The sequence below is a fragment of the Tinamus guttatus genome, unplaced genomic scaffold (genome assembly GCF_059628265.1).
Source record: "Tinamus guttatus ecotype Peru unplaced genomic scaffold, ASM5962826v1 Tinamus_guttatus_pri_ptg000213l, whole genome shotgun sequence".
Taxonomy (NCBI): domain Eukaryota; kingdom Metazoa; phylum Chordata; class Aves; order Tinamiformes; family Tinamidae; genus Tinamus; species Tinamus guttatus.
In genome coordinates, this window is record NW_028288747.1 from 9014133 (window position 1) to 9075080 (window position 60948).

Below are 60948 nucleotides of genomic sequence, written 5' to 3' on the forward strand. Positions count from 1 at the left end.
CTGCATATTTTATAATTTCATGTTTATTTTCAAAGAGGTCTATCAAAATAAACATGGATGTGATGAGACATAAGTGCTCCAAAGAGCAGTCAGGGTTCATCAAGTAAAAACTACAAATTACTATTCCATTTTGCTGCCACCCACAGTGTTGACATCTTTAAAATACTAGCAGGCAGGTACTCTGGCCAGCACTTGCTAATTGGGTCTGTAGTTAGTGACGTACTGGGTTTCTTTGATGTGAATTTTGAAGGGAGTAGGCCTAATCTTGAGAGATACAGCACTTAGCCCTGTGTTATGGACTTCATGTCAGCACTTGAAGTATTTGATGTTTTGCAAAGTAAAGTGTAGGTGTTTCTGCTGGTGTGGATGACGGTGGGGGAGCAGTCTTCCCCTCAACTTGAGAGGAAGAAGGTGGCCTGGCATCTCCCAAACTCTAAAATCTTATGAACCCGTGTGTTTTTCTCCCTCCTGCAGAGTGTCTATGTTGTCTCTGTGCCCGAGTGTGTTAGGTTAAGTTACTGGTTCCTCTTTCTGTGCTGGGGAGCTGGTTTGGGCAGTAACTACTGATTTCTGTGCAGTCTTGTATTGTTTGCCTACACGTGATGCTGCTGCTTTTCCAACAGAGTAATGTGACCACTATAAAAAGATCAGATGACTTGTAGTTTTATGCTAATTTAAAGTTTTTAACCTTTAAATACCTGTAGTACTATCCCTGCCTTGTTGTCTTTCCTCAGAATAGGTGGGTAAGTTGAGTTAGATGTAAAAATAAATGAATAAAGTCCTTGGAATTATTTTTTTTCATCCTTTTTGCCTCACTTTCCTATTCTTATGATGCAGTCCTTCACTGAAAAGTGCCAAGAGGTTTGTATGCATTATAAATGTGCTATGAGAAGGCAATCCGTAATGCTTTGGTTTTCTTCCCCACAGCTCTGATGGCGCACGGGCCTCGCTGCCGCTCTCAGAAATAGCAAGCGGGCTGGCCGTTTTGGTCTGCCCTCCTTTGAGTTGCATCAATTCCAACCACGAGCCAGAAGTCACCCAGCGAGATGGAGCAGAGCTCCCCGCCACGGTGCGTCACCTGCGGCCAAGCGCACTTACCTGAAGAAAACCACTTGTACAGCTACACGGAGGAGGTGGATGACGACCTGATCTGCCACATCTGCCTGCAGCCTTTGCTGCAGCCCTTAGACACGCTCTGTGGTCACACCTTCTGCACGGCCTGCCTGACCAACTTCCTCTTGGAAAAGGACTTCTGCCCCATGGACCGCAAGCTCGTGATTCTGCAGTCGTGCAGGAAATCCAGCATCCTGGTGAATAAGCTCCTGGACAAGCTCCTGGTTAGCTGCCCTTTCGCAGAGCACTGCTCGGAGGTGGTGCAGCGTGGAGACCTGGAACAGCATTTCCAAACCCAGTAAGTCTGCGCTCATAGGTGGAGAGGTTTTCACTCCTCTTTCTTTTCCCTAAGGGAAGGGAATAGCATCTTCAATAAACCGATTAAAATGAACAATTAACGTAAAGGGAGATTTGGTAAACTCAGTCCCAGTGAATGCCTGTGGTATAAGGAGTCTAGACTTGAGTTTGGTCCATTCGTTTAGTTGTATCCTACTCTCTTTTTCAAGAGCTAAATACATTCAAGGTACTTGATGCTATCGTTAGCAATTCTGTGAGGATACCTGGTGGTTAGCTGCATAATGGAAGTGTATATTTAGTCATCCGAAGAGTTCCGTGAGGTTTCGGGAAGCTGAACTATCATGAATATTTCAGTAGTACATTAAGGGTTTTATAATTGCCTTTTCTTCAGCCCTCTCTTGATTCACAAATGACCTATATGTGAAGTAGAGCAGAAAACATTCTGGTTTGTATTGGTCTTCGGAGCATGGCTTGGAGCTCATCCTTGCAGGTGGATGTGTTCCCACCGCGCCGTGGGGCTCTCCGAGCTGTCGGCTCTGGTGCAGTGTGGAAGGCCTTGCCTTGCCCTTTTCCCTAGCCCAGACTTAGTGATCCTGGTGGTCAGGACACCCTCCCTGCTGGCTCTGGGAGACACATTCCAGGGGTTGGTTTGGGTCTTCCGGAAGGAGATGGCGGTGAATAATCCTCATTTTACTGGGTAAACGCACACGCTGCTGCTTTTGTCTTCCTTTTTGAATGGGAGAATGAGGAGATACCTTCAGGGCTGTGATTTCTGACTGCAGACAAATGCTTCTGCCTAGACCAGAGCAGGGACCTCAGATCTGAGTAGAGCTGGTGTTTAAGACCTAGCCTTTGCCCACAGTCTTTTTTTTGCTGTTGGCCAGTGAAACAACTTCCCCTGCAGTTTGCTGGTATGAATTGTGGTCTTAGGTACATGCCTGTCCCTTAGGCTGTGCCTAAGCTAGGCTGTGCTTTAGCACAGCTTAGGCTTGTGCTTTATGTGGAAAAGCCCAGACAAGCAGCTTAGGGTGCCAGAGGGCAAATTTCTGAGCAGATGCAACACTACTTTGTTGAAGCATCCTTGCCCTATGTGGATCTGCCCTTCACGGCCTGAACCTGCTTGAAAGTCATTGGTGCTGCGTCATCTTGGAGGGTAGTGAGCAGAGCAGAAGTGTCGTGGTTTAACCAAGCAAATGTACTGACTGTTTGGCATTATCAGAAAGGGGAAAATAAAAACATTAGCACTGATCCCTTTGCGCATTAGCATCAGTCTCCTTGCAAAATGCAAGAGCACACTTTGCACGTACTCGGTGCTTGCATGTTTGCAGGGCTTGTGCGTGCTTTGCCCCTGCCGAGTCTGGAATTGGATTTTACTGTTCATGGAGATGCTTTTTAATGGCTCTTGGTGTCAGCGGCCTCAGTCCAGGTCAGCCATGTTCTTGCCAGGTTGGCTTTCTGTTTCTGAAGGGAAAAATCAGCCAGGTTGCTTACAACTTTCTGCCTTTGGTCAGTACCTTCCTGACATGCCCCAAATTCAAATTTCAGCAGTAATGCAGGTAAAGGGATTAGTAGCTTGCTGTGAGCTGCTGTTTCTCTACAGATTTCAATGTTGAGACCTTAGTGCAAATATCTCTTTCCTTTGCTTTCATACTGCTGTCTTTCATGTACTCTGGATCTTCCCTTTTGACTTTGTTTATCTTGAGATGATGGAGCCTTGGCCATAAAATTAACTTTACAGAACTCAGAAATGAGCAAATTAGATTTTTTTTCACATAAAAACCAAATGGTTTGCACAATTCCTGATTTCTAGTGTTGACTCTTCTGTATAGACATGTACAAGTCACTCCAATGTCTGCATTTCTTCCCCTCAGGATAGTATTAAATATGTCTTTCTCACACACGCCTTGCAGAACTGTGGCACTGTGAATGGAAATTTGATGCCATAAAAGTCTGGCGAATTTCGTTCCAGTGCTTATTACTCATGTCAGTGGCCCGGATGTTTTTCTTGGGATCCATAAGATCTTATCCCTCTGGCTCACCTGGGCTGAACCAATGCAGCAGTAGGAAAAATCGGCTCAGTACCAGATTCCTGCAGTCTCTCTTCTATCCTGCCCTTCCCAAATCTCCCACCACGACGTTCCACCTTGGAAAACCTGGAGAAAGAGGGACTGGAAATACAGAGCAGTGACCTCCCTCCCCATCAAATCTGAAAGCTTGTAAGGAAGTTCAATACAAGGCGAAGCTGCAAAGCTGTCAGCAACCTCCTGGCCGCTCATGAAAACCCATTTTCCTCAGGTGATTTGGAGGGCTGAGTTACTGCATGGCTGAAGGGCAGCAGCAGGAGAGTAGGAATTAATAGGGTACTTTTGCTGCTGGGGGCTTCACTAAAATGTTTAAGTCCATTGCTATTCCTGAAGATGTGGGGCAGACCCCTGCCTTTCCAACCTGCAGGAGAATAAAGAGGTAACTTCGTGAATTTTAGCAGAATGACTCATATTGGGTTGTTTTGAAACATTGTGTCTGTAGGCAGTGTGCAGTGGTTTTATTTATTTGCTTTTAATGCAGGATTTGTTAATACTACTGAAGGTATTTATCCCTCCAAGGCAATCCTCAGGAGTGCAGGGACCTCCTGGGCCCCCGGGGTGCCAGCTGGGAGCCGCGTGGGAGCGGAAGGGCAGCGTGCTCTTCAGGCAGTGCCTCCGAGCAGGAACAGGGTCTCCCTCCGCTCCACTAGGTCAATAGCGCCCAGAGAAAGTGTAGGGCTTTAACAGTAATAATAATAATAATAAAGGAACCTGGAGCCTGTGGAGGGAGCGGCTCAGAGCCGGTCTGAAACCTTGACTGGATGTGATCAGTGTTCTCGGCGAATAAATTAAAGCAGGCTCTGTGCAAGCCACGGGGCGCTTGGCAGTTCTCGCATAAATCAATCCCCGACCAATCCTTGCTGTCAGGGAGGAAGCGAAACCTTGTCCCGATCAGCGATGAGGTCACTGATGGGACGAGGTGAGTTTGTGTTTTATGCTCTGTGAGAACTTTAATATTTTGTAACTCCAATTACCACTGCATTAAAAGCATCCCTATTTAAAGGGATGTTCTAATGTTTGCTCTTGCATTATTCAAAAAAAAAAAAGAGCGAGAAGAGAGGTGTCCTTGCTTTGCTACCCGATTGATATTTGCACAAAAGCATCTGACTGACTTGAGGATTTCAGAGTGAGCTCCCGCTGCCAGCCCTGAGCTGTGATCTTTTGCAGTGTTTTACTTTAAAAAGGTGTGGTCTTCCGATACAGCCTGCTTCCGAACTCCACGGGGGATATTTTTCCCCCCTTTTCAGGCGGCTAGACCCTTCCGTGATGCAGCTCGGCTCGTAACCCATCTGCTTGTGGGCAGTGATGTAAACGTACCAGCTGCCTCTGAAGAACCACTCTGAATACTGCAGGAGGCAGGTCTCTTCCCCGTGCATCATTCTGCTCTGCAGCATAAGTCACTGTCTCGCCAACCATGCTGTGCTGTCCCTAAACCCTCACGTCTCCCCATCTGAGAGCCAGACCGAGTAATCCTCTTACAGGTCAATGATTTTCTCAGTGTAGCTTCGTTTCAGGGATTTAAGCGCGATCCATAATGTGCCACCATTGCGTTGAGACGGAAAGGCTCGTGTAGAAGGGGCTTGGCTGCCACCAAAGCTTGGAGGTGCGTGTCCCACCGGCACGCAGGGAAGGTGGGAAGGAGGAGACCCGGCCCTGCCCTGAGAATGAAGGCTCTACTCTTGCTGGTCCTGCCTTGGCTAAGTCCTGCAAACTACATAGACAATGTGGGCAACCTGCACTTCCTGTACTCCGAGCTGTGAGTACGCACGCTCGCGTGTCCTTGTGCTCTCTGTGTGTCTGTCTGTGTCGGCGCCGCCGTGTTGGTGTCTCTCTCTGCGTGTCCCTGTGCCTCCGTGCATGTGTGTGTGTGTGTGCAAAGGGAACCGCAAAGCCCATAGCCAAAAGCCCCGCCACCACGGAGCGGCATCTCCACCAAAGGGCTAATAGCAGCAGTGCCTCTCCATCGCCTTCGCTCCGAGCGCGGGAGCGGCTGGGGCAGCCTGAGGGAAACAGCCTTTTTCCCCATCAGCTTTGCCCCTCGGTGCAGCCCTTAGCAATGGTTGTTGGGTTTTGGGTGTTTTCCCCTTCCCAACCCGTGCCTTGCTGTAAACAGCCTTGCACGGGAGCTGGGCATTGCGGGGAGATGAGCTCCGCGGAGCCGCGCGCGTGCACAGCCACGGGCTCCGCGTGTAAATCTGTGTGCAAAGCGCCAGGGATCCCTCAGCGGGGGCGATTCACTTGGGAGAGGGGGAAAACATTCCCGCATCTGTGTTTGTGCCAGCAGCAAAACGTTATTTTCTCTCTAATGCAAATATCAGTATAGCGGTCCATGTGCATATATATATATCTGTATATCTATATATATGCATCCTCATGTCTTAAAAAAAATGAAAATCCCAGGCAATCCCGTAGCTGAGCTTTCCAACCCATAAAACAAATACTCCGTAGTATGAGCAGAAAATGATGCTAGTTTAATTGGTGTTTGGATAATTATTGGGCCTCTGAGAATAGAAATAGATATTTGCTCCAGTATGATTTTTAAAATAATTTTATCCTGTTTATGTTTTTAAGAAATAGCCTCTAAAATATTCCTTGATAAAATGAAAGAAATAGCTATTTCTGCTCGGGAAGGAGAAATGACTATTTTGTGCCTAGAGTGGGGATGTTTCAGTAACAGTTGTGGCTGGTACAACGGATTTTTATTAATTTACAAAAGGTTTAGTCTCTACCAGCTGCAGTATTTTGCAGAAACAGAAAGGTCTCCTTTGAAATTTGTATGTGATATGCATGGCAGCTATAAATAATTTAGCTGTTCTTTGTGCCACTGCTCAGGGTTTGTGTGCGTGTTTTTAAACATTTAACAAATCTGGATTCAATGGTTATAGCTATGTCCTCATTTTCATTTAAAAGTATTTCGTTCAAGGACAAAAAAAAAGAAAAAAAAGGAAAAGGTCAGCTTAGCAAACAGGGCTCCAGGAAACACGCAGCTGCTAGCAGAGCAGATGAGCGTTTGCAATGGAAACGGTGGCATCTGAGACGTCTCATTTCCAGGAGAAGAGCCCGATGAGATTAACAGGAGCGCGCGCGCAGCCCCGCTGCTCTTCCGGGGGATTCGGGCTCGCTGCCCCTCGGAGCACGGAGGGCCGCTCCGCGCGGGAGCTGCCCCTCCGGCGCGCGGAGCGGGAGCGGCGCTGGCGGCGGCGCTGGACGTGCGGCCGCGGCGCGCGGCAATGGGGGCGCGCAGCCCTGCGGGCGCTGCTGCCGCTCCGGCCCGGCCGGGACTCCTCCCGCTGCCGTGCGCCCGGTGCCTCCTGCTGCAGCCGGGTCGGCGCGGGCACCGGTGCCCTTGTCCATGGGCTGTATTTAAGGCCCTCTCTGGTGGCAGCACCGGGAAGCAAACGACTGCTTTCAGTGCCGGTCAATGAGTTTGTGTTCGTGTTATACCCACAGGTTGCTCCCTAGGTTGCTCAGGCACTAGGCCAGGCTGCACTTGGTGCCAATTGCAAACGCGACAGGGTGAGTGTCCTACCCCTGGGGGGCCCTCAGCCCACAGAGGTGGCTCCTTAAATCCCTGCCCAGAGACACCGTGGAGCCCCATGGGGTGCCACGTACCCCACGGCTCTCCCAGTGCCTCGGAAGCAGCTCGTGGCGGGCAGAAGGGGTTTCCTCGTCACTGCACTGCCTTTGGTCGCAGGCCAGCACAAACACGGCCTCGGTCAGGCCACGTTGCTTTGCTGGCTGGCAGCCACGGAAGGTGCCAGCCGAGGGGAGCGAGTTGGGAGATGCGTACCCGCTCGGTCCCTGCAAGGGATCGGCCGCAGCGTTTCGTCCTGCTCCCCCCGGCCCTCGCTCCTCTTGTGCCGTTACAGACCCGGTTATTTGCGTAGCTTTGGGGGGAGGATGCGACAGCTTGAGGGCGTTTTCCTTCTTAAGTGCAGAATGGGTCTGGGGAATAGGGATTGCAGTACAGCCCCAGGCCTGCCTCTCTGGTATCTATCCAAGTAACAAAGGGGAATTTGGAAGAGTCAAAGAGGAGAAATGAGGTTGGGGAAAGGCTGTTAGACCTTGGCACCTGTCGGGTGTCAGGCAGCTGGAAATAGGTGTGTGCAGGTTTAGTGGTAGCATTTCATGGGAGAGATGTGTAGTGCTGTCGGTTTTCGTTTTCAGTGTTAGCACTTGCATAATTATAGGGATTCTCAGTGAGCGAATGTCTGTCTCCTGATACTGCCATCGGCACTAAAGCCACTTGCTGGCCTTTGTTGTCATTCATTTGCCCCCCACTAAACATCTCGGCTCTGACGCTGCTCTTGCCACTTGCCAATACATTAACAGCAGCCCTTGCTGAGCTAGGCTGTTCCTTCCTGTAAGGGGCCCACGAAAGGCTGAGCCTCTGGGGTGTGTAGGATGTGTCCACAGACACCCAACACCTAGAAGTGAAATAGTGAAGGAAGGGATGCACAACCATGTGCTGGAAAGCCTGTCCTCGGAAAACCGGGCACCTTGGTCATGCAGACAGCATTGGGTTTCGGTGCAATCCCCGTGGGCACGTGGCTGTGCTCACCAGGGACCCTCCTGGGAGACTGCCCAGAGCTCTGCGCGCTCGGCAGAGGTCGAGAACCGCAATTGCAGGTGCTGCAGCCGGGTTTGCTTCACTCTGAAGATTAGACCACTCCTGGCCTTAGTCGGTGCTGTTAATCGCCCAGCTCTGTCTGCCCCACTAGTTTGAATGAACCCTTTTCCACAAACCAACGATTTACTAGAAGGAAATGCACAACTTCGTTGCTATGTCTGCTTACTAAAAGTTACTTCTTTTTTTTCCCCCTTACCACTCTTCAGTTTTACGTGAAACCATCAAAGGCATCTCACCAAATTAACAGGATCAAGTTTCCCCATATAACTTTTATAGGATAAGTACTCTCTTGCATTTCCAAACAGCACTTTGGCTGGAATAGCCAGTAAAATTTAGTTTCTCTATTCATTCAGTTTGAAGAGGAGAGACACAAGCACCAGCTGTTTTCCAGTGTCTTTGGGCAAGACTTTTTATGGTGAGCACAATTTAGTTCAAAATTTTAGGTGAAGGGAGCATTCCACAGTGAAAGAGTTGAAAATTATAGTATCAGCTTGTTTTCAAATCAGCTAATCTCCCCTTGTTTTCAGCACAGGACAAACACAGCATTAACAGAAGTTGCCAGAGCAACATTTAATTTTGATCTCCCCAAAATCCATCTGCACATGGATGTCTTTGCACATACGAGCACCCCTGCATCCTGCACACATGCACTTCCTTGGACACCATGAGGTTTTTTGCAGGATGAGCGCGCTGTGCCCGATGGATGCTGTAGGACGGGCTCCTTGCCGCTTGAGGCTGAGTCCTCATGGCCCCGTTCCAGTGTGCAGCTTGGCCACGCAGATCACATTTTTTTTAACTTTTGTTTAGTTTGGTGGTGGTCAGATTTGCATGTGACTTTATGCCTGTGCTTACAAATGTACCTGCACTGAAATCAGGGAGTGCAGGAGCCCTTCAGGCAGCTGGCAGTGCCCCTTGCATGCAGCATTTGTGAGCTCCTTTTCTGCTCGTGCGTTAGTCCATCGCGTGGCTCATGTGCTGCCCTCCTGACTCTGTGCAGAGCTCTGCCCATGAAAGTGTGAGTCAGAGCTAAGCCGTGAGGTTGATTTCAAACCGGAAAGTCTTAGAGACTAAAATTTAAAATGGCTGGAAAGATTTGTGAATGAAAACGTAAGGGAAATGCTTGGGATATTTGTGCTGAGCAGCCCAAAGCACACGGGGATAAAAGCCCTTTCCCCGCGTGCTGGCTGCGGGCGCCTCTCGGGAGAAGCAGGGCTCGTGGCGAGCGCAAGGCCGCACGGCATGGACGGCAGCACGCGCGGCAGACGGCTCTGCTGCCCTCCTGCCCGCCTCGGCGGCCGCGTTGGGGATTTACGGATTGGTAGCCTGGGAGTTCTGCATGTGGTGGAAGCTGGCGTTTCTGGTGTACTTGGGGCCGATCCTGCTGTACTGCTGCTGCGCACGCGTGAAGCTTCCCTTGCTCCCTCCCCAGCCTCCTGCGCGCGCTCGAGGTCAGACCCAGAGCTCTGTGCTGCTCTCGCGTCTTCCCGTGCCCAGAGCCTCCGGGCGCCTATGGAAAAGGCTGATGTGGCCAGTGTCAATCACAGCTACTGTATTTGTGCCAGAAGGAAAACTCACCAGGAGGGTGAAAGGAAGCCAAGCTGAAAACACAGTGGTTGGCAGAAAGGGATTCTTTTTCCATTCGTTGGTAGCGTTTCAGCTCAGTCTGAGCCTACGTGCGGGTGAGCTCCCGATGGGAGCCTCCTTGCAGCCTTGCTCGCGTACGGGGCTGCGAGCTGGGGAATCGCTCACCTTCCAGCCGTGGCCAGCAAGCTTGGGGATGGGGCTGGCGAGGGGAGGCCCCAGGGTGAGCAAGGGGCTTGCACGCGGGCGGCAGGCGCTCGCCCCTCGCACTGCGGAGCTGCATGGCGCTTGCTCGCGAGCCTGCCCGGCCTCCGCTGCTCCCCGGCCATTAACCTAGTTTAGCGCCGGCACTGGCAGCGTGACAGTGATGTTTTTCCTCGAGCTATTTCTCTGACAAATCTGGTGGAATTGGGCTGTCCTGAAACACTCGGATGAATGCTGTTCTTGCAGCGCTCCTCTGCCCGTCGCGGATTAAATCCTGCTCCGAATACCGCTTCAGAGAGCAGCTGCAGCACGGCCCCCTGCCTTGCAGTGAGGCAGATCAGCAGCTCTAAGGACTTGCTTTTCAAACACCCTTGACCTTTCCGGAGAACCCGCCTTGCAGGTCTCTGGACGTGAAGCAGCTGGCCGTGTTCCATGCCCTCTCCGTGGGCAGAGCCGCCGCTCAGGAGCTGCAGTTGCTTTGCTGTGTCTTGCCGTGGGAGCGGAGCCTCCCTGCCACGCGCCGCAGCAGCAACGCTGGCCTCCTAGTACCTGCTCCCCGTGTAAGGGACATGTCGGATGTCCCACCTGAAACCTGCCAGTCACAAAAGAATCCCCGCTTGGAGCTCCATTCTCTTTTGACATAAAAATATGGGGCTTTTTTACATCTTAGAAAGCTGAATTCCTCCCTCAGCCTTGGCAGAGTTATAACTGGTGGTGAAGACTGAGATTAGTCCGTGAATCCTTGAGCTAATTTATTAATTGGCAGCTGATTCTGAATAGAAATTGGCACAAAATCAGTAACAACTTAGTGAATGAAATGACTGGAGATGATAACAGACACTGCACAACAATTTTTACCTCCTGCCTCCCCTCACCCCCTCCTAAAAAAAGAGTTGTTCAAATTCTGTAACCTCTGCATATTTTATGATATTTTCTCTCAATATGAAGTAAAAGAGGTTTGCTAGCAGTAAGCAATTTAAGCTCTATTTCCAGGAAACCGCTCTTTGTGTCAAGTTTGTGTTGACATCACCATCAAGCTTTATCAATACGGTCTTGCTTTGCTCAGCACTGCAGGCAGGCAGAGTTTCGCAGTCATCAGACGTAGCATTGACCATATCTGCCCTGGTATTTATTCTCTGTTCTCTTCGTCAATATGCCGAGCTTGATACAGTGGGTACCACGGTGAAGAGGGAATAATCACCCTCGTCTGCTATGTCCTTGTTTCATGACACCGCTGTGACACATGGGGTAAGGTCAGGTTTAGACAACATACTTGCAGCTTCTAGGTCTGTGCTCATTGTAAAGAGAGAAAGATGGCTTGACTCCCGTTGCTGTCTCTCCACAGAATAATATTTTCCTGCTTATTACATATTCTGAGCCAATATGGATTTTTTTTCTATTTCCTCTTCTCTCAACTACCTGCAAATTGTCTGCCTGAATAAGACAAAATAAATGAACTAAAATGTCTCTGGAGTAATAAATTCCAGTTAGAATTTGATCAGCATGGCATAATTGAGGGTATTTTCTTTCTCTCCTATACATGAAAAGCATTATTGTTATATATTATTTTTAACATTAAGTTAGTATGGGTGGCGTCTCACTGTTTTGATTTGTTTGGTTTTTGTTTGTTTGTTTTACAAGGGAAGGAAGGTTTTTGAAAAAAAGCAGTGGAATAGTTTCATAGGAGCATCAGCAGAGACCTCCGTGCTTGAGGATTTTATAAGTCACCAGTATGAGAGCCAAAGAGAGTCCTGCATGCTGGGGACTTTACTGGGGAGCATACAGGTGTGATGAGCTCGGTGTGCCCTGTGGTCCGCGGGAGGAACCAGCAGCGTGCCGAGCTGCTGCTGCCGTGTCGGGGTGTGTAGGAGATAGGGGTGGGCAAGGCTGTTCCCAGACCCTCCTCCCAACAGGTTACGTTACAGGCAGAAGTAAGCACGCTGCACGTACAGCCAGCGCATGTTGTGACACAGGCATTCACCAAACAGGTTTGGCAGTGGTGTGGCCAGAACTGGGATCCCTGCAGGCGGCTGTGACCTGCCCTCATCAGCACCAGCGGGAGCCACTCCAGGAACTTGGGGTTGAGCTCCTGGCCTTCTCCCCTGCTGGCAATGGCTGCAGGAAGACGGCAGTGCTGGAGAAAGGATGAGTGAGCCCTTCCCCAAGGGCAGCGTGCGCACGCTGGGCTTTCTCTTTTGCTCCTGGCACTGCTGGGGTGGCTCGTGCCGTTGAGATCTGTTGCGGGGTAGCGCTTGGTTGAAAGTGCTGGTTACTGCTGCTTTGCCTCAAGCCAGGGTGCACTGGAGATGCCAGGTCAACCTAGACAAGCTGAAAAGATCTGCCTGGGGTCTCCAGGGGTGACATCTACAACCTGGGGCTGCCCATGTGCCCTCTGCAGGGACCTGGACGTAGGACAGGCCGCGTACTGCAGCCCCGAGCATTTGCCAAATGCCACGTTCTCCTTGCCTGCTTTGCAGGTGCTTCGCGTTATCGTGGATCAAAAGGATGGCCGTAGCAAGGTACTTCCCTTGGTGTTGTGTCTCTACATTTTGGTCCGTGCCCATTTTAATAAGTCTTGCATTTAAATTTTACTTAATTTGATGATTTTTAGAGGACTGTGTGTACATCGTTTCTGGCAAACATATTAATTCCAGTTTCTTCCCTCAGAGGGGATTGAATTCCAGCACATTCTTGTTTTGTCCTCCCAAGGAATGAGCGTAATGAAATTGGACAGTAATGGTTGCTGCATTTCACTGTTTTCTCCTCTGTCCCCAGTGGTCTAAGCATTTGTAGATTTGAAGGCACTTACAGTTGTGGTCTTTTACTTCAAAATAAATCAGAAGAGAATGGACCAAAACAGGACAGAACATTTAATAAGATATATAGTGTACATCTAGACTTGCACGAAATATATTGAGCTGACAGAGCAAATAAATGCAAAGTCTTGCAGCTTTGCGTTTTTCCTAATCTCAGCTTGAATAATAGTAACATGACCCAAGTGAAAAAAAGAAAACTTATAAAGGGAGGCTGAGACCAAGTAACCCTCTTTTAGAGTTGAAGAGCTGTAATCTGCACCAGATACTTCCAAAAGTCACCTGCTCTTGTTCCATCTACCTCCCAACAGAATCCCAGAGTCATCCTTCCTCCTGCCCTTGCCCTTTCCTTTTCCTCAGCAGATACTGGGTTACATGTATTTGCTCTCTCTGTGTTGCAGAGAGGTTAATAGGCACATTTTGCAAATAAAATGCACTTCTTGGGTTTGTACTGGCCTCCTAGTGTGCTGGTGCTGTCTGCTAATTGCTGCTCCAACCTCCCTGGACTTCATGTCTGTTTTTCAAATCCCCAGCGAATAGAGGTTGACAATGAATGCATGAAATCCCACAGTGATTTTGTGCCCCTTGGGGCTTTGCAACACCAACAGAGCTCGCAGCCAACGGGGTGAAGGTTTTGGCTGTACTGAGTGAGTTGCCTGAACATTGGGCAAAAATAACTGTTTGTGCCTCAATTTGCTTACCTTAGTGCAGTGTTATGTAAACCATCTTGATGCTACCTGCCAAGCATCAGCTGGCTGCTTCTGACCTGTATGAGTTTGGGGAGAAAATGCAGGTTTGAAACATTATAAAGGAGTCTTTCTTTTGGTTCTCTTAGTATAACCTGTAATACTAGTTACAAGTTTGTTATAAGCAGTGCCATAATGTGTTTTGGTTTCTTTAACTATTTTCTTCCTGGTTACTCTTGTCTATTCTAATCTTTATCTTTCCTTTTCTTCTGAACTCTTCTTCACCCCGCCCTGCTCTGCTGTGGCCTTTCCCACAAGCTACCACAAGCTACCCACAAGCGGTGCTTAGGAGCAGCAGTGCTGGGGGATCCAAGTTAACAGGGGAGAAGTGCCCTTAAACACTGCTCTGCCCCATGAAAATATTTTTCTCCAAATCCAGGGCCAAGCAATGAACTGGTTTGAAAATAAACACTTTTCTCAGACTTGCTCCCTATTGTAACCACTGTGGTGAACAGACAGAAACAAGATCAAACAAGAGCAGAGTCCTGCATTTAACTGTGACAGGCAAGTGGAAATCACCCCTCTGACTCTTAAGTCACCTGAACTCGGCAAGTTCAAGTATTAGCACGTGGTGAGACCCTGCTGCCCGAGCTGTGCTGGCCATGTCCTCCTCATTGCAGTGGAATGAAGCCCTGTCTGCCCCTTTCTGTCATCTCCAGGCACCTGATGTGTCCTTCAAGTGACTATGCCCTTGTCCCATTTGAGGAGAGTGGAAAGGAGAAGGAAGGACAGAGACACTGGCTGACTTGATCTGCTCAGGAGCCATGAGGTTAAGCACAACGGTGATGAGCACGTTAAGTCATGTGTCTTGTGTCTCCTTAGGCTATTTCAGCACTGCATACTGAGCTGGCTATGTCTCTTATTTTAAATTTATGGATTAATATATGAGTAAACTGTGAATTTAAGCTGCTGAGCTTAATTTCAGCAAAACATGCTGAGCTGAAGGCTAAAAACAAAGGCGGCTTAATGGATTGACCGGGTTTGGTGAGATTCTCTTTATATCAGCTTCACTTCAGCAGGCCTGGTGAACTCTAAACATTTATCTGTTAGACTAAACACAGGTTAAGCCAGGACATGAAATAGTTCAACTTGAGAACGGATATGTAACGTCAGAGTTTTATCTGCTGATCCTCTGGCTAGTTAAATTACCACCTGGACTGAAATCCTCAAAAGAGTTGCAACTGCCCTGTATGTTGAAGCCCACTACAAATAAAGAGCATAAAATAAGCCAAGGAAATAGGTCTGATAAGTTCTCCCACATTGCAGCTGAATTCTTTTTACCTGGTTGGTTTGTTTGGCTCCTCTCTAGCTGTTAGACAATCTGCTACTTCTGCTCGGAGGAAACGGTGCAAGATGGAGAAAGCAGATAGTTATTCCAGTGTGTTTGAGCTTCTTCTCACTTAGATTGGTTTTGCACAGATATTGTTCCACTGACTTCAACAAAAACCATCAACTCTGTTGATTTTCATTGGAGTGAATTAGGAAGAAAAAGAGGTTTTGTGAACAAGGACAAGCACGTGTTTTTACATGTATAGGGAGAGATGCAGTAGTAAGAAGCTATATTTTGGGAAAAGGGGCTTTTAACTCTGATTCATAACACTAGTTTTGATTTTAGCAGAAACAGCAGTTCTGGAAAACAGAACTTCCCTTGAGGCTATGTGGGTGAATGAATTCGGGCAATACAAATAGGATGTCAGGGCCTCCAGCTTTTGCAATCTCTGTGAATGTCTCCCCTCATCTCACCCTGAAAAAAGCCCTGTGTGGGAGCTTCATAAAACCTCAGACTCCGCTTTTCCTCTCCCTTGTGACAATGGTAGCTGCATGACTGCAAATCTTACAAAATCCTGACTTTTCTCCTGTCTGTGTTGAAATATATCTCCCAGCCTTGGTAGGAACAAACTCCATGACTTTACATTGACCATTTGCCCTGCTTCAAGAAGGCCCTTCTTAGCAAGCTACTTTCCAGAGAGCAGCATGACTGATGGGAAAACAGATTCATCATGTGCAGCTGAGGCTCAAGAATGCAGAAAGGTTCCCTTGCTGCGCTCCAGCCTGGGCACCTTTCCTTGTAAGGGTTGTCCATCTCTCCACTGAAGGCTTCAGGAGGCAAGGGGAAGGGACCTGGAAAAGAAACTCTAGGAAAGGCACAGCTTAAGGCTAGTGAAGCACCCTGTTTCCCACTGATTGCAGTGATGGGAATGAAGTAGGAGTTGTTTTGGCAGCCTCATTTTATCTTTGGTGCAATTTTTCCCCGCTTCTCTTTCTGCCTAGGCACCCCATGCCACTCTTCCCTGCCTGTCCCTTTGGCCAAGCCGGGAGGAGCATCCGTGTTTCGGAGCCGGAGACCCTGGGCACGGAGGAGGAGAGCAGAGAGCACCTGGGTCCATGTGACCGCAGCGCTCCTGCCACTCGGGCACACGTTGGCAGGGTTTCAAAACAAACTTGGGGTCATACTGGATGTATGTGACTTCCTGTGGAGCCCAGGGATATGATTTTATAGGCATATATAATTGTATTATTTGTTTAGGAAGTGGTGGCACAGCTGGTGTCCTGCGCATCCCTCGGGAAGCGGTCTGCCTCCCCTGTCCCAGGAGGAGGCGAGGGATGGAGCGCAGCCAGGTGAGGGATGTGGCTGGACCCCGCGCCCGGCCGCGCTCCCTGGGCCGGCATTCCCTGGATGTGCTGCTGGCGCACGAGGAGGAGAGCGCCGGGACGTGGCGGTTCGAGCTGCAGAAGCTGCATCAAGATGCTCCTGCACGCTCATTTTCAGAGAAGCAGGGAGATATGATCCATGTGTTTTCCTAATTTACGTGCCTGTTTTTAAAACAGTGTTTGCTATTTGTAAAGCTCATCAGACCCATGTTTCCTGAGCAATGTTTTCAAGAAAAGATTATGATTATATGAAGCATTAGCTTGGAATCACCTCCTGGGCTGTCCGCTGCTGACAGTTCCCTTGGCACCTCTGTTTTCCTCTGCTCTGTTTCCAAAAAGAGCAGCTGTGCTGCCTGCGGTCCTGCACCAGGGCCGTGTGCCCCGTGCCTCTCCTCCCCTGCCTTTAACTCCTCTGCAAAGAGCCCTCCTCCTTCCATGTCCTTGGTTTGCAACAGTCCCCGCAGACCAAAGGTGCCTTGTTAGGCCCAGAGCTGAGCACCTGGATGTGGATTAATGCAGGATTCTAGTTGGTTCCCTGAGCTCAGCACCCTTCAATATTTGGATGTAGCTCCAGAGCTCTATCTCAAGGGCCAAGCTCCCCTGAACTTTGTGCATAACAAATCAGCTAAAACCTTCAGCTGAAGCTTTGCTAGGATATCAATGGGTGTCTTCTATTTTCACCCACCTCTATTCTTTTTGTTAGAAGCGTGGTGGTACCTGAAGGGTAAAGGCTGCTCCTACAGTCAGGGCTCTATGGACTGCTTTTAGTCCCTGTGCTTTTGTGCTATGATGGTATAAGGAACCCACAAATGAGCCAAATCTGCGCTGTGGGGAACAGTGTGAACAAAGAATAGCAAGACCTAAAGACTTTTTATTACCTAAGGACTAAAGGGAACTTTTAACTTGCTTTGCAGATGTGACATGGTGCAGGGTAGGACCTGATTCTCCTTGTGCTCCAAAGCCTGAACTATGGAAAGCTGTCACCTCTGAACTGCTCGCCAGGGTGACTGAACAAATCATCTTTTTGCAAGCTAGGTCCCACTATGAAAGATGCTGCTGGAAAAGTCTGCTTGCTAGTTTAGGAGAGTTTCTTTTTTTCTTTTCTTTTTTTTTCCCTCCCCCTTGCAAGCTCATTAAGGCAGCAGCAATAAAATGGCCTTGGGAAACCAGTACCTAAGACCTGCTCTGAGAGCCCAGTTCCTGCTGGGAGCCCAGAGAAGGGGCCTTTGGAGAGAGGGCAGATGCTCCCCCAGAGAAGCGGTGTGAGCCCGCTGGGAAGTTGATCCCCGACAAGTTGGGTGTGCGGTTCCAGTGCTGCCCCTTGGCCAGGGGACCTTCTCTGGTGAGTGCCCTTATTCTGGAACAGGGATGTCTCCTGGGGAACTGCTCCGGGGGATGCATTTCCACACACATGCGTGCTCTGGCTGGGCTGTTACTACCAGCCACTCTGGTAATCACATATTTCCTTTGTGCAGACGAGCTCTCAGTAAACAGTACCTCTCTGGAGGCCGGTGTGGTTAACCTGCGTGGAGCTGTTTGTGCCCAGTTTTGAAAGGGCTCCTTGCTGCCAGTGTCTAAGTACTCGACAAGCCTCCCTATAGGATGCTGTCACAGTTCCAGTTAGCTGGAAATTAAAGGGGAAAACAATTTGACGTGAGAATCTTGCTCTGTTTACAGGCACCAAACTTAGATATTTCTTTCTCTTTCTTCTTCCTGCTTCTTCTCCCTCCACATACCACCACCACAAACAAAAGCTGCTGCCTGTGGGCATCTGGTTTTGCCCTTTCAGGTAGATAACCAGGTTCAGGGCTGTACAGGAGTCACAAAAGGTACAATTGGCTGAAGACAGATAAACCACTAAACATTGATTCAAGGCATTGCAAGAAAAACACTAACACAGAAACATATCTCAATTGCTAATGTAAATATTTAAATGCATTGCTGGTTTTGTTTAGTCTGTCTCCATCTTTTTCTTCTTAATCCTCAGTGTTCATATCTGGTGTGGAGGAGGTATTATTTTGGAATCAGAGAAAATGTTCTTATTGTAGTCCTAAGTTTAGTCCATATTAGAAAACTGGTCTGGATGGGTGAGTTCGCCGTCTGCATTGACAGGCCATGACAGTAGTATTTACATGAAGCAGGTAGGATTTGTTTTAAATAGATCTGGATTTGGGCTGCCAACACCCTCACCATGCTACAGTCTGCAGGACATAGGTGTAGATGCTGTACCCAAGCCTCTGATTGATTGGTGGTGGGGACTTGGATCATCTTGGGTCGTGAGGGAGCTAGTGCCTTTGCTCTGGAGATGGGCCATACCTGGGTGAGCTGCTGGAGCTGCCTTCGGAAGGACAAGGGTCATCTCGGTTTGAAGCAGACAGGCCCCAATTACCCGGCCTGCAGGGCGGATAGTGACCTGGCACCATCTGCTCTGCCCTCGCCTCTCCATGAAGGGCTCCGTCGTCGTCACCGCTACCGAGCCCGAGTCTGCTGCAGTTGTGACGTTAGGAAAATCACAGCTTAGGCTGGAACAGCCTCGGGCTGCCTGCGTCACTACCACGCCAGAACCTGTCAGAAAGAATTCATGGTTTGGAAGCACTTCAAGAAAGCCTCTTAAACAGCAGCCCAAACCCATTTCACAGCAGCAGCAAGGTCAAGCAGGATGTGCCATCTACTAGGACAGCAGGGACGAGGTCTCGGTTTCAGGTTACCTGGAGGAGGTAACCGCAGCTCCTGCTCAAGGTTCAATTTTCCGCACCTGCTGTCCAAGTCTGCCCACGGTGTTTGAGGTGCCCGGCTGCATGCCCTGTGCTTGTATTTTAATTTCTAAAGCGAAAAGAGTTGTTGGGATTTGAATATTAGACTTCCCCTGGCATCAGTGGTATGAAAAGGCAGCAAAAGAGCATTCTGTGTTTATTTTCTCTTTCCTGTATATCCTTAGGATGAGTAGGCAGGTTAATGCATTTCGTATAGGGACAGAACGAGAGGGCTGTCCCTTACCCCCTGAATTTTTAGTTAATTGAATAACTAAAGAAAAATTGGAGCAGAGGCATTATTGGGTTTTAAACCACACAAAGATAGATAGCCTGCTGCCTGGGAGAGCAGAAATGACTGTGAAATCCCAAAGAAACCCCTAGTATCTGCCGGCTAAAGCAGAGGAAGAAGAAGCAGTCCAAGCACCTTGGGCTAAAAGGGAGCTATGGTGCAAAAGGTCTTTTCTCCTCCCCTTTTGCACCTCTGTAAGGGACATTTGTTCTGTGCTGTTAATATGGTACCTGCTTTTGTTAGTCCAGGAATCCAAGGGCACCTCCATGCTTCCACCACTGCCTGTACGTGTGTCTGTGCTCGATCAGTGTGTTCCTAACGCACGGAGAGGCAGGAAGGGCGAGCGGATGGGGTGCCTTGGGGCGCTCCGGAGCGCGGGTCCTGCTTGGCGGGACGCTGCTCGGCCGGAGCGCGTGCGCAACCGCGCGCAGTCCCTGGCACAGGCTGCTGCTGGCGGGCAGGCCGTGCTGCTGCCCGCTGCTCTCTGCTCTGGTCTGAGGTGTGCCTCAGGAGCCCAAGGCCCTTCTCCTTTTTTCAAATTTGGCTTAAATGCTTTGGGTGAGAAATTGTGTTTTCCACAATTTTTGCAAAACGTGTCTTCCTTACCATGCGAGTTTGGGGAATACTGTAAACAACATTCCAGCCATACTTGCGCTGTGGCTGAACGAGGCCTTTCTGGAGTCTTCAAATGCTTTTATAATACGTGTTTATTTTAATGGAAGGGCTGAAATTCTCACTTGAATTATTTCATATTTAACTGGGTGGAACCCATTAAACCACGAGCAGTGAAGATTTTTGCATGCCCAGTGGGTTTGGGGGGTTCTGTCCTGAAAACTGGCTCATAACATCCCTCTGCTCCATCCTCTCCAACCATATGCGCATAGGGAAAGACTGCAGAAATAGGAGGAGCAGAAGCCAGAGCGTTGTTTTTCTGGAGTTGGATGAATTAAATGTACTGCTGGCTATGCTATGTTCACAGAAACTCATAAAATGATATTTATTCAACAGTGTGAGTTATGTACTTCTTATGCCAGCATCAATATTCATTTTTTTCTGAAACCCTGAGATCTCAGCTCTGTGGTGCGCCAGGAAACGTTGCTCTCCCTTCCCCACCCTATGCGGCACACGTGTTGTTTGAGGGCTTTATGTCAGAGACTGACTCTGAACTGGGTGCAGGTCACATTTGTTTGGATTGTTTGAGGGTCCTGGTTGAAGATCAGCCCGCGAATTGGATAAGACAGGAAAACTGAAGATTGTTTGTGACGTTCCGTGATGCTTCTTCCTTGCTGCTGTGGAGACATCTGCATGGGCTCCAGGCAGGATCTCTGTGTCCGTCACCTTCCGCGGAGGTGTGTGAGACCTCCCTGCCTTTGCAGACCCAGAGGAGGCACGTGCATTTTCCGAGCACGGCGCGTCCCAAGACGCGTTAGTCATGTAACGTAGCCACCCGTGCTGACCTCGGAGGAGCCTTATGCAACCTCTGGGTCGCTGAGGTCGGGGCAGGTGCCACCAGAGCTGGGCTCCCGGGTGGCTGCTCAGCCCGCACCGTGGCACTGGCAAGGCACAAAGCGAGCGCGGCTACCGGCCACAGCCCCGTCGTGTCCTGCAATTGCAGATTGCAGCTGCTGCGTGTTAGTGAATTCAGGGCTCTGCTGGAAACACCTTGAAATTGAATGCAGTGTCCCCTTCTATTATCTTACACTTCTAATATTGCATTTCACTGCTTTATGCCAGCAGAAGCTTAGAGGTTAATCTGAGCAGTGCTGGCTTGTTGGGTCTGTGGCATAGTGGGTATTTTGATTAGTCGTATGGAACAAAGAAATGTGGGTTAAGCATGTGTAAGTGCAAAGTTTTTGCCAAGCAGGCCCTTCTGCCTGCAGGAACGTGGCTGTATTGATAATCTCTTTTTCATATTGTGATTGCTGTCAAAGAACCCAAACCCCGTGTCCCTTTGCCAGCATGTTTTGTTCACCACGTCCTAAGCTTTCTATAGTATAGGTGGGGTTAATAGAAGAGGATGACAGTGCTAGATCACAGTCAAGATTGCCCTGTGGATGCTAGTGCTATTTTTTAAGGGGCCCTGGATGGACTGGAAAATCAGACATGATACCTGACAGCTCCTGATGACTTTCCAAATACCTGAATAACGTGTATTACATTTTACTGCTCCCTGGTGCAGGCTTTCCATAGATAAAAAAAAGTACCAATGCTGATCAGCAGCTGTTGATAAATACTTACGTTTTCCATGAAGAAATCTTTTGGAGAGGTGGGACTTTCCAATATAGGTTTTCTCTCTTCCTTTTGAAATCATGCTCCAGTTTTCCTCAAAAGCCAGGAAGGTAGAAGATTTGAAGGTATGTTATTGTTTCGGTTTGTTTGTCTTTTTTTTGGTGGAGGGGGAAATGATGTAGTTCTGCAAGGTGCTGAATGCATCTGATAAGAGTTTAAATCAAGCTCCAGCTCTGTTGAGGTCAAGGACTTTAACAGCAGTTCATTGTAAGCTATTGAATACTAAAAAACACTACAAGCCATCAGCAAGAGCTAAAGACTCTCTTGGGCTCAAAGGTGCTGGCCCCGGGCCTCGTGTTCCATTTTATTTTAGGACATTCTGGTTGTCCTAACTGGGTACTCACGTGCTCCTGGCTGTGTTGGTATCTGAGCACCTGCCACAGCTTAAGAGACAGTCCCCTCTTTTCCTTGCTTGGATTGCTTGGTGCGAGTAATTTGCGTGCAATGTGATTAATATTATTAGCCTACTCTTGGGAGCTTTAATATTTAATTAAGTTTCATTCAAATAAATACTGCTGCTGTTTTGCATAACACAAGGTCACTGTGGTTCTGAACTTGTAGCCTGCAACTTTACTGTGATGAACAATGTTTGTTTGCAGTAATCTGGGAGTGAGTAGTAATTAACAGGCTGACTGTAGTCTTTCACCCTGGCTAATTCCTTATTTTTGTCGCTTTAGGTCTACTTGTGTTCTGCAAGTATTACATTTAAAAGCAGCACAAAAAAAGTGGAGGCTGTAGTGGTAACCTAAGGCCAAGCCTTAAGTGAGCAATGAAAACAGACTGCTGGTGCTGGGCTGTTTTCTCACAGTGCTAATGGCTTCAGGGGGTGCAGAAGGGACAACAGAAGGTGAAGCCATAAATTATATTGTAAGTAGTAGCTTCTCAAAAGTAGTAGTTGTATTAGGCACGTTAGCTTCTGTGTTAGACCGATCAATAGGAGAAGTTGGCAATTCCAGCCCATATTCTGGCTTGCTCATGTAGGCTCTGTCAAGCAATTTGCAGCTTCATTTTCTTGTGTATAATAGAGCTGCAGTTAATTGTATTATAATACGTATGTACATATGCACACAAACACACTCATATATTTTTTTTGAATGGCTTAATGCTAGCAATATTTGAAACTGTGCTTGACCCCTAAAGAGAATCACTGTAGTTGTAGTTTCAAAATCAATCAGTGTCAAAGTAATGGCCTGGAAGAAGTGTGAGGGGAGGGAAAGAGCATGATCAGGAGCAACAGTTTGTACCATCTCAACTACTGTGGTCATTGCACAATAAACGCAGGCATGATTTTTGCCTACGGTTTCAGGCAACTGATGTTGTTTACTGATTCCTTCCAATTCTCTATTCCCGTGGTAGAGGCTAATGGGACTCTTTAAATATTTCATAATAGAAGCTAATGCTGGTGACCAAAATCCAACTTTTTGTTTCCTAAAGAAAAGAACAAAGTTTAAACATGACCACGTTACATGTCCCTCTGGTACCATGCACATGAAATTTGAACCTTAACAATTTGTTCAAGAATAAAAATGTTTTCCAGGTTCCTTTAGTTGTCCTGAAAACCAGTAGGAAATCCAGAGATTCCTCCCTTTCCTCAGGATAAACATCCAAGTTTAAGATGGCTATTTGGTTTCCCTTGCACACTTCTGTTTAGTGTGGTGGCATCGCAGCACGAGGGCAGTGTGAAAATGACAGCTCTTCTCTGGGCTCAGGTCTTCTGGACACAGGACAACAGCCCAACTTTAGGTGGTGTTGGTTAGTTAGTTCTGGACTTTGCTTAATTATGATGGCCTCATAATTGAAACAAAAACAAGGAAAGCAGGAAAAAGTACAGCAATTTGTAGAAGACAAACTAAAATAACGAAAACTAGAGATTTTTTCTTTCTTGTGGGAAAGTATGTAATCTAAATATCTTTAGCGTAAATAAAAAAATATTATGAGGACCTTTCTAAATATTTATAGAGTGCCAATGCAGAAGGATAGAGCCACTACACCTACTACGTGTTTATACTTGAGCGAAGGTCTCTGGCTGGCAGCAGGGCGCGAGTTGCCTTAGACAACCTCTCTGGAGCTTTCTGCCTCCAGGCCCGTTGTACTTACAGAAGCACTACAAGGGGGGCGAGATGGGGTTTATGGAGGCATGGGGTGGAATCCCTCTCCCCAGAGCCGAGGAGGCCGTGGGGATCAAGCGTGCGGCCTGCGCTGTGACGGGCCGCTGAGCGCCCCAGGCCTCTCGCAAGGCCTTTTGTGTACAGGGGCATCGGTACCTCGCAGGGAAAGAGGAACGGTAACTGGCACCGTTTCCCACTGACGGGGGATGAGAAATGAGCCATTTTCTCCACACAAAGCAGCAAGACGCTGACCCTGTCATGAGGGAGACCATCAGAGAGAGAGTAGCCAAGTACATAAGTGGCAGGGCCCTGAGCACGTAGGAGAGCAGCCCCGAGCACCTGGAGGTGTTGCTGGCCCTGTTGGGAAGTTCAGATGCACTTCCAGGAAACAGCCTCTTTGGAGTTGCATATTTGCATGTAGTTTTTTGCAGTCTGATGACAGTTGGGAACTGTAGTCCAGGGGTTTAAAGCTTTGCTTTTTGACTGCTCATCCCGTTCTTTATGCTAATTGAGGAAGGTCAGTGGTAGACAGGACCTTCCTGGGCATAGCTGCCCACGGTAGCCCAAGGAATGCTCTTAGCATGACACAATCATAAAAAGCAGAAAAGGTAAATATGTTAATTATTTTTCCAAGTACTTTTTTATATATATTTTTTATTTTTATGTGCAGGGTTCATGCAATGCTTAATTTTTGCGAGAGCGCAGAACTATCAAGGAAAAGACTTTGATTCACCACATTGAGCTGCTAAGCACTCAGTTCCTGGGCTGATTTTCATATGGAGCAAAGGAGGAATTTGGCACGCAGGCCCAGGGCTTGGAGGAGGCAGCTTTCTGAGAGGATGAAACCACGTCGCTGGGTGTGACGGGCAGCAGATCATGAGTCAGCTTCTCTGTTAAAGATATTGACGCCTTTGGCCTCCTAAGTACCTGCGTGGTTAGTCTGGAGGGGAGCCCATGGATTCGCTGCCTTTTGGCTTCGATCCGTAACATGGGATTTGGCTTGAGGTTAGGTGCCTAATTCCCTCTTTGTTTTCAACTGCAGTTCCCATTGAGCTGTTGGCAGCATTAAGATTGGAAGAGCCAGCGTGTTCCCTGCTGGAGAGCTAAGTCAGTTCACTTGCTTTTTGACGGGTTTTTGGAGGATTTGGGGATTGAGAGGTTTGCCCAAAGTTCCCTGTGGTTGCTCTGCCCCAATCCCTCCTCCTTGGGCAAGGTAGGAGCCCCTCATGGCGCTATAGGGGCACGCAAGAGAGGCTGCCCGCGTGCTCTGCTCCGTGTCAGCGACCTTTGGTTTCTCTGTCATCCAGCCCGACAGAGTTGGTGACACTTTGGGCCTCTGATCCTGGCTTATCTCAAGTCTGCCCTAGCCCAAATAACATGGGGACAAGGTTGCTTCCAGCGAGGGCCCAGGTGAAGCCTGCTGGTCTGCCCTGCTCCGGGTTACGCCGGTCAGCGTGACGCGCCGCTGCGTGGCGTTTCCTTCCTTCCACCAGCAGTCATGCATGCTTGGTACACGCTGTTCGTGGCTGCACTTGAACAACGTGAAGTGACCCAGAGCAGAAAGCCAGGTATGTGAGAAGAAGCAAGTATGTTATAGACACATCCTTTTTTTTGTTGTTTTTTTCCTCGCTTTGATTATGGCTTGTTTAGATAACTAAAAGTGAGGTGAAACGTCAGTGCGGTTGTCCTTGTGTGTTTTGCCTTTCTTGTTTGCCCTCATGACAGCCTGGGTATGGAAATCTCTGAGGTCAGCTTTGCTTTTGGGCCTTCCCCGCTGCATGGGTGGGTGCCTTAGAGACACTGAGAGGGAAACACGTCGCTGTTGTAAAACCACTGTTTTCGTTTGCATTTGCAATATGCGGAAATGTTTCTCTTGGCCTGGAGTTTGAGCAAAGCTTGTTTTTGCAAACTGTGGGACCAGGCTAAAGCAGCCGTGGGGTTTTGGATCTCCTTGCTCCGGCGCCTGGGCTGTGCTGCTGCTGGAGCCTGCAACGCTCCATCGCGTGAGGGGCAGGGGCAGCCGTGGCTCCGGTTGCTCCGATGTGCTGGGAGCGAGGCCTCGTCCAGGTGAAGTGTTGAGCTTGTGGCACCAGGCGATGCTGTTTTAGTGGCATGAGCTCAGCAGTGTCTTCGTGAATGAACTTCATGGCTTGAGCTCAACAATGAACTTTGACAAAGATTCATTTCTTTTTTTTTAGCCTCTTTTTTTCTGGCCTTCGAGTGGTTCCCATGTCATAGAGCAGCACAAAGTGCCTGCTGTCCAGAGCAGGAGCATAAACCCACGGGTGCCCTTGGCCTGCAGCAGCGGCGGCTCCGCTTCGTGGCTGCCCGATGCACCCAGGTATCCCGTGCTGGCTGCCACCCCTCTCCTCTTCCCGCTGTAAATCAGGCAGCTGATTAACAATCACAGTGAGAGAGATAATTAGCGCTGGCATGTAGCTGCCTTATGGATCTCGCTTTTCTGGGAGCCAAATCCAGCCATATGGAAAAGCATAGCTGGGACGCTATAAATATGATTCCACTTAGACAGTTGTCTCTTTCTGTTTTCTGTTATCGCAGCAGTGTCAGCACAAGGAAAACAATGAAAGTGAAGGGATGCTGTTCCAGTTTTTATTACGAGTTTGAGGGGTTGCTAGGGTGTTGTTTTTTTTTTTATTTTTCTTCTTCAATGACACTATGTTAGTCTGAAGAAAGAGGGCTTGCATCTTGTTCATGCATGCCTGCCACAGTTATTTAGGAAATAGATGCAGCACTCATACTTGAAGAGCTTTGGCTCTCTTTTAACTATTTCTGGCAGAATTAGAAAGATTTGCTTTTTTGCTTTATATCACGATAACTTGTCTTCTCCAATAAGCCACATCTTAAACCTTGTCATCCCTCTTTGCGTTCAAAGCAGCTGTCTGCTGTTCATTGCAGTTGGGCTGATCTTGTTAACTGGATGTCTGAAGTGAATTCAGCAGCAGAGACTGAGAATTTGCATGGAAGTGTTAAGTGCAAAAGCACAGATGAGCACGAAGCAGCAGCTGAACCCACCTAGGTGGAAATCTCTGGGCAGAGCCCCGTATGATTTTCCTGTCAGGCTTTATACCATCCACCAAAACTGGATAGTATGAAGCCTTTTGAGGCTTCGTTTGCAGGCCATTTACAGGACTGCTTCCCTAATATCCACTACTGAAGTTTCACTGGCAATTAAAAAAAAAACAGAGTAGGAGTACCCCTGATACTGCTCTTTGCTAATAAATAAGGGTATGTCATCAACGCCTACTCAAACTTTTAAACTATAATCTTCCCATCATTGTTCTTGATTATTGAATCTTTACACATCTCTCTAGTGCAGAGATTGTCTTTTGAGGACAGCAAACAATTCACCACAAAGTCAATTTCTTGTCTATGTTTTGTTGCTGTGGCTTTTAAAACTATGTTTAACAATTTTGTGGAGTTTCACAGACTTGGTTAGTAAATGTGACTCCACTGCAAGTTCTGGCAGACGTCAAGGATACTGAGAACAAGGGTTCCCAAAATGCTGTTTTGGAGAACTCTGTGCAGGCTACAAGAGGGACCTTTGTGGTTCTGCTCGCTGTGATTAAAAAGGACAGGATCCCACTGAGTGCTGGGATGCTGGGGGACATGCCATTCCTGGCAGCTGAACGGAGATATAGGGAGCTGCCTTCTGCAGTGGAGACAGGAGAGCTCCTCCCTTCCGTTTGACACCATCGTGGCTGGATTAAGCATCCCAAATACCTGTTTGTTGGTGCTTTGGAATAGATGACCAGCTTTCCATTCCACTAAGGAGTATTTCCTTAGTTACTTTCAGGACATTTCCTTTTCCTAGTGAAAGTTTCAGAGACCTTAAAGTGTGTACAAAACGCTTGCATGGTTGCGTCAGTGTGAAGGGTTTGGGGTTTTTTATTTTTAAGAAGGAAGTTGTCAAAATTAGTATCAGATAAGTGATGGAAGATCATATTTTAATGCTAAAAATGTTTTTAATTCATTTTCTTTCTCATGAAAAAGTAATACCCTCAGAGAAATTAAATCACTGCTCTGAAGTCAACACGCAAAACTGAGCCTAGTCCTCCTTTCTTCTTGCTGTCCCAAGAATTGCTTTCAGAAATGACTTCTCTTCCAAAGCCTCTGTTAGGGCACTGTTTTTCCCTGACACAACCTCGCGAGCTTTGTGTGCTGTGTGTATTATGCATTGCCTTTTGTGCACGCTGTACATTGCAAAGAGCTTGCTGTCCCTAGGGGTTTGTGCAGCTATTTCTGTGAATTCATCCCACAGGGCGTTTTTAGGAAAGTCATCAGTTAGCCTTTGCCATGCAGAAGGAGATAATAGTAACTGTAAGTAGGCCAAGCTTACTAGATTACTATTGAAAGGCAGATTTTTTTTTAGTAGAGTGAATGAAGTTATAATGCTGGAGCATCGGGCAGAAGTGGTGCTGGAGAAAAGTGCCAGGTGCTGTTTCCTTGGGCTGCCCTGGTTTTTTGGTTGTTTTATAACTCTGGTTAAATACTGAATCACAAAGAGCACAACGGCCTTTAGCTTCATTAAAGGGACTTTCAGGCGGGGCCAGCAGGACCCTTGCTGCTGCCGCGCGGGTTTTTTGCTAGGTCAAGGTGCTGCCTCCCCTTTCTGAGCTGGAATAGCAGAATCAGGAACTTGACGCACGCTGGCGCAAGGAGAGCAGGACGAGCAGGACTGCTCACGGTGCAGAGCCAGCTGCGGTGGCTTTTGTTCCACCCGCAGCACCCAGAAGCTCTCGGGCAGTTCCCTGCTTTCTTTCGTTAACCAAGACAAGGGGCAAATGATAGATTCTGGCCTTTGGTTTAATTAGCCAGTGCCATTCCTGCCTTTCGCATCCACGGTAACTGTTTATACACAGAATCACAGAATGGCTGAAATTGGAAGGGATCACCTAGTCCAACCCAGAGCACGTGGCACAGGGTGGTATCCAGGTGGGTTGGAAGATCTCCAGAGAAGGAGACTCGACAGCCTCTCTGGGCAGCCTGTGCCAGGGCTCTGTCACCCTCACAGGAAAGAAGTTCTTCCTCATATGGAGGTGGAACTTCCTGTGTTTCAACTTGTACCTGTTACCCCTTGTACTTCGCTGACCACTACCAAGAAGAGTTTGGCCCCATCCTGTTTATATTTATACACATGAGGCTACAGATAAGACTGTCTCTCTCCTTCTTTGTCCAGAAATAATCTTTCTGAGCAAAATTATAGCTAATTTGGGAGAATTTTTTGAGTCTGCATAATGCACCAGGATGGGTGTTTTTCTCCCTTGCCGGGCGTCCACGCTTCATCGGTCGCCCCCGTGGCCCCGGATGCTACTGCTGGGGCTTCCTAAGCTTCGTGTCCTGACTGAAAGCAGGCAGCGTTTAGCTGTGTCTCGTTATCGTGCCCCCCTTTTCCGCAGGTGCAAAGGAGCATCCCATTACGGCCTTACCAAGGAGCGGAAGCGGCGCTCGCAGGACTGCTCCCCGGAGCACAGCTCCAGCCTAGCCGTGGCCGCGCTGGGCCCCGAGCTCTCCGCGGCCGCCGCCATCGCCTTAATGACGGACGAGCCGGGGCTGGTGAACCCGGCCTTCAGCCCCACCTCGGAGGAGAGCCAGGTGGCCGGCGGCGCCGCCGACCCGCTCCGCAGCAACCGGCACAGAGGTGAGCGCGGAACGCCAGCCTTTCGCAGCCCTGCAGCCGCCAGCAGCGCTCAGAAGCAGCCTTGCCTGGGCGAGGGCAGCACCGAGGTGCAGAAAGCCTTGGTGCACACGGTTAGGTCCCCAGGAAGGGTACTCAGGCAGGCCAGCTGGGCTGGGAGAGTGGCTGGCCTGTGCACTGTGTGGGGAGAGGCTGCAGCTGTGCCCCACGGTGGCCACGCCGTGGGCGCCTGCCCAGGAGCCAGCTGGGGTCTGCGTGGGCAGCTGCAGACTGCTTACAGGAAAACAAGCCTTAAGTAATGCCTGGGCAGCGCAGGGGATGCTTTGCCAGCCTCCTAGCAGATGAAACTCAGAGGAGTTCGTCTTGCTGAAATAACCACAGTCAGTGGAGTGTGATGAGGGAGGCCTTGCCTTGACTCTTTGCCCCTTGTCATGGCACAGAGCTCAGATGAGTGCCGTGTCTCGTGTATGTAGTCTGGCCAAAGACTGACCCAGGAAGCGTGACAAGGGAGGCCACAGCTCCCTCAGAGGAGTTTGAAGCCAAAACTCAGAGGAGTTTGAAGCCAAAATGAATATCCCACCTTGTGTTACACTGACTGCATGGTGGAAGAACAGACAAGGAGCTGAAGAGAGTTTGGAAAATGAGCAAGGTTGCTCTTTGTGAGCATGGGACAAGACAGCAAGGCGGGAGGAACACCAGAAAGGAAGTAAATCCTGTTAGTTTTACTGAGTTTTGAGGCCACAGCCTGGTTTGAGGGAACGTGGTATTATTAGATTACAATGTTTGGGTAGTGTGTAGTGCTCAGAGAGACGGAACTGTGATGGCCAGGAAGATATCCACAGCAGGATGGAAGGGATGGTGACATATTCTGAAACTGTTGTAATCTTTTGGTATTGCCTCACCCGAGTCAGATGATGTGACTTGGTTGGTCCTTCCCATCTGGATAATCTTTGATTTTAGGCATGAAACTCTCGGCTGTTGGTGGACGCTTTGAAAACATCACAGAGTTTTGAGGCAGTGTGGTATTTTTTACTCCAGGCAGCTATTAGCAGATCTCCCAACTTTTCTCCTCTGGCTGAATGTGCACAGCTTGTTTGTGGGGCAGTGCTGCTTCCTTTCATAGGCGTTTTTCACTGGGTTGCTGCTATTGCTGCCAGGACTAAGGCTTATTCTGTCCACAGGCTGCCACACTTGCAACTACAGATTTGTGTGTGTGACAGGCAAAAAAAACAAGGGAGGTGGCAACTTTAGGATGTGAGACAGAAGCAGGGTTCGGGTGGGTGCAACGCTGGAGCTGGAGTCACGTGCAAGGACCTTGCCCTTGCTGCTATGCCCTGTCCTTTGCCTATGGGAAGAGAAATGATGTGCCCAAACTAACTGCTGTGTTTTATTGATTTTTATCTCCCTTTTGCCATAGCTCGACACTTTGAACGCTCCACGATAAGAAGCAGATCTTTTAAAAAGATAAACAAGGCTTTCAGTGTTCTTCGAAGGACAAAAAGTGGAAGCGCCGTTTCCAACCAGACTGACCGGGAAAGGGAGACTCTTGGAAATTCTGTTGCCGGAGAGGAAGGTAACACTTTGTTCTCCTTGTGTTATCACTTACAGTGGGGTAGGAGACCCTAGCCATGTGGGAACTTGAGGTCCATGATTGACATTCCTTTTATGTGGTGCAGTGCGTGTGATTAGGAAAAAAAACCCTACATTATTTTCCCCTTAAAGAAAATGAATAGGGGATCACAGTGAGGAAGATTGCTGGGACGTGTGGGCCCTCACGTAGGGGTATTCTGGTAACAGCCCGCGTGCTGCGGGCGAGCCGGGATCTGAAGCACGGGATCAGGGATCTGGGATTTATTACTCAAGCTGCCATTCATTTGCTCTGTCGTTTTGCTCGAGATGCCTTGCTAGCATGTGTCTGGTTTCCCCTCCAAGCAGGCAGAGAGCAGTGATCATACATTATAAGAATTTCATGAGTTTTTACTAATGCTTATAAAGCACCAGAGATTCCCAGGTGGAAATAATATAAAAGTGTAAGTATAAAAGGGAAAGAAAGTGTAAAAGTACTGCCATTATTCTGGTACTTGCATGGGATCCTTGGTGCCAGATTTGTTTTGACTTGGCCAGGCAGGTGCTGAAGTAAGAGCAACCTGCCCTTAAACAGGGAGAGGAGGCAAGTCTGCCTGCTGCGTGTCAAGGGAGAGGGGTCTGGCAGGCAATAACACTTAACATTTGGCATTCTCAAAGCCCTGAGCAAATGTTACTAATTGCCTTAGACCGTAATTACTGTGCCAACATTAGCGTTTGTGCATCAAGAGGAAGTGATGATAGAGGGGGAATCATCTTTAATCAAGGTCTTAATGGAGCTGATGATTCCTCTGCATGATGCCTCAGCACCCCCTTCTCTTCCCAAATCAGATGTCCAGGGTGGATGCTTTAGGAAGACAGGAGATTCATATTCCCTTTGCTCTATATTTAACATTATTATTGAAACCCACACAAAATAAGGACAAAATGTGGCCAAATTCACTGTGTTCGGTGATTAAACTTAACATGATGCATCACAAAATGGTGTTCAAAGCTCTTCTGCTTTAGCTGCAATGAAACTTCTTATAGGGTTCCACTAGGTCACTGTATTTTTGATACTTACTCTCCTAGTCCACGTACTTGCGACGTAGCCAACATAAAATCAGATAACACAAAATCTGCAATCTTTTTTTTCTTTTCTTTTTTTTTTTTTTTTGTAAAAGTAAGATGGTTCTGCCCCTTGGCCTGGAAACATCTTTAATAACTTCACTGCCACAAATGTTTTATTTTTTCCAAAGTAAAACATTGCAAACAAGAAGTCTACAGCCCTCCTTGAGCAGATGAGTATGTTTCTCATTTCCTAGCAGCTGCTCAATCCATCATAAGCAGAAGCTTGTCCTTCTTCAGCTGGACTAAAATTCTGAATGTGTTGAGCCCATATTTTTCAAAAGACATTGTTCTGGCTTACCCATGGAAATTTTTATGACCGGTTTCTCCTTAAGCTTTTAGATGACATTGCTAATAGTTCACTGAAAGTTTGGTTTCACACCCAGAACACTGTGAGGATGATTTGGATTCCAGTGATACCTACCCAGTAACCCGCAGTGTAGTGCAGACAGTAACAGAAGTAGACACGAAGATGACGCTACATTTTTTGCATTCAAGAAAGGTTTTCATGTTGCCTCAGTTTTAAAATATGACCAGCTGTGGAAATGCTGGTATCAGAGTAATACATTTCTAGTAGAACATCAGGCACTGTTGTCTCCTTTGTTAAAGGAGGGGCAATTGGGCTTTGAGGTGGCAATCTCCATGACAAGTTTGTCCTTCTGTGCTCCATTCTGCCTGTGGTTTCATTCTTGTGCATCAAGCATGCCTGTAAACTTCCAAATATATTTACTGCACTGGAAAAAATCAGGTAGGCATGTAATTACTTAATGAGCAGTTACCCTTATGCATGAGATCACAGAAGCTCAGTAGCCAAATTATTGCATTAATTACACATGCAAGGAATGCACTTGATTACACTGCTCTGTAATTTGGTCTTTAAAAAATGCAAGCAAGTAACTTGCAGCAGCGCTGTCTTGAATTTTGGAAAATTTTTGCTACTTAGGAACACTGAAAAATATGATATATAATGGTAAATGTGTCTCTGTTGTTATTGCAGTGGAGAAGTAGTTACAGTCTTATACTGTCTTATACCTGGAAGCACTTCTGCACTGTGAAGATCACTTCACCATTTCCATTTGGAACATGTGCCTTAATTTGCTAAAGCACTATAACAGGCAAAACAGGATGTGTCTGTAGTGTGGCAGCCAAGCTAATGGATGGCTATAGATACTTACTTGAGAGGAGGCTCACAAACAGCCCTTACTGTAGCAAACAGTGTTCCAAAATTGAAGCAGAAGTTAGGGCAGCTTAAAAGCAACAGTTTCAACCTCTGAAGCGAGGGAAGGCAACTGGGACGTCCTTCCAGCGTGATGCATTTAGGCCCTTGACAGGCTGCTTAAACAATAAAATAACTGTGAGCCAAGACTGCTCCTGTGCGCTCGCAGTTTGGTGTCACACTCTTGAAATTCACTCCCAAGAAAGGCTGCACTTGTGCTTCTGCTCAGCCTGGTCTGCATATGCACACTGTGAACGGCCTGGCACGCTGGGAGGATGGATGGAGATCAGGAATGCAATTGCAAAAGCCTTTATGCTGCTTCACAGTGAAAAGGAACCATCCTGCTGGTTTACAAAGATGTTCATCAGCTCCTTTTTGCAGTTAAGCCATTGTAAAATAAATTGAATTTATGATTGCTTGAGGATGTCAAATGCTGTTCAAAGTGAAATTCATTCTTTTTAGCATCCTGGTTGTTGCAGCGTTTCCATCTGTTACTGCTTTGCAGCAGTTGAGACCAAGGAAGCTTTGGCAGGAACATGCCACAAACTCTCCTGTTGTGTGGCTGTATTGCACTCTTTCTGTTCAATCTCATTCCTGGTGCATATATATATGCACACATACACACACATATATATATGCATACACAAGAAATACTTCTATGTTGAGGAAACGTAAATGTAGAAGGTAAGTGAAATACAGATGGCTTTGGGAAGATACCAATGACTTTTTTTAACCACTGAAAAGCTATAAAAGCTCTTATGTACAGGAGAAGAGAGAGGAAAAAAAAAAAAAAAAAAAAAAAGCAGCTTATGCAGCCCAAAGCTGAGGCGGCAGCAGCCCAGCGTTCAGCTCAGGAAGGCTGCACCCCGCAGGCATCACACCCGGTTCCTGTTTTTCCCCCTTCAGATTTGGTTGATTTCCCAAAACAGCTGGTGGAAGTTTTACAGAACTGACTCAAAACACTCTGATGTAGGATGATGAACAAGGCAAAAGACTTTTGGGGGATGCGAGGAAAGAGAGAGATCATCTCTGTAGCATTGGGATGCATTTGACCCTACAATAGTTTAATTTTAGTTCTTTTGAGACTCCTTTGGTAGAAGAATGTCTTGAAGCAAGGAAGGACATTAGAGCTAGTGTTGTCTCCTACCATCATCTTGAACTGGACCAACATCCCTGGAGAATCAAAGGAGAAAAGTGAATCCAGCACTGCTGCTTGCAGGATGATGGCAATGCACTGGGAGAGTCAAACACTAAATGACAGTTATTTGCAAGGGAAGATGTGCAAAACCAACTCCCACATTGGCATATGGCATATGAGAATCAAAGACACATATTTTCCAGGAATGGGCTACACAAGCTTTTTTGAGTTCTGGAAACCAGATGCCAGAAAACACGAGTGGGTTCCCTGCAGAAAATCTAACTTATAGGAGTGGGCTTCAGTCATGCAAAGTTTCATTGACTTCAGCTGGCAACTCGCATGAGTCAGGCCCCTGGGGCTGAATGAGGACTTGCAGTCTGGGACGCAGATTCCGTTTGCAGTCACCTTGGATCAAGCTGGACTGGGCCATCACAGCAAACATTGCGCAGAGCTTCGTCACGCTTGATCCCGGGAGTGAAGGCAGAAGTTACTCTGATGGCAGCGCTGTCAGCAAGTGCACAGTGTGCACACAAGGTGGCTGAAGCCTGAGCGCTTGGAGGAACACTAGCGTTAAGTAATATAAACTGTGGGGATGAAATATTAAGCGCACGTAGAATTTCATATTACAGTCTCGTGGCTAATGTGTCATGAATGCTCCATGAGCCTGCATCCTACCAGATGAGCAGGGTTTGATGTGTCTGTCCTCTCCAGTGTTACTTGTAACTGTAACAGGGTGTGTAAAAATACCAATGAAATTGCACACTAATAAGGAAAAGATGGCTTGAGGGAAAAGCACACAGTTTACCTGAATGCAGATGACATTTTATTATTATTGACAGATTCAGAATGCACCATACCACTTCCGATGGCAAAAACACAGCACTCTGTGGGAAAATCGGCAAGAATCATCAAAAACAAGACAGAAAGTTCACTTCTCTCTAAATTCAGCCGCTCTTCGATATTTAAGGACTGGAAAGATAAAATGGTGAAGAAAGGTATGCAATACTCCAGGGTTTTCCTGCTCTGGAAAACCTGGTCAAAGCAAAGGGAGAATACTAAGAGTATAAGGGCTATAAGAACATAAAGGCTATTTTATCAAAAGAGATATTTGCATTTAGCATACAACAATGTCAGTTGTTGGTGATGCAAGCATCACATGAAAATATGAAATATTAAGAGCCAAGGTTTTAATGAAGATAGAAATACAGAGATCATCAGTTGTTGTTTGGCACAGTGCAACTTGTTATATTTTTTAAAGAGCACCAGGAAATCAACTGCAGCCAGGAGGTGAAGCAGTACATTCTGCTAAATAGAAAAAGAGAAACCTGCTGACTTGCACGCTGGCAAGAAAAAGCAGTGTCTTGGGAAGACTCTTGGTTTTTTTTTTTTTTTTGGTTGCTGACTGCACCCTTGAGAAGCAAATCAGGTACTAAAACAACTTCTAAAGAATCATGATGAAGTCATGCTGAAGGCAAGCCAGGTGCTACTGCAAAACTTAATAAGCCAGTTCAGGTAACTGTGGGGACTTGTTCACTGCTGCGCTGCTCTCATCTTCTTCTGGGGTAATTACAGATTGAAGTAGCATGAGTGGTTTCCATTGTCAAGAAAAGTGGGAACTTTTTCTTCGGGAAAGGCTTGAGGAATGAGATATTGTTTATTAGGACACAAAGTAAATCATCCTGCAATGGGAAATTTGAGTGGTTCTGCTATTAGAGCACTTTGGTAGTTTGCAGATCTACTAAAAAATTTATTTATGCCGTTTCTATGCAGAGAATAAAGACAGGGGATGCAAATTATGATTTGCTTTTTGCGACATATTTCTTCCCTTGTATCCACATGGAGAGTGTAAAACAGGTGTACTTATTAGTACATCTAATTACCTACACCTAATGTACCTTTGTTAGTACACCTAAGTAGATCATCAAATGAGATGTCTGGGGAGGTGTTTAGGTCATGTGAATCCCACCTCCAGGCTGGACAGGATCAAACAAAATGGGCAAATGACGCTCAGAAAGTCGGAGCGTGTGGAGGAAATAGTGCACGTCCCCCTCCCTTGACATTGAAGAAGTGTGCAGAACTGAAGTGAGTGGGAGATGAAACTGCTACTACAGGAGAACAGGTTTAACAAACCCTTGCATATTAGGCTAATGAAGGCTGTGTAATTATCTAGATAGATTTTTGTTACCTGTCAACTCTGTGTAAAACTACAAAGTCCAAGTCTGTGCTACTGGTAGGTGCTTTTTACAGACGTGAAGGAAGACAGCTTCCCGCCCTGAAGACTGAAGAAGTGGTAAGGGCTGCAACAAAGTGTTTCTCTTTTTTTTTTCTTTTCTTTCTCTCCTTCTTCTCCCAGAACTTTCTGGTGGCTTCCTTGTTTGTTACTCGGTGCCTGTGTAGTAGGAAATATTGCGCTGTCTCAGATACGCTTCATTAATTAATTTTCATGTAACATTTTGCTGCTCTTTGATAGCAATCCCTGTACTTTCATTTCAAAAATAAGTTGTTGAAAAAATATTAGCACTTTTTCTACTTACAGGTTTTCACATAGACTTTGCCCTAGACTCTGTTATGAAAAATTTAAAAGCTGTCTGTCATCTGTGGGAGTTCAAGGCAGCCTGTACTAGTACACCAGTACTAGATAACTCACTGATGCTTTTACTTGGACTTTGAATTTGGACACAAATTGCCCTGAAAGGAAAGAAATTAGCAGTGACATGCTGTGAAAACAAACATGCCAGTTGAAAAGTAGGGTTTGGAAAAAATTAACTCTTCTCCAGGGTATTAATGAATAAATAAAGGGGTCCCCATGCACCATTGCTGCCTCTGCCCCATGCTCAGGTTGGCAGGGCCAGTAGGTCTTTTCTTGACAGCCGAGCAGTCCCAATGGTTCCTGTGGCCCAGCCGTTCATAAAACATGCGAGGAAAGTGCCATTTTTCCTCCAAATAAATTGGCTGTTACTAAAAACCAAGCTGCTCATTCCCTGTACATGAGGAATCCAGTTCAGCTAAGTTTGCAAGTGTTTGGTTTAAGCACAGGACCAGACTGACAGCTGCAGTGGGATTGTTCAAGCACTTTGGATTTGGCACACTTACCTCCTGTGGCTGAACTGAAATCCATACCAAAGAATAACGACCTGCTATTTTTTACAGAGAGGAAAAAATACCATCCAGCCACACTGAAGTCTAGTTGTATTTATTCAGGGTTAAAGGTCTGCAGTTCTACTTCTCCAGGCTGTGGATAATAGTGGGAAGTACCACCTCCTATATCAATGGTAGCACATGCGCATTCATTTTAACTTGCTTTTCTTGATCAGCTTGTGGAATAAGCCTCTACTAGAGCTGATAGAGTTGGTTTGTCAGCAGCAGTAATTCTGCTTGTGTGTATCTGCTGCTTTGAAATTTGGAAGAGAATTTGTCTAATGCAGATATTCTTTGAAGTTTCCCTCCAGACACCTTGGATATACTGACATTTTGCAGTAAAAGCCAGTTACTCCTATTTCATAGAGCTCAAGCAATCATGAAAGGACTGGGGTCTGACAGGGAAACTACCATTTTCTTGGGGTAATCCAAGAGATCTTTCCTTTCTATTAGTTGGAGGTAAAGAAATGCTTCCTTGGACATCCCAAGCCAAATGTCCATCCTCTGCTATGGCACCAAAACTGGAGGAGAACAGGGTAGTAACTGCTCGGTCCAACCAGGGAAGCTGCCTCTGGGGAAGTCTTTGCATCCCACCACAGCAGGGGCTGCCAGGGCATGGGGGTTTCTCAGGCAGCGCTCATTGGCCTGAGGCCAGTAAAGAACCATGGTCTGGTCCTCAGGGATCTCTGGTCATTACTGGCTGCATCCCTCCCAGCTTAGCGTAAACCACATCTATGCATAAAACCTGCTTTGGATAGCTGGCAGATACTCAAAGTTGCACGGTGCATGTTTGAATGCTGTGAAGCTGTGATTTTGAATAAACACCTTACAATGTGCATTTCCAGGTTTTCCCAGATTGTATCACCTGATTCCAGATGGTGAAATTACCTGCATTAAGATCAACCGTACTGATCCCAATGAAAACCTGGCCATTAGGATTGTGGGAGGCAGCGAGACTCCTCTGGGTCATATTATTATTCAGCATATTTATCGAGATGGGGTAATTGCCAGAGATGGAAGATTGCTGCCTGGAGACATGATACTAAAGGTACAGTACTGCGGAGGTAAAAGATGAAAAAGAAGTATCCTAAGAGTGAGGCAGTACAAGCAGATCATAGAGATGAGATTTGTGGAGTTGCTTGTTGGTGTGGATGGAAAAATATATGAGAAGGAGGTTGAATTGGTCTGGGTGCTGTCGGGACTTCAGTCAGCTGTGTTTGAGGTTCACAGGTTTGTTTATTTTTCCTACTCAGTATTGGGCCTCCCCGAGTCCTAGCTGAACGGGGTGACCCAAACGGTGGTGTGGTGCATTTTGGTGCGAGCGTTTCTAGCAGTTCCAGTAGCACTGCTGAACCCCGCACCGGGTTCTGGGGGCTCGCCGGGTGCAGCGTCGCTCTGGTGCTCGGACAGGAAGGCTCTGAGACACGACTGCCTCGTGGCAAAGGGCCCCCAGCCTCCCCGGCCGCTGTAGCGGCGAGGCACCAAGAGCGAGGAACCTGCGCGTGGAGGAGCAAGAAGAGCCAACGTTAACTTGAATGAAGGAAAGGAGGGGAAGGGTCAATCTTCAAAAAGCCCCTGCAGAAGTTTTGCTGAAACGAGGACTGGACTTTTTGTCCTGTTTGTTCCCGGTGTGTAATGGGCTGAAGTCCCACTTAGTGTGCTTTCCTTTAAACCTGCTTGCATCAGGATGAGTGGTAGGGGCCTCACCAGGGTTAGGTTCTTTCTGCGTCCAGCTCCAACGTGCAATATGTTTGTGAGACACTGTTTTGGGTTTTGTGAGTGTTTGTTTCTATAGAAATGTATATCAGACAAACAATATTTAGGCCAGATGCTTAAAAATCATGTTTCTTGCAAGCAATAGCTTCAGCAATAGCTGTTGAATGACGCCTGCATTCTCAGCTGCCCCATCAACACGGAGCCCTGCAAAGAGGCAAAGTCCTGGGTAGAGCAAAGCCAGAAGGCACTAGCTGCTTTCCTTGCGTGCCGTGCTGGTCTGATGGTGTGCAGTTTGGGAGCACAGGCCACTTGGCACTGCCAGCCAAAGGCAGGGCCAGAGCAGCTCAGAGCAGCTGGCGCAGACACGGTGCCTCTGTGACCAGAGTGTGCCCACCGGGGCCTGCAGATGGAGGTGAGCACTGGAGCACCCTGCTCTGCCCTCGTCCTCACCTGCTCTGCTCCTCGTGGGCCGCGTTCCTCATCCTCGTCTGCTCTGCCCCTCGTGGGCCGCGTTCTTCGTCCATGTCTGCTCTGCCCCTCGTGGTCTGTGTTCCTCGTCCTCGCCTGCTCTGCTCCTTGTGGTCCATGTTCCTGGTCCTCGCCTGCTCTGCCCCTCGTGGGCCGCGTTCTTCGTCCATGTCTGCTCTGCCTCTCGTGGTCTGTGGTCCTCGTCCTCGTCTGCTTTCCCTCTCATGGGCTGCATTCCTCGTCCTCGCCTGCTCTGCCCCTCATGGTCCGGGTTCCTTGTCTACGTCTGCTCTGCCCCTTGTGGTCTGCGTTCCTCGTCTACGTCTGCCCCTCATGGTCCATGTTCCTCGTGCTCACCTGCTCTGCTCCTTGTGGGCCACGTTCTTCATCCACACTGCCGAGTGTCTCTGCTGCGCCTTGGAGGCCTTTCTTAATGTTTTAAGTGATTCGACCTGTGTAATATAGAGCTACATGGAAATAAGTTGTCTGATTCAGGTTTTCCAGGAACGTATTACAGCCTCACAACTGGTTTTCATTTAGCAGTGGGAAAATGTAGTGCCTAGTCAGCCCTGTGCACGCAGGCAGGGCAGGACTAGCGACAAGTCCTCCTTTCCTCTTTGGCAGTCAAGTTAAAGAATTGTCACTTAGGCTGTTTTATAGTCTTCTGCAGTAAACCTTACGTGAGAAACACTGAGGAACCTAAAAAGCCTGATTCTCTGGTGAGGTATTAATCATAATGCTAGATAAATGTCTAGGGCTTTGAACTTCCAATGCAAGGCGCTCCTCTCTGCTTCAGTTAGAGGTTTGTTAGTTTGACACAAGTTTTCGTTAGCTTTACAACCTTTACAGCCTTTTTTTTTTTTTTTTTTTTTAACTTTAGCTAAAGCAGTCGGGAGATGGGGAAGCAGAGAAACAAGAAATGTGGGAGTGAAAGGAAAGGCCAGCGAGATGATATGTAATCAGGAGCTAGTGGAATCAGACTAAGATGTATGAAAGGATATTGGAGCTCGGGGAAGAGTAGCAATAAAGCTGAAGGATAACAGTTGTGTCTGGAGACCATCAGGGAGAAGGGGGTAGGAAAGGGCCTAGGTGTCTGTTTGTACATCCGTGCCAATAGCCGAGGCGCCTCCCCAGCCAGCAGAGGAGAGGTGGTCTCGGCGCCGCTGACGCCCGTCTCTCGTGCAGGTGAACGGCATGGACATCAAACACGTGCCTCACAACTACGCGCTGTCGCTGCTGCGGCAGCCCTGCCACGTGCTGCGGCTCACCGTGCTCCGCGAGCAGCGGTACCGCTGCCGCGGCCTGTCCGCGGACACGCGCTGCGCCAGGGACGACAGCTTCCACGTGGTCCTCAACAAGAGCAGCCCGGATGAGCAGCTGGGCATCAAGCTGGTCCGCAGGGCGGACGAGCCGGGGGTCTTCATTTTCAACCTGCTGGAGGGAGGGGTGGCTGCCCGCGACGGGCAGCTGCAGGAGAACGACCGCGTCTTGGCCATCAACGGGCACGACCACCGCTACGGCAGCCCCGAGAGCGCGGCCCACCTCATACAGGTTTGTCACAACCCCCTCTGCTCATCTCGGTCGGGAAAACCAAGCAGTGTAGTCTCACAATCTATACTAATTGAGGCCATTCCAATGGGAGTGTGCTGGGGCAGGGGAAGGGACACCTCACCTTGGCTGGGAATGTGCACCTGTAAAATCTCCCGGATTTCACCTAACGTAGGTGTGAACTATCTTGCGGTGATGCAGTCAACTCACTCAGGGGCTTCATCACGAAGTACAGAGCAGTGTAAATCCCTAGGTAGTTGTGTGTCGTTTATCTTCCAAATTCTTCTCCAGAACTATCTCCAGTTGGTTTCTTTCTTTACAGTCCCTCTTAGTAGTTTCCTTTTTAGATAACTTTGACATAAAAAGCAAAGCAAAGCATGTTGTGTTGCTTTATCTCCCTTTCACAACGGTCCTTGTGAAACTGTACAGTTTCTTTGGAGGGATGCACAGTGCTCACATATTGAAGGATTTCATGTGCTTCAGTACCAGGGTGTCAAATCAGTCTGGATTCTCCCCATTTTGTACAAATGTAATCAGCATAACCTGAGTTAGACTTAAAGAAGCATTTTGCACCAATGCACCCTTTGGAAAGGATTCCTCTTTTAGCATAGATTCCCAGAAGAGTGTAACTAACTCTTATTGGGAAGTTTCTGGCAGAGCTAAAGAGGGATGCACCAACTCACCTCATCCCGAGGAGAGCGGCGCGCTGCCTGGGGAATGGGTTTATGTGCAGTTGGGTAATGCCAGTTGTGGAATCTCCAGCTCAGCATCATTTTGGGTTACTCTGTGTAGCTCGCTGACCAAGAAAGAAGGGAGAAGAGGTAAATTCTTGGAGAAGAACAAAGCCTGGGGTGAAAATCTTCTGGAAAAAAAAAAAAAAAACGCATTCTTGGAACAGCTCTTCCAGGCGGCAAAACAAGGCAACACTGCTTCGTAAGCAAAAAACACATGCGGCCTAGAGATGAAATGGAAAAAATGACTGATGAGGCCATTCTCACACAAGTGTTTAAAAGTGCAACCAAGCTCTTATTGGGTTCCAAGGAGTGGATGTTATTTATAATAATGCTTGAAATGCACACCAGCCCCTGGGGATTTAAACAACATGCCCATCAAAGGGACAGAGTCAGGTTTCCAAACAGCCAGGATTACATTGCATTGATGTGAGCTCTATGAATCACATTTGCCTAACACAAAGTTGCTGGTCCCTGTGCCTTCTTTGTCGTGTTTTTTCATCAATTATCATTTGCCTTTCCTGTTTGCATGTTATACCAGAGAACAGCCATTATACCGAAGCCGCAAATGTTTTGCATTTGCTTTTTACACGGCATACTTTACTTGGCTCTCTGATTTCTCAACACTACCTCGCCTGTTGAGACCCAAATTGTCTCACTTGTGGTATATGGAAATCTACAGATCAGCAGCACAGGATGCTTCAGATACAGAACTGGTTTCTTGAAAAACAAAGCTAACTTTTATTTTAGTATCATTAAAAGGGGAGGTTGTTATTTGTATTACCTTGTTTTCCTGCAGCTTTGTCTTCCTCCTTCATTATGCTGAGCACAGCTGGAGGGACATCAGATTTCCGTGGGCTCTGATTAGCTTTGCGTTCCAAATAATGAGTAATTGAGCAATATCTGGTTTTCCAGACCTTCAGCAGTCTCGCGTTAGCGTGTGCGGAGCAGTTGCTGACCAGTAGATGAGGTGCGTGGCTTAGGAACCGCAGAGGGACGTGCCCCACGGTGGCGCGTGGAGAGGTGTTGCTGCCTGCTCGCTCGTGGCCTCGTGTGGGCCGCGGCCCTTGCGGTGGGAGCGGCGTGGGCTGCGCGTCTGCACTGCGCAGGGGCGCCTGGAGAGCAGTCCGGGCACCCAGGAGTGCAGCCGTGCGGGGCTTTACTGCCCCCAGATGTTCACCGTGCTGCCCGTGGCCCTGCCGCCGCATCCCTGGAGAAGCGGGGCCGGAGTCGGGCGCCGCAGCATGGCTCTTTTTGATGACTTTTCATCAACAGCTCTGCAGAGCTTCCTCGCTTGGTGTTTGATTTGCCCTGGGTGCATGGCGAGTTTTCACTCGAGCAACGTGTTTGGGCTGCTCTTTGTGTTCAGCCCCGAAGGCGCCCTCGTTTTTTTAGTTCTTGCTTCATCATAAACAGCAGAGAAGGAATTGTGGGGAAATGCAAGCAGCAAAAGGGGAGGGCAGGGAGAGGTCAGAACGAACAGCAATTAATGCTCTGATCAGTAGAGACATTAATGTGGTCTTTTTTTTTAATAGAAGTAGGTAAATACAAGAGCCAGTCTTGTTGTTTGGATAACTTTTAAATTCTTTGGAGTTCTGAGAAATTAGTCGGCTTGACTGACCTGGAGACAAATGTGACGTTGCAATAGACACTCTCGTTGAACTTTTGCTAGCCATTCTGCAATGAATTAATCACATTTACAACCTTCTTGTAAATAACCATTTTTGAGAATAACCATGTGGCAGCAGATGAGTTTTAAACAGCAGTTGCGTAAGTTGAAGTTTGTTTTAGAGAAAGCTGTGTTTTCTTGGGGTCATATGCCCTTAGGAGGTTTCCTCTGGTATTGTTCTGTTATGTTTTAAGAAACTTGATAGACCAGGAGTTAGTGTGAGTTCTCTCCCAAGATACAGCGCTGTCCTTTTGGGCACCAGATGAGTTTGGAGTCCAGGAATTAATATTCCGTTACAATAAACATAATAAAAATACCTAGAAAGTTATTTTAAAGTATGTATGCGTGTACCAGATGCAGATATAATGAAGCTGTGTGGATTTTAGTTGCTGGTGGAAGAAACATTGGGAAGTAACAGGGAAGTGCACATATTTTACTGAGCTGCCACCTCCCTTGGAAACCGCAGTCACATGCGCGCCTCAGTGGCGGCTTCGCGGCATCCCCAACGCCTCAGCCTGTCGAGGGCGCTTTGTGGAGATCCCAGAAGCAACATGACTTTCCTGGAGGCTAATGGGTTTTGCAGAGCCTGTTCCTGGAGTGAGAAGTTTGGCCAGCGTTGCAGCCCACACCCCGCTGCCCTGTGCGCCTGCTCACATGTTCTCCCCCTCTTTCTCCCTTTGTCACAGTAGGATTTTCTCTTTCAAAACAGCTTCACGTTTTTTCCTTAAGCTTCCCTAGACTTGTCCTATTTGTTGCATGCAGGCGGGCTCCTTTGCATCGTTTATTCCCCACTTTGGCCAAAGCACAAGGACGTCACCGGCTAAGGAATTAATTGTGTCTTTCGGGGCATTCCCGCCCCAGGCAGGAGCTCTGCTGTCTGCCTGTCTGGCACGGCACTGCCCGGGGCTCCTGCACACAGGTGCACACAGCAGCAGAGCCACGCTCGCTGTGGTGGGAGCACTGCTGCAAGCAGAGCTGGGCCTTTTCAGGGACTTAACACCAAATTTTGAAGAGAACTTTACATTTTTGCTTGCAAACTATTTTAAATGCCTAAGCATTCACTTTTCCAGCATGGGCTTTATTAACATGCACTGATGCTATTGCTGCGTGTCACTGCGAGCCCGGGAAGTCGGAGCAGCAGTGCCGGAGTAGCACCCGCATCCCCAGGACTCCCTGGGGAGGAGGAGGGGCAGGTGGTTGGGACAGATGTGTGGGATTCACCGCGTGTCTCCTCCCGCAGGCCAGCGAGAAGCAGGTTCACTTCCTCGTGTCCCGCCAGAGCCGACAGCAGCCCCCGGACATCGTGCAGGAGACGGGCTGGAGCTACGGCGGCCCCCAGCCCTGCCCCGCCGCCCGCAGCAGCCCTGGCAAGGTGAGCAGGACACATGCTGGCCCCTTCCTCCACTGCCTCCTCATCCTCCTCCTCCTCCTCCTCCGTGGGAAAGTGGCCAGGGGCTTGTGCTTGGACATCGCGTGGTGCTATCTCTGGCTTCCTTCACCGGGAGAAGCACGTCCGATCCTGCAGTGTAAACGTGCAAACCTGGTTATTTATATGCTGGGAAGTGCTTCTGTGTTGGCTCAGCCTGGGGCGGGAAGGAGGCTGAAGGGCGGCGGTGGAGCTGCCCCGTGTTTGTGCACAGCGTGCTGTGCGTGAGCCCGCCGAGCCAGCACAGCGCCGGGCGCTAGCGACACTAAGAGGCTTAGCTGGGGTTTCTCCATCTGGAGCGAAGTCTGTAGGGTAAAAGCGTTCACGGCCTGCTCAGAGAGATTCCCGTTTTGCTTGCAAAGCACAGCAGTGGTTGGAGTGTGGCTGGTTGCTGAGGGTGTGTGCACCCCAGGCCAGCCGGAGGGCGGCCCGCGGGCACAGCGGGGCTCTCGGACCGTGCGGAGCCCGGCAGGGCTGGCAGCACTGATCCAGCCCAGGCATTGCCCAGCGCCTTTGAAGAAGCGAGCAACGCAGCAGGAGCCCTGGAATCACCCTTTCCTGAGCTCACGTAGCGGTGTCCTTTGCGATAGGCACAGGACAGGATATGCACTTTTTTACTGGTGGGTAACCAGCCTCCTACAGAGGTGAGCAGTGGCCTCCATGAAGGTTTTGGCAGCTCGTGTTTAGTTGTGCTGCTGCAGGGTGACCTCAGGGGGCCTCGTCTTGCCCCTTTTGCGGTGGGAACAGCAAGAGTGTCGCCCCAGGTGAAGCGCTGTGCGAGTCAGGCACTGTCATAAAGGACTGGGAAAGATGAGAAAGGCAAAGAAGAGCACAAATCCCTGTGGAAAACAGCAGCCTTCTTCGGGCAGTTCACACGTCCTCCTTTGCAGAGGACGAGGCAGCACAACCCTGCTGTTTGCCCACGTTCAGAAAAGGGGATCTGAATTAACTAAAGGCATAATTCTAAATGGGATTACTGCCACTTTAACCAGATTAAACGGTCGCGAGGATGTGTTCTCCGTGAAGGAAAGTGGCTTGGGATTACCTGTCATTATGCCAGGTAATCACATTAGACTCTACTTATTTTGGCCGTATGCAAAGATGCCCTTGCGCGAGCTGGATGCGCTCCCTTCACTGCAGTTAATTCACCCGGATCTCCCTGGGGGCGCCGCTCGTGCAAGCCCTCGTGAGCTCGGCCTCCGCAAGGCGCAGGCGCCGCGGCGGCAGCGCGAGCGGGGGCAGCGCCCGGCTGCTGGCTCTGCCGGGATCCGTCCTGCGGCCGCGCAGGAGGGCTGTGCTGGGGCTGGGGCCGGCGCTGGCTGGAGCTGGGAAGGCTCCGTTAAACCCGCCCTGACGGGTGGGCAGCCCGCTGTGTCCTCGAGGGCACGTGGGGACGGTGCTGCCAGGCTGGGCACATGCGCGGCCAGCAGACAAGCCTCGTGCTGCCCTCCACAAGGGTTTATAAGTACCCACTCCTTGCTGCTCTTCCTTTCCTGTCTTTTCTTTTTCTACCTCTATTTATTCCATGTTTTTATGTTTAGGAAGCCATGGTTGCTTCTATTGATGTGCCTTTGCCTTCCTTTTGCATGAATTCACAACCCTTACTAAGGTGAGGCTTCATGACCAGGGTTCCCCCAGCTGCAGGGTGGCTGCTCAGCAGCTCCCAGCCAGCAGCGAGCGCTGCCCTCCTCCTGATGCTTCTGCCCAGCATTCGTCCCCAGTGCAGCAGGCCTTCCCTCTGGGATGCTACGTGGAGTACAGCGCTTAGCTCGGGTCACTACCGTGTGATTTCTGGGGATACTCGGAGCACCTGCTAGCACTACCACCTTGATCTGATCGATCGATACCTCGTGGGACTCTGGGAACATCACTCGTTTCCCATACCCTGCGCCAGACGCCTCTTCTCTCTCCCTCTGCCGAGAGGCACTGGCTGGGAATTCTTGGTGGACCAGGCGTTACTAGGGGAGCAGTCAGGTAGTGAGGAGCCAATGCAGACATGGCCGCGGTCCTTTCCAGGCTGGCAGGCCGTGTCCCGTTGGCGAGGCGCCGGCTCTCGGGGAGGTTCCTGCCTCGCCACGGGAGCGTCGGCGGGCACGCTGCTGCGCGCGTCGGCCCAGCGCCGCTGCCTTGGAGCTCCCCAGGGATGATCGTGGCCAAAGGGGGAAGCTGGGAGCTGTTCCCAGCGCCCTCCAGCTTTGCATGTGGGCAGTGGAGGGCTCATCCCAGGCAGGGCGCTCTGGCAGTAGAGCAGTGCAGCCAGCAGACATGAGGAGCTGTAGGCACTGCGGGCTCTTGGTCTGATACAGGCACTACTGGGGCTCTATTTGCCCTTTCGTGTGGTATGAGTATGTCACTCCGAATTTTGCTTAAAGTGCAACTGAACATCCCTTGTAATTCAGGATCCTTAAACTTCGAGCTTTGGTGGACTTAAAACTGTATTTCTCTTTGAACAGGCACTGGTGCAGGAACAGTGCTTACAAGAGCAGGGTCTGCCTGGTTTCCTAATACTGCGGATGCTCCTGCTCAGCCCCGTGCAGCCTTCACTGCCTGCACTGGAGGGAGGCCGAGGGAGGTCTCTCTAGGTGCATGCTTCAAATCTGCTACCTTCTGCCATCAGTGGGACTGCACTATTACATGTGGTTGGTAGAGAGATCGCGAACTAACTGGAACTTGAGTTGGTTTTCGCCTGAGCTTAGCCTAGGAAGTGGTATTAACAAGTCGAGAGTGATCTCTGAGGGAACCAGCTCCCTTGTAGGACATGTGTGTAAATACAGGCTGGAATTGGCTCCCAAGTCTTGGCTGTGTTCGGTGCCAAGAGTGAACTTGAGCTTCCAGCAGTCGCTTTGATGGTATAAGGGCTCAGGAATGCCTCTTGGCCCGGCCGTTGCCCTCGCCACAGCCTGCTCCGTGTGGGAAGCATGAGAGCGCGGCTTGCTCCAAGACCGGCGCCCAGGGTGAGCGCCGTGCGGCCGACAGGAGGGAGGGGAGCTCGCAGCGATCGCGTCCCGCTCCGGCGGCGCCGGACGAGCGGGACGGGGCTGCACGAGCGCGGCGGCACACGGTCTCCTCAGCTTGGGCTCTCGTGTACACGAGCGGGGACGTGAGGCCCCGACTGCTGCGGCTGCTGCCCGGGCGCGGAGAAGAGGTCAGAGACACCGTCTCGTGCAGCAGGGGCTCTTGAGCAGGGCTGCAGCGCATAAATAAGCCACTTTCGCCGCCTTTGAAGTCGCTGGGAGCCTTGCCATTAAACAGCGCTCATTCTTAGCTGTAACTGTTCTCCGATTCCTCCTGACAGATTAGCTACCTAACCAAAGCAGGCCTGTCACCCTGTCACCCGCACAGCCCAGGTCTGCGGCTGTATTTGTAGGTCGGCCCTCAGGTGAACTTCGTTTTCCAGGCAGGCACAGCTGTGTCCTGTGCCCGCGAGACACGCGGCACGGCCAGGGCTGTGATAATCTGCTGTAAATATTTATTTCACGGTGAACTTACAGAAAAATAAAATAAAAAAGAGGAAGAGATGAACTGCTATGTTTTCCTACTCTTGACCTCTAAGGTCAATTCAGCATGACAGAGAAGGAAAGAAGTTCTTCCAGTTGTTTGGAAGAACATGCACTGAAACGCGGTTGCTGATAAACACTGCCTTTTAACCAGTGTCCTTGTTATCAGCAGTACCTCCAAGAAAGCCCTACGTGTGTTTATTAAAAAAGGTTTTACTTTCCTTTCATCACTGTCTTCCTCTCAGCTGAGTCACCCTGATTCCGCAATCATATAAAAAATGACGTGTGGAAGAGTGGCTTCAAAGGAAGACGGATCCTGTGTGTTTGTGTGTATGAGTATCAGCACTTTTATGAATTTTCACTGAAATGTACGATGGTAATTTGTTCCCAAGCCCCGCTTTGAAAGCTGCTTGTTTCTGCGCCAATTCTACAAAAACGGAGCATTGGCTCTTTATCAGGAGCATTTTGGGTGTCTGAGATGTAATGGACATGGTGTAAGTTAACACTGACTCTTTTGAGTTGCCAACCTAATTCCAATTCTGTATTTTGTTACAAAATCTCAAACTGCACTTTTGTGAGAATTAGTAGTGTCCTTATCCTGCTTCCTTTGGGAAGTGGCCTTCTGCAGGAAAGCTGTTCCTTTTCAAGGGGAAAGGAATACTTCTGCACAAAGGAAAACAAAAGGATGAAACATAAAGCAAAATGAAGTTTATCATGCACGAGGATGGAACAGTGATGTTTCGAACACTTACTTACACTACAAAGATAAAGGTGATATTTTGAAACATAAAGGAAGATCTAGAACAGAATGTCCTTATTTCTAAAAAGGGAATGCTGTAGCCTTTGGAAATCTTTAGAGCGTTGGCTGCAGGTGAGGATTGCACTTGCCCTGACACGGCGCTCGTGTTGTGCCCAGGACGGAGGTGCTGCACCCAGACCCCTGTGCCTGGCGGGGCTTTGCCCCGGTGACTGAGCAGCCTTTCCTGGGTGATTTTTGCTTTGCTGTTCTTGCAGCTCGCTGGCACCCGCTGTCATTTTGTTCAAGCACCTGAAATCCTTTGCTAAGCTGCCGAAAAGTTCAGCTTTTAGTGACTGATGCTGCACGACAGAAATGCTGGCACAGAGTCAGCACCACCAAATACACCTTTAAAAAAGTACAAAAACAATCCCCTGCTCTGCCATGTAAACCTCAACCTTTTTCCCTTCCTATTCCTGTGAAACCCTCCCGCTGCCGTCTTCCTTCCTCTGCTGCAGGCAGGGCCGCAGCAGCCACGGGCCCACGCGGGGCTCTTGGCCCAGGAATCGGGAGGGAATGGCTTTGTGGATCTCGGATTTCTTGGAAGAGATGAATGTGGCTGTAAATGAGATTTATAGATTATTTTTGCATGTTATAAATGTGAGGTCACGCTCGTGAAAGAGAGTTTTCAAAATATATATTTGAAATGTATTTAGCAGCATGTCTATTATATGAGTCTGGAATGGATGGTGCTGTTCCTGCAAGAGGGCTGGGACCGGCAGGAATTGGTGCCAGGAACGCAGCTTATGAAATACTTAAGGGAGTCAAAGCAGTCAATGTTTAGATCCAGGTTTTCTGGAGGAGAGTCCCTGTCTCCTGAGTCTTTCCGTAAAAGCGCTGGACATGTTTTTGTCCAGGTGACGCTGGGCTGCAGCCTGTGCTGCCACTCTCAGCTTGTGCCGCCTGTGAGTTGGTGTCACCCTCACCGCTACACTCGTTACTTGTGTGACCGGTTGTGTGTAGGAAACGTTTTCCCTGTAGGCTTAAGAACAGGGCATGAATGACTGTCCCCGGGCAGAAGAGATGCTGCTGCCAGGCAGTGACCTCCCGAGCATAAGAAAGAAGAAGAGCCCCCAGAAGCTGCTGCCTCCTCACTCTACAAAAGCCCCTCTCAGTTTCTGAATGGCAAGACCTACTTTTCTACTGTATTTAAGCCAGCACCCTCTATAGAAACATGGACAATTGGAATAGCAAGTGAAGTGTGTATCTTCCCATGTGTTCCCCCAAGTTCCATTCCTTTAACCCAGGTGTGCTCTTTCCCGTAACTACATAGATGATGTTCAGACTGGAAGCAACCAGGTAAGAACTGTGACCTGACACCCAAAGATATGAGGACTGCTGGTGATCCTAGTATCAAGAAGAAAATGGTTATTTGCTTTTGGTTTTTGAAAATCAGATTCCTTATGCACATTTCAAATGCCATCTCCTGCTTCCATTAGTCCTAGGGGTAAATTAACATTTCTGACTTTGGTGGAAGCAGTGCCTGGCTTTTGGCTATTAAGTATGGATTATTTTGCTTGGAGCTCTGACTCCACAGGCTGAAGTCCTGGGTAGGATCATGGCCAGGAGTGGCAGCGGGCTGTCAAGTGCTTTGCTCTTCCCTGATGGCTGCTCCTTTCAGCAGCAATGCCCTGGGCCGTGAGGGAGGTGTGCATGGACACTGCATTTGCTCTTGCCCTTTGCCCACCACAGAGTGCCTTGCACGCCGTCACCTGCCACGAGAAGGTCGTGGCCGTCCGGAAGGATCACAGCGAGTCCCTGGGAATGACTGTCGCAGGCGGAGCCACTAACCGGGAGTGGGATTTGCCTATCTACGTGATAAGCGTCGAACCCGGAGGAGTTATCAGCAGAGACAGCAGGATCAAAACAGGTAAAAATAGCGGGGTTTGAAAGCCTGCTTTAATTCAAAGGCTTCCTTTGAAGAACAGGGGGATGGTGAAAGAGCTTCACACTGTGCCACCCTCAGCCGTCCCACAGATTACTGTTGGGACAGATCAGAATAGAGGGTTTCAAGTCAGCTACTGGGAAAATTGTAATAAGCAGCAGTAACTGTCTCTGTGAAATGTGATATAGGCAAATTAAAGCAGGAGCTACATTAATTTTGCACAGGAAAATGAGTTTGCACCATCATCTCCTAGGTACCGAGAGCTTCACTGTGCAGCCTTAATGTTTTCTTGATGCAATTTTTTGTGCTTTTCATATAATTTCTGACTCCAAAAGAGATCCAAAGTTAAAGCAGTAGAGTTGCCATCCCATACGAAGCCCTGCTAATGCCTTGTGAGTCAGAACTGATTCTGTACCTCTGTTTGGGTGTTTTGCTAACAGCGCAAGTGGTGGCATTAACAGCTCCTCCTCCCCCAGGAGGAAGATGACCGTGTGCTACCAGTGGGATTTGCAGGAGCTGAGGGGTGAAACGCTGCCCTCTGGGGAGGTTGTTTCCCCAAGAGCCTCAGCCTCCTGCGCAGATGAAAACGGGATGTTACAACAGAGCTGGGGGCCGGCTCCGTGGCCTCGCGTGTGCCCGGTGCACCAGGAGGCAGAGCCTGGGGACGGGAGCATCCGGAGCACGCGGCAGAGGGCAGCGGCTGCGTCCCCAGGCCGCAGCCTGGCATTAATAACGTCTTTATTGTCCTCCCCGGAGTCACTGAGGTCATCTCTGCATTCTTCTCTAGAGCTGCTGTGCACATATTATAAATACGGCACACAGAAAGGCATCTGGCTTGGGGCCATTTCAACAGGCTTTAGTGTTAAAATAATAATATGTTATTCTATAAAGCAGACTTTATGGAGTGGCAGCCCTCAGCTTGGGGAGTGCTGGAGGAAAAGCAGCTTCCAGCTCGCAGGTTCCGGGCTCGGGAACGGAAGGCGCCGGCAGGCTGGGTAGCAGCGCGCTGCGGGCGCCCGAACTCGCGTCAGGTCCCGCGGTGCCTGGAGCGGCTGGGGCGCAGGAGCCGCCGTGGGAGCTGCTCCCGGCGGTGTCCGCGTTGGCGCCGCGCTCGCACGCGGAGCGCCCGCAGGCAGGAGCGGGATCCTCCGCGGCTCCTTGCCTGGCCCTGGCCTCCTGGCCCCCGCTCGCCCCAGCGCAGGTTCCCGAGCCCTGACGTGCCGCTTGTGTCCTTTGGCTCCGGGCGCACGGGGTGGCGTGACAAGAAACCACAACAAAAGCCCTCGTCCGACCTGGCTCCGCCGCGGCGCGCGGGGATGGGGATCTGGTCCCTGCTCTCACGCTCGTGGCATGCTCACGAGCATGTGCTTCGTATTCCCCATTAATGATAACATTAACAAATACTCTCATCAGGCAGCAAGTTCCTGGCCTGTTTTCACCTCCCTTGCTTTTGATGGGGGGAGGGAGCCTTGGAAACATGTTTGGTTTTGTTTTTCCTGATCCATGTGGTTGCTCCCAGGTGACATCCTGCTGAACGTGAACGGCATCGACCTGACGGGCGTCAGCCGGAGCGAGGCCGTGGCCCTGCTCAAGAACACCAGCTCGTCGGTGGTGCTCAAGGCGCTGGAGATGAAGGCGTGCGAGCCGCAGGAGGAGCCGCCGGCCGCGCACGGCCCCCGCGAGGGCAGCGAGTGGTCGCCCTCCTGGGTTATGTGGCTGGGGCTGCCGCGGTGAGTCCAAAAACTACATCCTTTCCGCTGAAGGAGAGTGGGAGGAAAGATTTATATTTGTTGGCAATTCCGTCTTTTGGCTTTGTGCGTCGCACTGACATCTTAATTAAATCCAGGCTCTGTCACGGGCTTTATTCTAAATACCTCCCTCTTGTAACCGGCTACGCGTACATGGAAAAACAGACACGTAGATCTGCTTGCAAGGGAGGAGAACCCTCCTTAAAAAGGAGGCTTTTTAAGAGCCTCCTGCTCTTAAAAACCATATCTGGCGCTCGGGGGAGCGGGAGGAGAAGCTCACGGGGAGCTCGCCGAGGGGCCGGGGCCCGACCACCCTGCCGGGGCTGGCGAGGCCCTCGCGAGGCCGAGCGCAGCTGTGGGCCTTGGCTGTGCCCCGGCGTCGCACAGCGCGCGCTCTTGGCCCGCGCCTCCCAGTCACCTCCTTTAACCCCACCTCCCAGCGAAAAAAGCACAGTTGTCATCTACAGGAAGCAGCTGTGTTGTCGTTTGGGTAAAAATAATAAAAGCCGCGTCGCGTGTAGCTGGTTACAAGCTCTCAAACCCGCTCGCTGTACCCGGCTCCTGTCTGCAGTTTCAGGGACCTTCTGACCAAGGCAAAATACTTGGTGAGGATATGTTGCAAATCTGTGAATAGGCAGAACTAGCATCTCACAATTGAAATCTGTACTCTCAGCTGAGGGAAACCTCCCCTCCTCTCCCTGACTCTAAGGAATGAAGAACTGAGCCTCCTACCTAGTTTTACTCATATTCCCAAAGCTGGTAGCTGTTCAGATACCTTTTTTTCTGAGAGGAACAGAGGAGCTATTGCCACAGGCATGAGAGCAAGCGGCCTCCAGGCCTCGTGGATGCTGAAACTGCAACGCTGAATCTTGCTCGATTGGGCCCTGCTTTGTCGAAACCTTTCTGGTCATCACCCACCCACAGCTGCTTGGGGTCCCCGTGCCCCTGTTAGGTGAAGGAGGGAGCTCTGCAGACCTGCACCCCTTGCTCACATCGCTCAGCCGGGGCTGCTTTGACATTCGGGAGGAGAAGAGGTTTTACCCTTTGCGAAGCAGCGTCTGCGCTCGCTCTGCTTCCCAGCGAGGCTGCAGGACAATCTGCCCCGGTGTCAGCAAGGCTCAGAGCAGGAAGCTCATGGCAGTTCTACCCCAGCTGCAACCGCGAGCCAGCGTGGCCCTGTGCTGCGAATGGGGACGTGGGGAGTGTGCTGGGCTGGTACGCAGCCTCCAAGGCCGGGTGAAGACGGGCACCAACACTGATCAGAGCTGGCAGTGACAAAGGTGTCCTTCACCCCGCGCAGCAGTCGGGGGTGACCAGGGACTCGAGGGTCAGACTTGGACTCGCGCGTTGGGAGTTACCAGAGCCCTCAGTCTTGCCCTATGTGAATGTTGCTGCTCTCTTGCTCTGGGGCCCGCACCAGGCACCTGGAAGCCCTTCAGCCTCACCAGGACATGTCTCATATTAGCTCATTTCCCTCAGTCGGAGTGTTTAGCATTTCCCTACCCAGCTTCCAGTTTGCTTTCGGCAAGCCACGCATCCCAGCAGACATCCAGGCGTTTTCAGAGGTCTGGCAACATTCTCCAGGCTGTCCTAGGAGATGGCCTGGCTGGCAGGGCCGCCTTGCTGGAGGTGCCCGGTGCGCAATGCCGGGGCAGGGCGAAGGTGCAGCCAACGGAACGAGCTGTGAGGCCAGTGGGGAAGCCCGGACCCTACCGGGGCGACTGCTCCACAAAGGGAGGCTCCGAGAGCCCTTGAAACATCAAAACCAGGGCTGTGCAGGAAAAAACCCTGAACAGGTAGAAAAGGCTGTACAACTGCAAGGCCAGGGACAGGCGAGATGATTGAAAAAAGGAAGAGGCTGGCTGGTGAATTGCTTTAAGTCTGCCAGTAAGGGAAAGACTTGGCTTTCCAAAGCAGTGGCAACGCAGTGGGATGATTTATTTAAACCAAGCAAGGAGGAGCCCGGGGGAAGCCTGGCTCTGCTAGACACACGGCTGATTAGCAAAAGAAGGGCAGAACAGAGTCTTTCCTTTGGTGTTTAACAAACCTGTGAGTGCTGCTGAACTTCTGTGAAGGATGGAATATAAACTGTCCTCGCTGAGATAAGCTGAACCCTGCAGGATGTGGGCAGGAGTCTGCGAATCTCCACCCAGCTGATGAAGTAGAAAAACGGTCTGGTTAAGAGTAGCTGCCCGGGGAGCTGTAGCATCCCCTGTGTTCGGGCGGGCGCAGGGCCAAGCGGGTTGTGCTCTGCAGGAGTGCCCGGGCTCACGGCCCCGCTGCAGCGGTGGGCACAGCCAAGGGACGCCGACGGCGCCAGAATGTGCCTTCTTCCGGAGCGAGACAGTGGCGGGATCAGACAGGGAGAGGTTACCTGGCTGCGCCCTGGGGCTCCGAGCCTCGGGAAAGCTGTCTGCTCCAGCTCAAGGGGGTCAGCTCCCACCTACATCTCTGCCTTTTTCTTAAAAACTGGCCTTGGCCCTTTCCAGGCAGCCCGATCGCACATGAGCAGCTCCTCCTGCTGCACTGGGTGCAAAGCAGAGGCCTCCGACGTGCGTCTCGGCCGGCCCTGCGAGAGGGGCTGCCGGATCCGGCGTCGCGGCCGCGGCAGCATCGGGCCGGGCTCGCGCGGGGCTGAGGGAGGTGCTGCCGGGAAGCGCGCGGGGAAAACACCGCGTTTGCTGCTCGTGGTTCTTCACCCCGCGCTGTTCTGCTGCTCTCCTTTTCTTCCTCCTCACGCTTCCTCCCGCACAGCTAGCACTTAAAACAGCCTGTCATAACATTTACAAACATGAGCACTTCACACGAGTGCTTGTGCTCATCTGCAAGGCGAGGTGAGAAAGATGGTTGGCCAGAATTGTTCTGCAAATGAATGGATCAGAAATGAATCAAAAACACAGGACTAGGGCAGAAACTTCCCCGATTAGCTCCATCCAGGCTGCAGGATTTTGATGGGAGCAGTTCTCAGATACTTGCCCACTCCAATGCTAGTTTACCTAGCCTTGTAACCTAGCCCTGTAACAGGGAGAAGTTGCTCATGTTTTTCACACCTTCAGCTATTGCTGAAGTCGTTCTGGAGTCAAATTGATTTTTTTTCCTGGAGCATACGACTAATTACACTTTGTAAACAGAGGCAGCGAATTGTATACTTAGTTAATTGAAATAGTGTTTTAAAAATAAAGATGATGCAGCCAAGCTACTTTTAAATTCCTTGTCCAGCAGTAGGTTATGATGAGATGTGGCATTTCCCATGATGGGGTCCTGTGTCCAGACTCTGCTTGTCCTCAGGTCCTGAATGTGAGGCAGGGTCGCACACATCTCTGTCCTCGGCTCTCTGTCTCTGGTGGAGTGCTTGTTAACCTGGAACTTGCTTTGCTCCTGTAGAGGAGATGGTTCTCTTTGGACCTGTTGCAGGTTAGTGGGTTCTGGCAGCTTAACTGGGTCAAGATGCCCAGATTGGGGTGTCTTGGGTTACAACAGAAAACTAATCTGCTCAAACGCACTAAGTCCCTTTGGATGACGCAAGGGCAGCACCATTTCATTGTCTCTCCGTGGCGCCTTTTTTAGCTTTTTATTACTGCACAACTGCAAACAGGCCCCAACAAAGTACCTGCCTCCCTGCTGCATGGGCAGAGCAGCAGGCCCGGGCCAGCCGCCCCCGCGGCCTTCCCGCCTTTCCGAAGGCGCTAACGCACAGCCGGCGCGTGGCCACGCTGTACCCTCCATCCCGTAGGATGGGGTGCTGCAGCGTCGGGTCGGAGGAGTGACACCCTCGGGGTGCGTCTCCGAGCCGCCAGAAAGGCGGCCGCGCTCTCCAGATCCCCGTGAAGGGCAGGGCACCCCCAGCAGCTCTGCCTGTTGCTCTGCCTGTTGCTCCGCCTGTTGCTCTGCCTGTTGCTCTGCCTGTTGCGCTGCTCGCGGGTAGCGCCGGGACGAGGCCGGGAGCCCGTAGCTCCCCGCAGCCATGGAGAAACCCGCCCTGCCTCCCGCGTGGCCGTTCCCCTTGGCTGCGTGTTGGAGTCCCCGCCGCCTCGTTGTGCAGCTCCGCGTGCAGCTGGGCAGCAGCAGGCGCGGTGCGTGGGCTCCCGCGTGGAGGGCGATGCGGCGCTCGGCGCGCGCCCCGCGGGCAGCCCGGCTGCGCGGGGATCCTGCTGCGCTGCTGGCGCCCGCTCCGGCCGCGTTCCTGCCCGCGCGGCGCTCGGAGCCGTGCTGGGAATGAGGCCACTGGCAGCAGCCTCGTTGTTTTAATGACTGTGGGGCGGCGCTCGACAGCAGTGTCCTCAGGACCAGTGACACTGACACAACTGTGGTTTTCTTCCCCAGAAAGCAGCTCTCGCTGTTGGCTTGGGAAGAAAAGCGTTCGCCCCAGAGGGAAGCAGCGATACTGGTCTGCTGCGTCCCAGCCTTGGCTGCTTCTGATTCAATCTACAGTGTAAGGGCAAAAGGGATTTGCAAATGCAAAAAGACAGCTGAAATTCAGCTACCACGTTAATGGGGGAAATATGTTTCGGCTTGCTAGTGTTAGATACACCATGAAGGAGTCCCACTGGCACGTGTATTTAGCTCAAGTCTAGCCCAGGCTTTGCTGGCAGGTTTGTGCTTAGGCTTCGCAGCCTGATGGAGCCCAGGTGTTTGGAGTTGTGCAGAGCGTGGGCCGTGTTTGCTTTCTTGTGTGTCCTTGCCTGGTAGGTGTTTGCTGCTTCAGAGATTCGACTGAGCCTGTAACCCTTCAATCCCAGCACTGTCCTCCTGCAGACGGTGCCTCCCTGCATCCCCAGGTCAGCACTAGGTCTCCTGGCGGACAAGGTAACCATGAGGCAACGACGTGTCCGCGGGGTGAAGGCCAGCGGTGCCCTGGTGTGTGTGAGGAAGAGCATTGCCAGCAGGTCCAGGGAGGTGATCCTGCCCCTCTGCTCAGCCCTGGGGCCGGGTCTGCCTTCCCCAGTGCAAGAGGGACATGGAGCTACTCGAGGGACTCCGGTGTGGGAGGTGATTAGGGGACTGCAACATTTCTGTGAAGAGAGGCTGGGAGAGCAGGGCCTGTTTGTTTAGCCTAGAGAAGGCTGAGGGGGGGATCTGACCAATGTGTATGAGTAGCTTACGGGAGAACGTCAAGAGACCAGGGTAAGATTAGTTCCAGTGGTGGCCAGTGACAGGACGAGAGCCAAGGGGCACAAGCTGAAACATGGGAAGGTCCAGCTGAATATGAGGAAAAGACTTATTGACTGCAAGGGGGCAATGGGTATGAACTCAAACACAGGAATTCCACCTCCATGTGTGGAAGAACTTTCCTGTGAGGGTAACAGAGCCCTGGCACAGGCTGCCCAGAGAGGCTGTGGAGTCTCCTTCTCTGGAGATCTTCCAAACCCGCCTGGATGCCACCCTGTGCCACATGCTCTGGGTGTCCCTGCTGGAGCAGGGGGTTGGACTAGCTGGTCTCTAGAGGTCCCTTCCCGCCTCAGCCGCTCGGTGATTACAGCACTGCTGCCACGAACGCCTGAATCCTGCTGGCCTTGCTTGGGCATGACCTTGATAAGTACCATCGAACAGAGCGGTTTTAAGTGATTTTGCACATTTAGAGAGTCCACAGATGGCAAAGTAATGATGCCTGGCTGCTGATGAAAGAAGCAAATGTCACCTGTTTCTTACATTAGCTGCCAGCAAATTCTTGTGCGAATATTATGTACCTACCATCCTAGCAGCAGGTGAGCATTTGTAGACCCTGGGGGACTAATCTAGTGCTGCTAAAAAGCCTGCTGTGAAACACAGTAAAAGTATTATTTGCCAAATGAAATTTTAAAAACTAGGCATGTTTGTCATTAAGGTAAAATGAGGTTAGCTGCCCTTCTGCACGAGGGTCGGCAGTGCCTCCACCAGAAAGCCAAGGGGGCTCTGAACAGCATTAGTGGTAATTGATTGCTGTAGCCAGCCGAGCACACCAGCTTTGGAATGGCAGAGGATTTTTCAGACTCCTCAGTCATTATTGGGCAAACTCATAGGGAACTGCCTAAATTATTAAGGTCATAAATGTGTGTTGTGTATATCGTATTAAATTATGCTATTTTTGTGCTTTGTAAAAAAGAAAAAAAAAAAAAAGGGTATAGTCCAGCTCCAGTCCACCCATCCTGCTCTCCCTTGTACCCTACTCCTTGTTTCAGCTTTGCTGTGGATTAGTATACCTTAAAGTATCATGGATAAGAAAACCATTGGAGGGGGCGGAAGATGTTAGGTAACTTTGGATTTTTGATGCACTGCTCTTTGCCATGGACAGAGCTATGTTCTTGACAGCAGTATCGGTGTCCTGTAACAGGGCCTTTCCAGGCTGATGTTCTTCTGTGTGAGCTTCACAATTTCTGAAATTCTGGCTTATTTCACTGGTCTCAAAATAGGTTAGTTTTTACATGCACTGTGGTTCATAGCTGTCCTGAATGAAGCTCCAACTGCCTGACTACTTATGAAACAGTTAATCACACAGAGGCCCTTACTGGAAAGCTAGAACACACCCCTGGCCTTGTACTAGAGAGGTAGCTGAAATGCACTTTCTAGAGACGTGTTTCCAAACACTAAATCCAGCCTTAAAGTACCTTCTCTCTCATTTTCAATTGCAACTGAAATGCCTGCATTACTTTCTGTCCTAGGAACCAAGTGATTTTTTGTTGCTTAAAGCCAAGATTAGGCAGTAATTTGTACCTCTCAGTTAACTGGTTTTGGGCTGCAGAAGGAGAAGGGCAGCACAGGTGTTGAATACAGTGGAACCTTGATGCCGTTTGATGTATTCGAAACACTCATATATGAAAAAGCTGATGAGTCAGCAGAACCTAAAGCATAAGACACTAATTAAACTTTTTTTTTCTGCCAGGTATTTGTACAGCTGCAAAGAAATCATATTACGGAGAAATACAGCAGGAAGTCTTGGCTTCAGCATTGTAGGGGGTTATGAAGAACATACCGGGAACAAACCCTTCTTCATCAAATCCATCGTTGGGGGAACACCAGCGTATAATGATGGAAGAATTAGGTAACGAGAACCATCTAATAGCAAGTAGTGTTGAAGTAGTTCTTTCATCCCATTCTCCATTTTGTTATTCATGTTTACTTGACTACCATGTAGAGGAGAGAAAGGACTTGCTGATAGAAAAGTCTGTGTCCGTTACAAACCCCTGCTGAGCGCAGTGGATTGCAGAATTGCTGATGAATCTGGAACTATGTTAAATTCAGGAAAACAGCCTATTTGCCTTCATCACAGAATGGATGCATGTCTCACCTGTAGCAAGTACTGTAGGCCTAAGTAAAAAGATACAGTGCAAGTTTGGAGGAAATGAGCCTACCAATAGCAGCCATCACACAGAAGGCGCCTGCCACCCCTGGCTTAAAAACAATTATATTCCCCAGCCTGCTTTACCCCCTCTGACTTAGGGCCGTGCTTCAGCTTGAGCAGTTGCAAGTGTTTAAGGCACGATGGCACCTTTTAAAATGGTTCTCTCATGTCTGCCTTTGTTTTTTCAGATGTGGCGACATCCTCCTTGCTGTCAACGGCAGGAACACATCAGGAATGATGCACGCCTGCTTGGCAAGGATGCTCAAAGAACTGAAAGGAAAAATTACTCTCACTATTGTGTCCTGGCCTGGCACTTTTTTATAAAGAAAGTCCTCACAGACAGCGTGACAAGTAATTTAACACAGGAAGAACAAGGATGTCATTCGTCCTCACTTTTCTCGGGGGAATCAAATGCATTTATAAAGGAGAGGTTTGTGAAATTTCAACCTGCATGTCAAGAACAGTCAGATTTTGCCAAGGAAGGGACACATATCGGTGAATCACTGCGGAGTGATTTCAGTTACAGACTTCAGTCTCTGCTTCCCCTGTTCTTAAGTTTGTTTTTTTATATATATTTATAATGCGAAAATAATCATGAAATTTAGGAGCTGCAATAGCTCCTATCCACCCACTTTAATTTATAAAAAGAAATTTATTAGTAATTTATGGAAAAATTCCTAGCAAGCTGATGAAGTACTTTTCTAATTGAGAATATCAGGTGAAGGTTTTTACCCAACACATTAATAGC

At 49.3% G+C, this 60948-nt stretch overlaps 1 protein-coding gene across 3 annotated transcripts; it reads left to right on the forward strand.

Annotated features, from left to right (window-relative positions):
- Positions 1–1034: 1034 nt before the first annotated feature.
- LNX1 (ligand of numb-protein X 1) lies at positions 1035–60706 on the forward strand. Of its 3 annotated transcripts, XM_088524706.1 has the most exons (11): positions 1035–1411; positions 28977–29218; positions 30633–30788; positions 35100–35255; positions 38244–38446; positions 40768–41133; positions 44771–44902; positions 50942–51119; positions 52654–52864; positions 59742–59900; positions 60389–60706. In XM_088524706.1, exons 1-11 carry the CDS (start codon positions 1047–1049, stop codon positions 60522–60524), a joined length of 2304 nt encoding a protein of 767 aa, XP_088380832.1. In that variant the 5' UTR covers positions 1035–1046; the 3' UTR covers positions 60525–60706. The 3 variants fall into 3 exon arrangements, with proteins under 3 accessions (XP_088380832.1, XP_088380833.1, XP_088380831.1); XM_088524707.1 differs by lacking the exon at positions 35100–35255 and having other exon boundaries at positions 1047–1411; XM_088524705.1 differs by lacking the exons at positions 1035–1411; positions 35100–35255 and adding an exon at positions 5159–5250.
- Positions 60707–60948: the final 242 nt, after the last annotated feature.

Bases quoted from the DNA above. Each gene is read 5' to 3' on its own strand.
- LNX1 (XM_088524706.1), top strand. From the start codon at position 1,047: ATGGAGCAGAGCTCCCCGCCACGGTGCGTCACCTGCGGCCAAGCGCAC. The intron at 41,134-44,770 runs GTTTGTCACAAC...CTCCTCCCGCAG, and splicing joins GCGCGGCCCACCTCATACAG to GCCAGCGAGAAGCAGGTTCA. The intron at 59,901-60,388 runs GTAACGAGAACC...TTGTTTTTTCAG, and splicing joins TATAATGATGGAAGAATTAG to ATGTGGCGACATCCTCCTTG.